Source organism: Oncorhynchus gorbuscha, linkage group LG01, assembly GCF_021184085.1.
Source record: "Oncorhynchus gorbuscha isolate QuinsamMale2020 ecotype Even-year linkage group LG01, OgorEven_v1.0, whole genome shotgun sequence".
In the NCBI taxonomy this organism is placed as follows: domain Eukaryota; kingdom Metazoa; phylum Chordata; class Actinopteri; order Salmoniformes; family Salmonidae; genus Oncorhynchus; species Oncorhynchus gorbuscha.
The window spans coordinates 77,561,515-77,633,603 of record NC_060173.1 but is presented as its reverse complement, the minus strand read 5'-3'; the positions used below and the strand labels follow the sequence as shown (position 1 = coordinate 77,633,603).

The 72,089-nt window shown below is 43.1% G+C and overlaps 1 protein-coding gene across 2 annotated transcripts; it reads right to left on the bottom strand.

Annotated features, from left to right (window-relative positions):
• Positions 1 to 21,668: 21,668 nt before the first annotated feature.
• scn1laa (sodium channel, voltage-gated, type I-like, alpha) lies at positions 21,669 to 71,865 on the bottom strand. 2 transcript variants are annotated; one of them, XM_046360810.1, is made up of 27 exons: positions 71,660 to 71,865; positions 56,842 to 57,155; positions 55,103 to 55,221; positions 54,776 to 54,865; positions 54,557 to 54,685; positions 53,705 to 53,796; positions 51,127 to 51,390; positions 50,576 to 50,639; positions 50,219 to 50,360; positions 46,245 to 46,451; positions 44,827 to 45,105; positions 41,782 to 42,120; positions 41,011 to 41,143; positions 40,654 to 40,892; positions 40,368 to 40,541; positions 39,879 to 40,235; positions 39,258 to 39,755; positions 32,780 to 32,912; positions 32,425 to 32,579; positions 31,481 to 31,654; positions 31,132 to 31,254; positions 29,577 to 29,846; positions 29,354 to 29,407; positions 27,076 to 27,213; positions 26,824 to 26,928; positions 24,853 to 25,123; positions 21,669 to 24,759 (listed from the first exon to the last, which is right to left on the bottom strand). In XM_046360810.1, exons 2-27 carry the CDS (start codon positions 57,100 to 57,102, stop codon positions 23,594 to 23,596), a joined length of 5,976 nt encoding a protein of 1,991 aa, XP_046216766.1. In that variant the 5' UTR covers positions 57,103 to 57,155; positions 71,660 to 71,865; the 3' UTR covers positions 21,669 to 23,593. The 2 variants fall into 2 exon arrangements, with proteins under 2 accessions (XP_046216766.1, XP_046216757.1); XM_046360801.1 differs by lacking the exons at positions 41,782 to 42,120; positions 55,103 to 55,221; positions 56,842 to 57,155; positions 71,660 to 71,865 and having other exon boundaries at positions 54,776 to 54,860.
• Between the last annotated feature and the right edge of the window lie 224 nt (positions 71,866 to 72,089).

The window sequence follows — 72,089 nt, the reverse complement described above, 5'->3', positions numbered from 1 at the left end:
GAGGTTTACATTTTTTCACGTAGTTATAGAAACACCCTTATAAACACACATCAACACAGTTTAAATGTAGATGTTATTGTGGAACTGTAGTGTTGCAGGTTGAAGGAATAGCACTGCAAGATAAGGAGGAATAGTATTTAACAAGAACACATCAGAGAGCCTGTTAGGAGAGACTGTTATGTGTGCCTGTGGGATATCCTGCTACATGCAGTATGTTACTGGCCACTTAAATGTTGGTTTCTCTCTTTAATATGCTACTTAATGTCCCAGCCAATAACACACACAGCTCTTTTGGCTGATTTACACTTGAATTTTGTCCATGTCGTTCTAAGACCATTTCATAAATAATTGAATACTTCAAATGCATGTACAGTATAGTTTACTGTACGATCCTATTCATTAACATAACTTTATAGTGAGTCGATTTGGATTGTTAGCGATTGAGTTATGGGGGGGGGGGGGGGGGAATTAATGAATGATGGTAATTTATAGCACCATAAACTGGACTGGCATTTTCCTGAACGCATTATATCAAATTACTAACCATGTTTATTAAGACTAAATACATTAGGCATCATCCCTCCTGGCTCATTACTCTGGGTATCCCAGCTAACCTGGCTGAAATAATTGCAATGAGCTCAAGTGTCAATGCCTGTCTGTGCTGTGTCAATGTGTGTGTGTGTGTGTGTGTGTGTGTGTGTGTGTGTGTGTGTGTGTGTGTGTGTGTGTGTGTGTGTGTGTGTGTGTGTGTGTGTGTGTGTGTGTGTGTGTGTGTGTGTGTGTGTGTGTGTGTGTGTGTGTGTGTGTGTGTGTGTGTGTGTGTGTGTGTACTGGGGGAGGTGGGGCCCTTACTATCTCTCGCTAATGGGAATCCCTTTCCTGTCAAGAACACTAGTCCATCTAAAAAGCAAAAATCTGTTCTTATAGAGCGGGCCCCATTTGGGACATCTGTTCCTCTTTTCCACAGTTGTATTTTCCCATCATATGGTCAGGATCAGAGCAAACTCCTTAGGTGTGTTTGCCCTCCAGATAGATAGACATTTTCGCATGTGGCCATGTTACGGAAGGGAAAGAGTGGGGGAAGGGAGGACAGTACAGTCCTTGTTTGTACAGAGAATTCTGGGAGGCAGGCAGTAAAGGTTGAGCAATAAGGAACAGTGAGACACAGAGGAGCTGTGATGTCAAGTTGCTAGACAACAGGTGAGGAGAATCTGAGCATCACTCCTCATTTAAATGACTCTCCAATAAGAGTTACCCCAGACATGGCACTGTATCCATCTGCCATGTTTAATCCCGGAACAGATTTAGTAACACACTAACTCTTCCAAAGATGGTGGATAATGCGGTTTTAATTAAGGACATACCGTATGGGTCACAGCAATGCATTTTAATTTCAATAATTCATAAATTGATCGTCCTGTCCACTACAGTGACGACATATACTACATGACCAAAAGTATGTGGACACCGTCTCGTCGAACATCTCATTCCAAAATCATGGGCATTACTATGGATTTGGTCCCTCATTTGCTGCTACAACATCCTCCACTCTTCTGGGAAGGCTTTCCACTAGATGTTGGAATGTTGCTGCAGCCACAAGAGCCTTAGTGAGGGCGGGCACAGATATGGGGCGATTAGGCTTGGCTCGCAGTCGGCATTCCAATTCATCACAAAGGTGTCCGATGGGGTTGAGGTCAGGGTTCTGTGCAGGCCAGTCAAGTTCTTCCACACCGATCTCGACAAACCATTTGTGTATGGACCTCGCTTTGTGCACAGGGGCACTGCCATGCTGAAACAGGAAAGGGCATTCCCCAAACTGTTGTCACAAAGTTGGAAGCACAGTATCGTCTAGAATGTCATTGTATGCTGTAGCGTAAAAATTTCCCTTCACTGGACCTAAGGGGTCTAGCCCAAACAATGAAAAACAGCCCCAGACCATTATTCCTCCTCCACCAAACTTTACATTTGACACTATGCATTGGGGCAGGTAGTGTTCTCCTGGCATAGGCCAAACTCAGATTCATCCGCCGGGCTACCAGATGGTGAAGCGTGATTTATCACTCCAGAGAACGTGTTTCCACTGCTCCAGAGTCCAATGGCAGTGACCTTTACACCACTCCAGCCGACGCTTGGCATTGCGCATTGTGATCTTAGGCTTGTGTGTGGCCTGCGCGGCCATGGAAACCCATTTCATGAAGCTCCCGATGTACAGTTATTGTGCTGACGTTGCTTCCAAAGGCAGTTTGGAACTCGGTAGTGAGTGTTGCAATGGAGGACTGATGATGTTTACGAGCTAAGCGCTTCAGCACTCGGAGGTCCCTTTCTGTGAGCTTGTGTGGCCTACACTACCACTTCGTGGCTGAGCCGTTGTTGCTCCTTGAAATTTCCACTATATCAGCACTTCTAGTTGATGGGGGCAGCACTAGCAGGGCAGACATTTGACGAGCTGTCTTATTGTCCTATGATGGTGCCGCGTTGAAATGTACTGAGCTCTCCAGTAATGCCATACTACTGCCAATGGTTGTCTATGTTGATTGCATGGCTGTGTGCTCGATTTTATTCACCTGTCAGCAACGGGTGTGGCAGGAAATAGCCAAATCCACTCATTTGAAGGGGTGTTAACATATATTTTGTATATATAGTGCAGCTACAGTAGATTTTGTGTTGACGTAGGGGTCAGCTGGAGGTCATCAATAACATTAAACAACAGAATGCCACCGGATATATACAGTTGAAATATACAGTTGAAGTCGGAAGTTTACATACACTTAGGTTGGAGTCATTAAAAAACGTTTTTCAACCACCAAATTTCTTGTTAACAATATAGTTTTGGCAAGTCGGTTAGGACATCTACTTTGTGCATAACACAAGTAATTTATCCAACAATTGTTTACAGACAGATTATTTATGTCATGCCGGTGAAAGAGGACCCAAAAGCGACTTAACAGAAACAGAGTTTATTTAAATCCAAACAGGGAATAACAAAAATCCTCTAGTCTGTAGAGGGGAATAACTAGAGAAGCGGCCACAGACTGCAGGTCGCTTCGGGTAGGCGCAGGCCGTAGTTGATAGAGCCACCTGCTCACACGCAGCATCTGATGAAGGCAAAAAACACGACAGGACAGGGCGAAACACAATCACAGCATGGTGAATACAAAACAAGGAACCGACGGGACAGGAACGGAACACAAAGGAATAAATAGGGACTCTAATCAGGGGAAAGGATCGGGAACAGGTGTGGGAAGACTAAATGATGATTAGGGGAATAGGAACAGCTGGGAGCAGGAACGGAACGATAGAGAGAAGAGAGAGCGAGAGAGTGAGAGAGGGAGGGGAGAGAGAGGGATAGAAGGAGGGAAAGAACCAAATAAGACCAGCAGAGGGAAACGAATAGCATGGGGAGCACAGGGACAAGACATGATAATAAATGACAAACATGACAGTACCCCCACTCACCGAGCGCCTCCTGGCGCTCTCGAGGAGGAACACTGGCGGCAACGGAGGAAATCATAGATCAAACGGTCCAGCACGTCCCGAGAAAGAACCCAACTCCTCTCCTCAGGACCGTAACGAAAAACGATAAAAAGGGAAACTAGGGTACTACTCTAAAAAAAAAATGAGAACTAGGGACAGACTGAGACACAGCAAGGGCAGGGACAAGAACAGGAGAGATGCGATGGCAGGGAACAGACTGAGACCCAGCAAGACCAGGAGCAGAAGCAGAAAAAAATTACCAGACTTCTTCTGCGCGCAGTCTGAACACGCAGCCACGAAACGGCGCGTGTCACGCTCCTGAGTCGGCCACCAAAAGCGCTGGCGAATAGACGCAAGAGTGCCTCGAACACCGGGATGACCAGCTAACTTGGCAGAGTGAGCCCACTGAAGAACAGCCAGACGAGTGGAAACAGGAACGAAAAGGAGGTTACTAGGACAAGCGCGCGGCGACGCAGTGTGCGTGAGTGCTTGCTTAACCTGTCTTTCAATTCCCCAGACTGTCAACCCGACAACACGCCCATAAGGAAGAATCCCCTCGAGATCAGTAGAAGCCACAGAAGAACTAAACAGACGGGATAAGGCATCAGGCTTGGTGTTCTTGCTACCCGGACGGTAGAAATCACAAACTCGAAACGAGCGAAAAACAACGCCCAACGAGCTTGACGGGCATTAAGTCGTTTGGCAGAACGGATGTACTCAAGGTTCTTATGGTCTGTCCAAACGACAAAAGGAACGGTCGCCCCTCCAACCACTGTCGCCATTCGCCTAGGGCTAAGCGGATGGCGAGCAGTTCACGGTTACCCACATCATAGTTGCGCTCAGATGGCGACAGGCGATGAGAAAAATAAGCGCAAGGATGAACCTTATCGTCAGACTGGAAGCGCTGGGATAGAATGGCTCCCACGCCTACCTCTGAAGCGTCAACCTCGACAATGAATTGTCTAGTGACGTCAGGAGTAACGAGGATAGGAGCGGACGTAAAACGTTCTTTTAGAAGATCAAAAGCTCCCTGGGCGGAACCGGACCACTTAAAACACGTCTTGACAGAAGTAAGAGCTGTGAGAGGGGCAGCAACTTGACCGAAATTACGAATGAAACGCCGATAGAAATTAGCGAAACCTAAAAAGCGCTGCAACTCGACACGTGACCTTGGAACGGGCCAATCACTGACAGCTTGGACCTTAGCGGCATCCATCTGAATGCCTTCAGCGGAAATAACGGAACCGAGAAAAGTAACGGAGGAGACATGAAAAGAGCACTTCTCAGCCTTTACGTAGAGACAATTCTCTAAAAGGCGCTGTAGAACACGTCGAACGTGCTGAACATGAATCTCGAGTGACGGAGAAAAATCAGGATATCGTCAAGATAGACAAAAACAAAAATGTTCAGCATGTCTCTCAGAACATCATTAACTAATGCCTGAAAAACAGCTGGCGCATTGGCGAGACCGAACGGCAGAACCCGGTACTCAAAATGCCCTAACGGAGTGTTAAACGCCGTTTTCCACTCGTCCCCCTCTCTGATGCGCACGAGATGGTAAGCGTTACGAAGGTCCAACTTAGTAAAGCACCTGGCTCCCTGCAGAATCTCGAAGGCTGATGACATAAGGGGAAGCGGATAACGATTCTTAACCGTTATGTCATTCAGCCCTCGATAATCCACGCAGGGGCGCAGAGTACCGTCCTTCTTCTTAACAAAAAGAACCCCGCCCGGCCGGAGAAGAAGAAGGCACTATGGTACCGGCGTCAAGAGACACAGACAAATAATCCTCGAGAGCCTTACGTTCGGGAGCCGACAGAGAGTATAGTCTACCTCGAGGAGGAGTGGTCCCCGGAAGGAGATCAATACTACAATCATACGACCGGTGAGGAGGAAGGGAGTTGGCTCGGGACCGACTGAAGACCGTGCGCAGATCATGATATTCCTCCGGCACTCCTGTCAAATCGCCAGGTTCCTCCTGAGAAGTAGGGACAGAAGAAACGGGAGGGATGGCAGACATTAAACACTTCACATGACAAGAAACGTTCCAGGATAGGATAGAATTACTAGACCAATTAATAGAAGGATTATGACATACTAGCCAGGGATGACCCAAAACAACAGGTGTAAACGGTGAACGGAAAATCAAAAAAGAAATAGTCTCACTGTGGTTACCAGATACTGTGAGGGTTAAAGGTAGTGTCTCAAATTTGATACTGGGAAGATGACTACCATCTAAGGCAAACATGGGCGTAGGCTTGTCTAACGGTCTGAAAGGAATGTTATGTTTCCGAACCCATGCTTCGTCCATGAAACAACCCTCAGCCCCAGAGTCAATCAAGGCACTGCATGTAGCACCCGAACCGGTCCAGCGTAGATGGACCGACATAGTAGTACAAGATCTAGATGAAGAGACCTGAGTAGTAGCGCTCACCAGTAGCCCTCCGCTTACTGATGGGCTCTGGCCTCTTACTGGACATGAATTAACAAAATGTCCAGCAACTCCGCAATAGAGGCACAGGCGGTTGGTGATCCTCCGTTCCCTCTCCTTAGTCGAGATGCGAATCCCTCCCAGCTGCATGGGCTCAGTCTCAAAGCCAGAGGAGGGAGATGGTTGTGATGCGGAGCAGGGAAACACCGTTGATGCGAGCTCTCTTCCACGAGCCCGGTGACGAAGATCTACCCGTCGTTCTATGCGGATGGCGAGAGCAATCAAAGAGTCCACATCTGAAGGAACCTCCCGGGAGAGAATCTCATCCTTAACCACTGCGTGGAGTCCCTCCAGAAAACGAGCGAGCAGCGCCGGCTCGTTCCACTCACTAGAGGCAGCAAGAGTGCGAAACTCAATAGAATAATCCGTTATGGACCGTTCACCTTGGCATAATGAAGCCAGGGCCCTAGAAGCCTCCCTACCAAAAACTGAACGGTCAAAAACCCGAATCATCTCCTCTTTAAAGTTCTGGAACTTGTTAGAGCAATCAGCCCTTGCCTCCCAGATAGCTGTGCCCCATTCTCGAGCCCGGCCAGTAAGGAGTGAAATGACGTAAGCAACCCGAGCTCTCTCTCTAGAGTATGTGTTGGGTTGGAGAGAGAACACAATCTCACACTGCGTGAGAAAGGAGCGGCACTCAGTGGGCTGCCCGGAGTAGCAAGGTGGGTTATTAACCCTAGGTTCTGGAGACTCGGCAGGCCAGGAAGTAACAGGTGGCACGAGACGTAGACTCTGGAACTGTCCAGAGAGGTCGGAAACCTGAGCGGCCAGGTTCTCCACGGCATGGCGAGCAGCAGACAATTCCTGCTCGTGTCTGCCGAGCATAGCTCCTTGGATCTTGACGGCAGTGTAACGAGCGTCTGAAGTCGCTGGGTCCATTCCTTGGTCGGTTCCTTCTGTCATGCCGGTGAAAGAGGACCCAAAAGCGACTTAACAGAAACAGAGTTTATTTAAATCCAAACAGGGAATAACAAAAATCCTCTAGTCTGTAGAGGGGAATAACTAGAGAAGCGGCCACAGACTGCAGGTCGCTTCGGGTAGGCGCAGGCCGTAGTTGATAGAGCCACCTGCTCACACGCAGCATCTGATGAAGGCAAAAAACACGACAGGACAGGGCGAAACACAATCACAGCATGGTGAATACAAAACAAGGAACCGACGGGACAGGAACGGAACACAAAGGAATAAATAGGGACTCTAATCAGGGGAAAGGATCGGGAACAGGTGTGGGAAGACTAAATGATGATTAGGGGAATAGGAACAGCTGGGAGCAGGAACGGAACGATAGAGAGAAGAGAGAGCGAGAGAGTGAGAGAGGGAGGGGGAGAGAGAGGGATAGAAGGAGGGAAAGAACCAAATAAGACCAGCAGAGGGAAACGAATAGCATGGGGAGCACAGGGACAAGACATGATAATAAATGACAAACATGACAATTTAACTTATAATTCACTGTATCACAATTCCAGTGGGTCATACATACATTAAGTTGACTGTGCCTTTAAACAGCTTGGAAAATTCTAGAAAATGATGTCATGGCTTTAGAAGCTTCTGATAGGCTTATTGACATCATTTGAGTCAATTGGAGGAGTACCTGTGGATGTTTTCAAGGCCTACCTTCAATTTCAAGGCCTACCTTCAAACTCAGTGCCTCTTTGCCTGACATCATGGGAAAATCAAAAGAATTCAGCCAAGACCTCAGAATTTTCTTTTGTGAACCTCCACAAGCCTGGTTCATCCTTGGGAGCAATTTCCAAACACCTGAAGGTACCACGTTCATCTGTACAAACAATAGTACGCTAGTATAAACACCATGGGACCACAGAGATGTCACACGCTCAGGAAGGAGACACGTTCTGTCTCCTAAAGATAAACGTACTTAAGTGCGAAAAATGCAAATCAATCCCAGAGCAACAGCAAAGGACCTTGTGAAGATGCTGGAGGAAACGGGTACAAAATTATCTATATCCACAGTAAAACGAGTCCTATATCGACATAACCTGAAAGGCCCCTCAGTAAGGAAGAAGCCACTGCTCCAAAACCGCCATAAAAATGCCAGACTACGGTTTGCAACTGCACATGGGGACAAATATCGTACTTTTGCAGGAGGGACTGGTGCACTCTACAAAATAGATGGCATCGTGAGGAAGGGAAATTATATGGATATATTGAAGCAACATCTCAAGACATCAGTCAAGAAGTTAATGCTTTGTCGCACATGGGTCTTCCAAAATAACAATGACCCCAAGTATACTTCCAAAGTTGTGGAAAAATTGCTTAAGGACAACAAAGTCAAGGTATTGGAGTGGCCAAAGCCCTGACCTCAATCCTATAGAAAATTTGTGGACAGAACTGAAAAAGCGTATGCAAGCAAGGAGGCCTATAAACCTGACTCGGTTACACCAGCTCTGCCAGGAGGAATGGATCAAAATTCACCCAACTTATTGTGGGAAGATTGTGGAAGGCTACCCAAAACGTTTGACCCAAGTTAAATCAAATCAAATCAATTTATTTATATAGCCCTTCTTACTTCAGCTGATATCTCAAAGTGCTGTACAGAAACCCAGCCTAAAACCCCAAACAGCAAGCAATGCAGGTGTAGAAGCACAGTGGCTAGGAAAAACTCCCTAGAAAAGGCCAAAACCTAGGAAGAAACCTAGAGAGGAACCAGGCTATGAGGCCTGGCCAGTCCTCTTCTGGCATTGCCGGGTGGAGATTATAACAGAACATGGCCAAGATGTTCAAATGTTCATAAATGACCAGCAGGGTCAAATAATAATAATCATAGTAGTTGTCGAGGGTGCAACAGGTCAGCACCTCAGGAGAAAATGTCAGCTGGCTTTTCATAGTCGAACCTTCAGAGAATCTCTACCGCTCCTGCTGTCTCCTAGAGAGTTGAAAACAGCAGGTCTGGGACAGGTAGAACGTCCGGTTCCATAGCCGCCGGCGGAACAGTTAAACAGTTAAAGAATTTAAAGGCAATGCTACCAAATACTAATTGAGTGTATGTACACTTCTGACACACTGTGAATGTGATAAAATCAATTAAAGCTGAAAGAGGTCATTCTCTACTTTTTTCTGACATTTTACATTCTTAAAGTAAAGTGTTGATCCTAACTGACCTAAGACAGGGACTTTTTACAAGGATTAAATGTTAGGAATTGTGAAAAACAGAGTTTAAATGTATTTGGCTAAGGTGTATGTAAACTTCCGACTTCAACTGTAAGTGTAATTTTGCTTTCATGATAAGGCCGGACAGAGAAATACAACACAGCACAATAACTTGGATTGGGCGTGTTGTACGGTTATAATCACTTCAATGTGAATAGGATTGATAGTAATAATCAGCAGAGTGCCATTGTCCTCCCTCTGTTCAATGTGCTCTATAGAGAGCAGCACCAGAGTAGCCCCAGGTAAATGCCATGCAGTGTTTGGGCTATGATTAATTATTCATCAAATGTTCCACCCACTCAAGATGTTAATGGCCTCCAACAGCAGCCACTGCTGAACCACTCAGAAACCAGATTATTTCATCCTGACAAACAGCAGTTTGTGTATCAAATTGTAATGTACACAATTACTTCCCTCATATTTGTTTGTTTCTTTTGTTCTCTTAGACCTCCTCGATAACCTTCTTAAATTTAGACATTATAATTGAGTTTCAATTCATAATGGCCAAACCTTTCTCAAATATTCCAATATGCAAAGTCTTTGATCACATAGAGGCACAGAATAAGTTAAAGGAAAAACAAAACGAAATGGAGGAACTTATTCAACAAAGATCAAGTGTAATATATTATAAAAAATAAAGTGAACTGAATGGAAGTTGGGGAGGAATGCATCACATTATTTTTTAATCTTCAACATAGAAATGCTACCAAAAATTGTTAAATTAAACTTATGACAAATGATGGAGTCAACCATGATTCACCAAACAATATTTTGAAAGAGGAAGCAAAAAACTTTAAGCACATGTCTTTTCCATCTCCACTAACCGAAGATAACTGTATGGATTTTTTTCTTTGAATAATGTCAAATTAATAGCTGTACAGAAAGACTCATGTGAATTCCAAATTACAGAGGAAGAACTTCTTGATGCAACCATGTTTTAACCACGCCTACAAAAAGATTATCAGATACTCAACAAGAAGGTCTGATTTAATTATTACTTAAACAGGATTCAAGTGGAATATACAGTATAAAGATATGATCCATTTAAAAAACTTACACTTCTGTGTTGTGATGCAAAAATTCTAGAAAAATGCATAGTGCATAGAATTAAAAAGGTATTGTCGGATATTATTCATCCTAATCAGACAGGTTTTTTACATGTACGATACATTGAAGATAATATATTACAAGTACTGGAAACAATAGAACACTAAGAAAAATCTGGGAAACCAGGCCTTGTATGCATAGTTGACTTTGAAAGGCTTTTGATAAGGTATGACTGGAATTTATATATAAATGCCTTGAATATTTACATCTTGGAGAATCTCTTATAAAATGGATTAAAGTAATGTACAGTAACCCCAGGTGCAAAATAGTCAATAATGGTACTTCTCAGAAAGTATTAAACTGTCGAGAGGAGTAAAACAAGGTTGTCCACTATCGGCATATCTATTTATTATGGCCATAGAAATGTTAGCTGTTAAAATCAGATCCAACAATAATATCAAGGGGTTAGAGATCCAGGGCTGAAAAACAAAGGTGTCATTGTATGCTGATGATTCATGCTTTCTTTTAAATCCATCTTTTGGATCCTTCCACAGCCTAATAGAGGATCTCTTGATCACAACCAAATGATGATAAGTGTACTACATTAGCGTGTAGTTAACCAATAAAATGGTCTGAAGGGGATGTGGACATACTCTGTATTCATATCCTGAAAGAAATAAATGATCTCACTCACTACAATACATTGTAATTGAAAGTTAGCAAAAAATAGATACGATTTTTCTACGATGGAAAGTAAAACATCTGTCTATTTCTGGAAGAATCACCCTGATTAACTCTTTAGTCATATCCCAGTTTACTTATGGTCTTGCCTACACCAAGTAACCTGTTTTTTAAAATTGTATTAGCAAAACATTTTCAATTTTATTTGGAACGGTGAGCTACATAAAACTATACGGGCCTATTTATATTATGAATATAAATTCGGAGGGCAGAAATTATAAAATATTAAAGCATAAGACCTCTCACTAAAGTCAGTCATTCAAAAGTTATACTTAAATCCGAACTGGTTCTCTAGAAGATCAGTAAGAATGCCTCACCCCATGTTCAAGAATGGCCTTTTCCCCTTTATTCAGATTACAATCGCTCACTTTCAGGTATTTGAAAATGAAATAATATCCAAAATATCGCTATTTTTATAACAAGCCATAGAAGGTTGGTTGCAATTTCAGTTTAATCTACCAGAAAAGACAGAACAAATAATACAATAAATATTCTGGTTAAACTCAAATATACCAAATTATTTAAAAAACACATTATTTTTCAACAAAAATAGAAAAAGTTATAACCTTTGTAAATTATCTCATAAATTGGACTGGTGGCGTTACGTCACACATGCAGCTAACAGAAATATATGGAAATGTCTGCTCCACCCAAAATCACAACCAACTAATCGCAGCATTACCGCAAAAATGGAAGAGGGAAGGGGGAAATGTAAGAATCTTGTCTGTTGGCCAAAATTGGTTAAAGAAAATTGTGATAAACAAAAAAAGTATACCCGTTTCATTTAAGGACCAAAACATTGACAGCTGTGCTATGTACCATGGCACATGGTTTATGAACTGATACGCAAACCAACGCCAGATTCAAGACCTTAAATTATTATAAGAAAGTATTGCAACCAATGCTTTAAATGTTATATAGGTGGGTTACAACCATCCCAGCTCTGAATATTTAGCTGTGAAGGGACAGAATTATTAGATCATTTGTTTTGGTACTGTCCATGTAGCTTGTTTTTGGTCTCATGTCCAGGAATGGGTGAAGAAGTGCAACATCTACCTGGAGCTAACTCTGCTGATAGCGCTAATGGGGGTTTGAAAAGTCACTGTCAGTCGACCAATAGTAGAATAATACTTTTAGCAACAAAAAAATTATTTCCTTTACAATCTGTAAAAACTATGAGAATAGAAAGGTTCAGAACTTTTGTGAATCATCCCAGCACAGTTGAAAAATATATGGCAAATATAAATAATATAAATAAAACATGGATGGCATTGGGGGATAGATGGAAGGTATTGTGTGGAGCTGAAGGGTGGGATTAAAAACAACAAGACAACGAATTTAAAATATACTGTGTACGCAAAATGTACATGGTTCGGAACATTTGAGAAACAGCACAGTTAAAAATATATTGCAAAGTAGAAATCAAACATGAACAATGGATGGAAGGGGTTGATGGTAGCTGAAGGATGGGATTCAGAGATGGATGGGAGGGGTTGATGGTAGCTGAAGGATGGGATTCAGAGATGGATGGGAGGGGTTGATGGTAGCTGAAGGATGGGATTCAGAGATGGATGGGAGGGGTTGATGGTAGCTGAAGGATGGGATTCAGAGATGGATGGGAGGGGTTGATGGTAGCTGAAGGATGGGATTCAGAGATGGATGGGAGGGGTTGATGGTAGCTGAAGGATGGGATTCAGAAATGGATGGGAGGGGTTGATGGTAGCTGAAGGATGGGATTCAGAGATGGATGGGAGGGGTTGATGGTAGCTGAAGGATGGGATTCAGAGATGGATGGGAGGGGTTGATGGTAGCTGAAGGATGGGATTCAGAGATGGATGGGAGGGGTTGATGGTAGCTGAAGGATGGGATTCAGAGATGGATGGGAGGGGTTGATGGTAGCTGAAGGGTGGGATTAAGAGATGGATGGGAGGGGTTGATGGTAGCTGAAGGATGGGATTCAGAGATGGATGGGAGGGGTTGATGGTAGCTGAAGGATGGGCTTCAGAGATGGATGGGAGGGGTTGATGGTAGCTGAAGGTTGGGCTTCAGAGATGGATGGGAGGGGTTGATGGTAGCTGAAGGATGTGCATTGTGCACATTAAATGAATATAATACTTATAAGCTATAAGTAGAATCCTAAGTGTTGTTGTCCATTAGTTTACTCCAATTAGGAGAGGTTGGGTAGGGTTATGGGAAATGAATAAAGGAACATATATAACAAATAGAAAATGAAATACAAATCAAAAGTATTTGATCACATACTGCGCCATTAGGTGTTTGTAATTTAACATTTTGTGGTGAGAAGAGACATGTTTCTGAGACACTTCCTCACTGCTACTCAGCGGTAAATATGAGTGAAAAAGTTCTCCCATCAAACAAAGATGACTTGCCGTTAAGTGCTCATTAAAATTTTCCACATGATAAATGGACACTGTTGAGACTATTGCTAATTATTGTGGTTTGGGTGCAACAACAATGGTCAAAGTCCTAAAGAGTGACTGGAAAAGCTGCCTAATGCTTTTGCAATTATGTGGTTAGTCACTTGAGACAGGTCTGGTCCAATCAGTGAACCTAATCTTAGCAAGGAAAAAATATATTGTTTAGGATGATGAACACAATATCCTGCTACATTTCCTGTTCAAACAGTAATTTAATAGAACACACAATGCAGGAATTAGAAAGCACTTACACAGAATTAAACATAATACAATTTCTCACATATTATAATGTGCTAAAGTCAGTCTGTCTCCATGAGTCATCCTTGAATCCTTTAGACACTCTGACAAGGATGTGGGCACACTGACAAATCATCAGTGACTTGGTCAGGATTTAGACACAGATTCAGCCTTTAAAAGGCACAGAGAGGAAGAACTGTTGTAGCAATATATGTTTTTCAGATTGGATTTGGCAGCAACAGATTGTCCCATTTGTAGATTTAAGTCTGTTGAAATGTTATTCACCGGACAATAGCGCCTGAAAATCGTAACATGTTCTGTAAAATAGTGAACAGTTAAGTATTTTTCAATAGAGTGGAAATGTTAATCGAAAAATCACTGACCGAGTCTCATCTCTGGAGTTGAGAGTGAATCTATTGCTTCATACAAATGTAATGTTAATTTGCCCACATTTCCAACCTTGCTATGATGCAGAGAATGATGGTTTCACACTGCCCTCAATCATTAGATAGCAGCTATACTCCCACCGGCCATGCAAAGCAGTGACTAAGCCTGAGCTGAGTAGCAAACATTAGCTGGCATCAGTGGAGGCTCCTCAGAGGAGGAAGGGGAGGACCAACCTCCTCAGTGAATTTCATAAAAATAAAATTGTAAAACATAAAAGTTAACCTTTTTAGATAAACAATACTAAATATATTCATGTCATCAAATAACTGATTAATTAAAACACACTATTTTGCAAACACACTGTTTTGTAGCCTCAACCACACTTTGGAAGCTAGCCGGAGGACAGCTAGCTTCCATCCTCCTCTGGGTACATTGACTTCAATACAAAATCTAGGAGGGTCATGGTTCTCACCCCCTTCCATAGACTTCCACAGTAATGATGACAACTTCCGGAGGACTTACTCCAAACTATTAGAGCTCTTGCAGCATGAGCTGACATGTTGCCCACCTAATCAAAGGAGAATTAATCTATTACTGAAAGCATAAGCTACAGCTAGCATTGCATAAAATGTGGTGAGTAGTTGAATCAAAGAGAGAGAAAGACAATAGTTTAACAGTTTTGAACAAATTAATTTCTTCTAAAATTGTCAGGATTTGGCCAGGGTTGTTCCGGTTTTTGGTCACTAGATGCCCCCATTGTGCCTTTTGACCTTTTCTTTTCCCTTGATCCCCATTATTATTTGCACCTGTGCCTCGTTTCCCCTGATTGTATTTAAACCCTTTGTTTTACTCAGTTTTTTGCTCTGTGTTTGTATGTTAGCACCCAGCCCTAGTACTCTGTGAACTCTTGTTGATCCCGGTGGACTCTCTTGTGGAATTCTGTTTTTTGTTCTTGTTTGTTTGTTTCTAGGTATCTTTTGAGGCTTTTTTGTGCTATACCTTCCACCTTGTGGATTTACCTTTTTGTCTTGGAGGATTACCATTGTTCTTGTGGAATTCCTTTTGAGGTTGTGGAGTTACATGTTTTCCTGAAGAACTTCACTTTTTACTTCATTAAATACACCGTCTCAAGTACTGTTGTGTCTGCCCCATCTTCTGGGTTCTGCTGACTATTCGTGGCTCAGTTGGTTTAGTGACTGTTTCTCACTCCGGAGACCCGGGTTCGTAACCGGGTCCTGACAAAAATGAAGGAGAAGCAAGAGAGAGATAGAAAGAATGACTTTTTAAAACATTCAGTTTCACTTACTTAGCTAGAAAATGCAGTTAGCTAGTTTTGCCTCTCAAACACCCTGCATAATTGTAGTGGGTTTCTTAACGCGTTAGTTCTATTACCTATGTTGCTAGGACGTTACTTCAGCTAATATGGTGATGACGATGTAGGCTGTGTGTAGCGGTTATGATATGGTTTGGCTTGTAACGTTTTTCACCTGGTCACATACAATTGATGTGTTGTGCATTGAAGCTCACAAACAAAGGGCAAAACGTGAAAGGAGGAGAGCTCATAGATGCGAGAAGGAATACAACGTGGATGCTATGAAAGTGTTTACTGTGTTTACGCTTGATCAGGGGTGTGTTCATTCCGCAGATTCCACAGTGCCTCTTTAACCTCAGGAGGCTGAAGAAATTTGGCTTGGCACCTAAAACCCTCACAATTTTTACAGATGCACAATTGAGGGCATCCTGTAGGGCTGTATCACCGCCTGGTACGGAAACTGCACCTGCCACAACCACAGGGCACTCCAGAGGGTGGCGTGGTTTGCCCAACACGTCATTGGGGGCAAACTATCTGCCCTCCAGGACACCTACAGCATCCGATGTCACAGGATGGCCAAAAAGATCATCAAGGACAATAACCACCTATGCCTGTTCCCCCCGCTATCACCCAGAAGGCGAGATCAGTACAGGTGCATCAAAGCAGGGACCAAGAGACTAAAAAACAGCTTCTATCTCAAGGCCATCAGACTGTTAAATAGCCATCACTAGGCTGCCCCATATACATAGACTTGAAATCACTGGCCATTTTAATCATGGTAAACTAGTCACTTTAATAATGTTTACATATTTTTCTTTACTCATCTAATATGTATTCTATTCTACTGTATTTAGTCTATGCCACTCTGACATTGCTCGTACTAATATTCATATATTCCTTAATTCCATTATTTTACTTTTAGGTTGTGTGTATTGTGTGTATTGTTGTGAATTGTTAGATATTACTGCACTGTTGGAGCTAGAAACACAAGCATTTCGCTACACCCAAAATAACATCTGCTAAACGCTGCCAGAGCCTTCCTCCTGTCCTGAGCCGCCAGAGTCTCCCGTCTGTCCTGTGCCACCAGAGTCTCCCGTCTGTCCTGAGCCGCCAGAGTCTCCCGTCTGTCCTGAGCCGCTAGAGCCACCAGTCTGTCCTGAGCCGTCAGAGCCGCCAGTCTATCCTGAGCCGTCAGTCAGCCAGGAGCTGCCAGAGCCGTCAGTCAGCCAGGAGCTGCCAGAGCTGTCAGTCAGCTTGGAGCTGCCAGAGCCATCAGCCAGCCAGGAGCTGCCAGAGCCGTCAGCCAGCCAGGAGCCGCCAGAGCCGTCAGCCAGCCAGCCAGAAGCCACCAGAGCCGCCAGTCAGCCAGGTGCCGCCAGAGCCGCCAGTCAGCCAGGAGCCGCCAGAGCCGCCAGTCAGCCAGGAGCCGTCAGTCAGCTTGGAGCTGGCAGTCAGCTTGGAGCTGCCAGAGCCATCAGCCAGCCAGGACCTGCCAGAGCCGTCAGCCAGCCAGGACCGGCCAGAGCCGCCAGCCAGCCAGGAGCGGCCAGAGCCGTCAGCCAGCCAGGAGCTGCCAGAGCCGTCAGCCAGCCAGGAGCTGCCAGAGCCGTCAGCCAACCAGGAGCTGCCAGAGCCGCCTGTCACGCCGGCGATGCTGGAATCTGCCTCCTGTCCGGAGTGGCCAGAGCCGCTCCTCAGTCCAGAGGTGCCTTTCCGTCCAGTGGCGCTCTCTACAATGATCTTCAGTCCAGGGCCCGCTGTGGGCCCCAGAGGCACCACCTAAGTGGGCCAAGACTGAGGTAGAGCGGGGTCCACGTCCCGCACCCGAGCCGTCGCCGTGAAAAAGCCCAACCCGGACCCTCTCCTTTTGATTAGGTTTTTGTGGCCGGAGTCCGCACCTTTGTGGGGGGGTACTGTCACGCCCTGACCCGAGTATTCTTTGTTTTCTTTATTTATTTTGGTTAGGTCAGGGTGTGACGAGGGTGGTATTTGTGTTTTGTCTCATCTAGGGTTTTGTATGTCTAGGTGTGTGTGTCTAGGTATAGGCATATTGTAGGTCTATGGTGGCCTGGTTTGGTTCCCAATCAGAGGCAGCTGTTTATCGTTGTCCCTGATTGGGGAACCTATTTAGGTTGCCTTTTTCCAGTTTGGGTTTGTGGGTTATTGTCTATGTGATGTTGCATGTTTGCACTCAGATTTGATAGCGGTCACGTTTTGTTTGTTTGTTTAGTGTACTTAGTGTTTTTTCGTCTTTCATTAAAAAAGATGTATTCACATCACGCTGCGCTTTGATCTCCTCACTACCACGATCATGACCATATGTGACAAATACAATTTGATTTGATTAGGTTGCAGCAACCTCATGATGCGTATAGGGAACATTTGAGTATCACGTAGTAGCCTAAACCTATAATAAGGCCATGCTATTCTTAAACGGCACCGACTGCCACTGGCTGGCATTGACTGTCTCTAGAGACAGAGGCTCAGCTGCCATTCCTACTAGTGTACCTGGCTCCACCACTATTCATTCACCCCAAAGCCTTAAACAGGTTAAACAGGGACAGTCAGCCCTGACCTCTCAGCATAGACCTCAGCTGCTACTGTATCTCTGATGAACTCTCAGGTGTTGAAATATAGCTCTGATTTTGGTAGCAGAGTTGCTGTTGGCCTAAAGCAATGTGAAACCCGAGTGCATGCAAGACATTTACACCAGTTACGGAAAAAATGACAGACAAAAATAAAATGTATAACGAAACTGAATCTTGTGAAAAATAACTTTATCATTTTCCATTCAAGAACAGTACATCATAGAGTTGAGGAAGAGTTATGCTATTCAAGGGGAAGAAAATCATACTACTTGATACCCATTGATACCCAACAGTATAGAATTTAGTTTAGAATTTACTAATATCAATTCATATCCAGAATTTTGTTCACTAAAATCTAAGACTGCATTGAACTATGACAGGTACAAGGTAGTCACACATCAGCATACAGATAGTTCAACCTGAAAATGTATTCCAGCTGAATATTGTATTATGTTCATATTTTGTTTGGAATATATTGAAAATGAAACAGTATGCTGTAAAGCAGTAGTATTCAAACTTTTTCAGCGGGGACCCCATTTATTTAGCACAAATTTCTGGGGACACCACTTTATTCGCAAGAATTTCTCGCGACCCCACCCCAAATCTAAAGACACAACCTTAAAATCTGTACGTTGAGCTTTTTTTTTCATCAAAATGAAACTTTTACACAATAATTTTGTTTCTAATTATCTTTCTCAAAAACATTTGTATACAGTCCCACAACAATAATCTGTACTCTTAATCTTTTGTTCCAATTTTTTTTATAAAACACTTTTATTTAAGGGTCTCCCCAGTGGCGCAGCGGTCTAACGCACTGCTTGAGGCGTCACTACAGACCCGAGTTCCATCCTAGTGTAAAAGTTTATCTTCCATCCCTCTCCTCGCCACAAAAGCCTTGGCCCTTGCAGAGCAAGGGGAACAATTACTTCAAGGTCTCAGAGCGAGTGATGTCACCGATTGAAATGCTATTAGTGCGCACCACCGCTAACTAGCTAGCCATTTCACCAGTGTTCCGGGTCAACAGCATCAATGTAACAGTTTAGCTTCCGTCCCTCTCCTCGCCCCTACCTGGGCTCGAACCAGGGACCCTCTGCACACATCGACAACAGCCACCCTCGAAGCATCGTTACTCATCTCTCCACAAAAGCCGCAGCCCTTGCAGAGCAAGGGGAACAACTACTTCAAGGTCTCAGAGCGAGTGACGTCACCGATTGAAACGCTATTAGCGCACACCCGGCTAACTAGCTAGCCATTTCACATCGGTTACACTCGTCTGTATCACAACAGGCCATGATTGGGAGTCCCATAGGGCGGCGCACCACTGGCCCAGCGTCGTCCGGGTTAGGGTATTGTTTGGCCCAGGGGGTGCTTTTCTTGGCTCATCGCATTCTAGCGACTACTTGTAGCCTGCAGGCTGGCCTCTGTTGTCAGTTGAGCAGTGTTTCCTGGGACACACTGGTGTGGCTGGCTTTCGGGTTAAGTGGGCGGGTGTTAAGAAGCGCGGTTTGGTGGGTCATGTTTCGGAGGACGCATGACTCGACCTTCGCCTCCCTAGCCTGTTGGGGAGTTGCAGCGATGAGATAAGATCGAAATTGGGGAGAAAAGGGGGTAAAAAAAATATTTAAAAAATAAACGTTATTTTTGGCTGTCCGCACTGCAGTTCTCCCAAGACGTCACTAGGGGAAGAAACCAGACTTTGAACACTGCTGTAAAGCTTATTAAGATGCACCTAAAATTCCTGTGTAAATACAGCAATGTGGATTGTAAATAGCTAAAAAATGTTGCTGGAACGCTGCCGATGGAAGATAACAAACGATGGACAAACATTTCTCCTCTGAAGTACACAGGGGGAAAAAGAGGAATAGAGTACCAAAAAAATATGAAATAATGAAATCAAGATGCCCTACATATATGAATGATTGCGCTTAACTCATATCGATCATTCAGAGCTTTGGGATTTAGGTTCAGCTCTCAATCATCCTACTAAAGTGCATACAATACAGTAATACCATTTTTTTATGCATACTGCAATACTGTACATGCATTTACGTTTCTTGGGTTAGTCATGTCAGGAGTAGATTCAGTAACCATGTGCCTTTGGTGACATTAATGAGGAGTGGTAACAGCACATGGTTCAGCAACATCCACAGCAATTGCCAATGCATGCAGATGGAAGGTGATTGTGAGAGATGGATAATGGTTGTTATAGCTCTTGTTCTATATAATAGATGGCTGGATTGGCATTGTGTAATTGTCTTGGTAGTCCACCTACTGTAATTAATTCCAATGCACATGTTATGTCCAGTGAAATCAAGCCATGATTAAAGTGGCACTCCAGTCTCCTTTTCACCTCATTCTAACACCTGATTTATTTAGCAAAAGGCATTATCTCAAAAACGTTAGGTGGTCCAGGTACTGTAAAGGCATGCTTTACAGCTGAAAGAGTTCGGTAGAGTTTCTGCATGTGTGACGTTTTTGTACGTTTTGGACTTCGTGGAAGACTGTTTTGGCTGTTTAGCCACACACCAAAAGAATCTGAAGGCAAGCCGAAGTTCAGAGCCGAAGTCTACCCCCCTTTGTCGGTGATTTGTCAACAATAGGGATTCTTCAATAAAGTTTTTGTTGTCATTCAACGAGACGACTAATTTTCATGCTATTTTTATATTGAAAAATACTGCACCAAACATCTTAGATATAAAATTGTAGGACTAAGATCTCTTCAGCAAAAAAAGTCTAAATTAATGACAGATTTCTTGAGTTATCTTAGATTAATTCTGACTATTTTGAGGAAGTGTATACTGTCTACGGCATCTCAAAATGGACAAACAGTAGTATTGCTGCTATTTTCTCGTTTTTCAAGCGAATGTCTTTTAACGGTAGTATATGAGCACCCTCGTTCAGTTCAGCTAACGGGGTTTGACTAGGCCAGCAGAACTGAAGCATGCTAGCGCCTTAAGTCATATCATAGCACAAGTAAAGGGGAAGATTGATGACATCACATCAGACCAACTCCTTGAATTGTCCACAACAACAACAAAAAAACATTTTTTTTAACCCTTAAGTGTATGTACATTATTGTATTACTATATTTAAACTTGGGATATTGTTTCTCAACAGGATAAGTCATTTGTTTTAAATCTTTAATATATTATGACGTACTGTATTTAGTGTTGTGAAATGCAGTGTAATGGTCAGGATATACTGAATACAAATGCTTAAAAAAAGACTTCCGTTTAGCGACATGTGAGGCTATATTTCTGGAACACCATAGGCAACTACATATTAGCATGATGGATTTATAGTGTTTACTGGTCAGGTCACATAATCAAGAAAAAATTGTTCCCTGACACGAAAAAAACTCCAGGGCCTTGGAAGAATTCATTTAACTCACTGGCCACTGCTTTGAAAACATTTGTTTAGTGTGCAAAACCACACTGGTAACTGGGATAACAATGTATGTATAGAGTATGTTGATGTAATGTATCGATGGCGTCTGCTAGATGACTAAAATGTAAATAGTGGGCAAAGTTGTAAATTAATAGTCATAAATACGTGCAATGGAATAAATTAATATTTTACAGATATGCATTCACTCTTTATTCATTTAGCTTTTCAATGGGATGGGTTATAGCAATATCTTGCATGCAGTTTACTCATTCACTACAAGCATTATGCATGTAAAAGACGGGCTGTATTAACTGTTATGTAATCAAAACATGAATTGTGTATAAATGTATTATATAATGAATGTTTTTTATTACATGCGAAATATACTCCTATAAATGTATACTTTATAACATTTTAATTACAGATACTTGTGACATATTATACAGAGTGAACAGCTGGCAAAAGTAACATCCTGAAGAATTGAATAACTATACAAATGTAAACAAATGCAGGAAACAATCGAAGACGTGTGCAGTCACACTAGCCTTGAGACAATCACATTCAGAATTCCCTGAACCTGACGTTCCATCTTAGATATTTATTATGATAAAGCATGTGAGGTAAGCTGTGACCACAGTTTACAAATGACACATGATAAAAAAATGGCAAAAATCGAAACGAGAAGTCCACTTCCCCTTCACGAGATCACATGGGGAGTTTCAGAATGAAAAAGTGCAGTGAAGCTGAAATAACTAAAGTGGCTATGGTGCAGACAGTGTAGCCATATTGTGTAGCAAAATTGTTTACAAAGGGGTTATATAGTACAAAGAAAAAGTATTATATTACAGTATTTATATAGACATTGAGTGAAATCTAAACACAATCACCTCACAGCCTCAGCAGGATGCATCATACTCTGGTCTGTCTGCCATATAGAGCAGAGAATGCAGAGCGCAATATATACATTTATATGTACTAAATAACACTAACAACTTCATATATTCCATTATACATGAAAACTACCACCTAATATATCAAATATGTTTGTATATTTAATATATTATAGAATGTGTACATACAGATACATCAATAACAATGGAAAACTATTTGGGAAGTGAGGAAGGAAAGGTGCACACAAATGAACTTGGATTTGGTAAAAAGACAAGGACGTTTTCTAGCACTGACCAGTGATGTTGCAGTGGCAAAAAAAAGTCATGACGCTAGAATGTGATGAGCACATGTGTTACAGAATACAGTGTTTCTCTTGTCAGAGGCTTGGTGACTTACACAACTATACTGTGCAGGGGACGTTGGCTCGTTTTAGCATCCACCACTGTGAAGACAAAAGGCAAGATAGACATGTGTTTGAAGCCATGGAGGTACAAGCTGGACAGAAGAGATGGATAATGAATACTATGGGTATCAACTCTGTGAACCAGCTGTAAAGATTCATGTATTCTGTATAGTACGGTAGATTCTGATGAATGAACGCAGGAAAACTAAGTATGTGTTACTAGATGGCGTTTGGCATTATAGCCCATGTTATTGTTCTGAAACTGACTGTGGATGATCATTGGTGGTAATGGTATTTGGACTGTATGCTCTGGAGACATGTATGCTCTGGAGACATGTTCTTGTTGATTTATAATAGTGTGAGTAAACATGTAATAATGTTGCCGATTCATCAGAGTATGAAAAACAATTTAGTGCCTTCATGCAGGTCTACATTTAGATCGAACTGCAGAAATCCCCCTAACTGCACTGCAGCAATAATGCTCGCCGTGAGTAGTCAAGTCGCATGAACATTTAAAGTGAACAAGACTACCATTAAAGCAATAAATGAAACTCCTCTTTTTGCAGAAAAAAAAACTGTTTACAAAAAAGTACAGTCACACAATCAACCTATGATTAAAAACAAGATTCTGTAAGAAAAAGAAGTCAGTAAATCATATGGCAGCTATAATGCAAGACACTGGATGCAGCCTTGGTAGTACCGGCTGCAAGGGAAGTTACAGGGCACAACATAACTAAATGTTTCCGATCGGAACAACACCCATAACACATTTTTCTACCTGTCGGCGGGCAGCTATTTAAAAAAAAAATATTGATCTGAACAATGGGTCACCTGACAGCCTAAGAATGTGAGTCACTACCTAGTTAAAAGACGCCAACCTTTCATTTAGACTCAAGTAAGCGTTGTCAGTTTGGCATTAGGTATCCACGCCAAAGAAGAAGGTCCACTTGACACATTAGTCACCTTCAAAAGGCTGTAAACAATTTGTCACGAAATGAGACGTCTACGTTGCATCTCCCCAACATCCGCTCACTTCTTTTTCTTCTTCACCTCCTTCTCTCTCTTGACTTTTTCATATTTGTTTTTCTCTGGTTTTGTGACACTGTCGTATGATGGGGGAGAGCCTGTGGAGTATGTCATGTCAGTTCTGTCTGAGGTGGAGATCTCGTTAAATTTGTCTATGACGAGAACCTCTTTATCAAGGAGCATCTTCTCTTTGTACATGGCAGAGGCCCGTTTAACAATACGTCTGAGCAGATATCGTCTGAAAGCTCTCTGAATTATCAGGGCAGACATGTCCTCTTGTTTACGCCGTAGCGTGGTGGTGATTGGTTCGTAGGACACCTTGGAGGGGTTGGAGGCCATAAAGCGCTCCTCCATTTGACCACGGAGGATGTCCAAGCCTTCGCCCTCACCCAGGACGCGCTTGGTGAAGGCAAACAGGATGTCCAGGCAGTGGATGCGCTCCCCACTCACCATGGGCAAATCCATGTAGATCAACTGGATCTTGTTGGGCTTAGAAATGCGTAGCGGGGGGTCCAAGGCATCAGCGAAGTCAGACAGCTTCTCATACTCCATGAACTGGGTGGCCCGTGCATCAAACTTCTCCCAGACCTCGTAGAACATCTCAAAGTCATCCTCGCTCAGGGGCTCAGCGCTCTCCTCAGTGGCCACACTGAAGTTCTCCAGGATGACAGCAATGTACATGTTGACCACAATGAGGAAACAGATTATGATGTAGCTCACAAAGAAGATAATGGCTACAGGGGGATTCCCACAGTCTCCCCCCTTGTACTTGCTGCCTGGGTGCTCTTTTCGACTGTCACAGTCTGGCTCTCTCTTGTTTAGGATGGGTGCCAGCAGGCCATCCCAGCCAGCTGACGTGGTGATCTGGAACAGGCAAATCATGCTGTTGCCAAATGTCTCAAAGTTGAACATGTCATCAATCCCAGACTCCTTCCTGACGTATGCAAAGTTTGACATTCCAAAGATGGCATAGATAAACATCACTAAGAAGAGCAGGAGACCAATATTGAACAAGGCAGGAAGTGACATCATCAAAGCAAACAAGAGTGTACGGATTCCCTTGGCACTCTTGATGAGGCGAAGGATGCGACCAATCCGGGCCAGTCGAATGACTCGGAATAAGGTTGGTGAAACAAAGTACTTCTCTATCAGTTCAGACAGAAACATACCTGAAAGGACAGAGAAGAATTACACGTAATAATCCCCAAAGCAGACCGTCAAATTGCAGTATTACAACTATGGAAATAGGTGACAAATCTTACCAATTATCGACAGGATAACAACAATAAAGTCAAATACATTCCACCCAATGGTGAAGTAGTATTGGCGGAGTGAGAACATCTTCAGAATACACTCTCCGGTAAACATGACAATAAACACCAGGTTGATCTTATAGAGAATTCCATCCATGTCGTCCGTCTGGTCGTCCGTCTCCACCATCATGGTGACCATATTAAGGCATATGAGAATCATGATGACAATGTCGAAAGCTTGCTTTGTAATGAAATCAAAGACATATCCTTGAAACTTGTTCTGGAGGAAACATAAGAAAGAAGCATTCTGAAAAACCAGGAAGTAGACATAGAGGTTCACGAAATAATGAATAAGTTAAAGAGTGATATGACCCAACCTGTTCTCAGGGCAGTTCATAGGATTTGGGTTTGGTGTTCATTTGTTCCCTCCAATTGGTATGATATATATGATATGATATGTGATATAATATGATATATTATGTTATGTTAGCTTACATAATTAATGGAATAGTGGTCGTACAATATCATACAAATTATAGGACGTATAGTATCATACGTCTTACCCGGTCGTACAATAGCATACTAATTGAATGAACTTATCAATCACTTGGAGGACTTATAGCATTATACATCTTTCTCTGAAAACCAGGTTTACTTGTTGCATTATAACAACAAAGGAGCATTTCGGGGAGAATTTACATTGGTGGTTGGTGTCACGCCTTGATCTGTTTCAACTGCCCTTGTCTTTACCCCTCTCCAGGTGTTGCCCATCTTCCCCATTATCCCCTGGGTACTTATACTTGTACTTGTGTTCTTTGTCTGTTGCCAATTCGTCTTGTTTGTCAAGTCAACCAGCGTTTTGTCTCAGCTCCTGCTTTTCCCCAGTCTCGCTTTTCTCACTCACCTGGTTTTGACCTTTGCCTGTCCTGTCTCTGAGCCCGCCTGCCTGACCACACTGCCTGCCCCTGACCCTGCCTGCTGTCCTGTGCCTTTGCCCCTACTCTGGATTACCTACCTCTGCCTGACCTGACCCTGACTGCCGTCCTGTGTCTTTGCTCCTACTCTGGATTACCTACCTCTACCTGAAGCTGACCCTGAGCCTGCCCGCCGTCCTGTGGCTTTGCTCCTACTCTGGATTACCTACCTCTACCTGAAGCTGACCCTGAGCCTGCCTGCCGTCCTGTGGCTTTGCTCCTACTCTGGATTACCTACCTCTACCTGAAGCTGACCCTGAGCCTGCCTGCCGTCCTGTGGCTTTGCTCCTACTCTGGATTACCTACCTCTACCTGAAGCTGACCCTGAGCCTGCCTGCCGTCCTGTGGCTTTGCTCCTACTCTGGATTACCTACCTCTACCTGAAGCTGACCCTGAGCCTGCCTGCCGTCCTGTGGCTTTGCTCCTACTCTGGATTACCTACCTCTACCTGAAGCTGACCCTGAGCCTGCCTGCCGTCCTGTGGCTTTGCTCCTACTCTGGATTACCTACCTCTACCTGAAGCTGACCCTGAGCCTGCCTGCCGTCCTGTGGCTTTGCCACTACTCTAGATTATCGACCCCTGCCTGCCTTGACCTGTCGTTTGCCTGCCGCTGTTGCTGTAATAAACATAGTTATTTCAACACAGTCTGTATTTGGGTCTTACCTGAAACGTGATAGTTGGAAGAACTAACAACAAATGTTAGGATAATTTACGTAAAAAGGTTATGAGAACTAAAACAACAAAGATTAGGAGAAAAATGTAAAAGGTTAGAAAACTGTGAAACTAGAAAAAGGGTTAGGGGACGGGGAAGGTAAAATGCTACACTTGTCCCTGACTCAACTCGAACATGCAACCTTTGGATTGCCAGATGGTATACTACCACCAACCTCCCATCTTTAGTTTCTGTCTAAACTAGACCATTAGTACATACCATACGTCTTAGAGGTGCAGAAAAATACGTATTGTATATTCGTATGGCTTTGAGACCAGGCTGCATGACCTTACCGCTGGCCTTGGGATAGGCTTTTGGGGTTTCTTTGAGCCAAGCTTCTTCATAGCATTGTAGTATTTCTTCTGTTCCTCTGTCATGAAGATGTCTTGACCTCCAAAGTAAAGAGGCAAGACAAACCTAGTTAAATTCCTGCAGCTCTTATACATTTCTAGTCCATTATTGAGGGGAGAAAATCATCAATACCTTAAATCAGAGAAAATGTATGCACGTATCATTGCTTGATTACTACAACACAAAATACTTATCTTTTTCTTTTGCTGATTGAAGTTGTCTATAATGACACCAATGAAGAGGTTGAGTGTAAAGAAGGATCCAAATATGATGAATACCACAAAGTACATATACATGTACAGATTAACTTCATAGTCGGGTTGATCTTCCAACTGTAATAGAATAGCATAGTATTACCATACATTATAGAATTCTAATCCTTAATGCTGATTGGTTAAAACCGTAATCCAACCGGTGTCTATTCCCCAAGTTACCACTGGCTAAACCTATGACGTTAAAATGCCTATTTACTCTGTTCCATCTGACTGCACCGTCCCATCAGTCCAGCCAGGAACTTTATAAACTTGATCTCCACTATAAAAAGCATCTAGACATTATCTCACATTTCTTTTAGACTAACATTTAGTTTTCAACAGCAGAGATTTGTATAAACCTTGTTGTCTGTCTCTCCAACATTTGCAACATTGTTTCAATATTCAAATTCTATCTCCAGCTCTCCCATAGTAATGAATGTGTTGAGAGCCGGGACGAGACAGACAGACAAGCAGGCAGCGTTTCTCAGCCAGTCGAAATCATGAATCAGCTGGTATAATTTTTATGAATAAATACAGTGCATTCAGAAAGTATTCAGACCACTTGACCTTTTCCACATTTTGTTATGTTACAGCCGTCTTCTAAAATTGATTAAATAAAACAAATCCTCATTAATCTACACACAATAACCCATAATGACAAAGTGAAAACAGATTTTTAGAAATCTTTGCAAGTTTATTAAAAATAAAAAACAGAAATACCTTATTTACATAAGCATTCAGAATATTTGCTATATGATTCAAAATTAAGCTCAGCTGCATCCTGTTTCCATTGATCATCATTGAGATATTTCTACAACTTGGAGTCCACCTGTGGTAAATTCAATTGTTTGGACATGATTTGGAAAGGCACACACCTGTATATATATATATATATAGGTCCCGCATTTGTCTAGCAAAAATTAAGCCATGAGGTCGAAGGAATTGTCCGTAGACAATGGTACCTCCTTGATGAACACCTGCTCCAGAGCGCTCAGGACCTCAGACTGGGGTGAAGGTTCACCTTCTAACAGGACAACGCCCCTAAGCACAAAGCCAAGACAACGCAGGAGTGACTTCGGGACAAGTCTCTGAATGTCCTTGAGTGGCCCAGTCAGAGCCCAGATGAACCTGATCAAACATCTCTGGAGAGACCTGAAAATAGCTGTGCAGCAACGCTTCCCATCGAAGATTGTAGCATCATATCCAAGAAGACTTGAGGCTTCAATCGCTGCCAAAGGTGCTTCAACAAATTACTGAGTAAAGGGCCTGAATACTTATATTAAATGTTATATTCCAGATGTAATTTTTTTATACATTTGAAAGAATTTATAAAAAAAACATTTTTGCTTTGTCATTATGGGGTATTGTGTGTAGATTGATGAGGGAAAAACAAAACAATTGTATACATTTTTGAATAAGGCTGTAACGTAACAAAATGTGGAAAAAGTCAAGGGGTCTGAAAACTTTCCGAATGCAGTGTACAAAGACATGTCAATTGATAAAAGGTCAAACAAAACTAATTGCAACTGGTCTTTCCAGCTTCAGTTTGAAGTGATTGTGTTAGCTGTGTTGTTGGCGAGCTCCTCTGAACAACAGTGTCCTGATGAGTGAGAATATTTTCTATGCCATGGGAAATTAGATCATTGTTATGGCTGTATCCAAATAAATGTCTCTAGAAAACAGCTTAATCAAATGCAAATGCAGCTACTTTGTTGTTATTCTGGCTGCAATTTTTGAAGTGACTGTAAGTTAGACGTAGTTGGCTAGCTAGCAAGCAGGGGATAAGAATGTTGCCAGCCAGTATGGAACATTTAGAACGAACGACATGGTCGCGTCTCTAGCAACCGAACCGATAGAACGAACGACCAGCTGGTTTGGATAGCAACCCTAGATTTGTGTTGGGACAATATCTTGTGGAAGGATGAAATTGTTTGAATAAATTAATCTAAATATGTCAATCAGTATTTGAATATGTTGGTAACCCGTTGTATAAAAGTGATAATGCCCTCGAAGCCGGTGTTTGCTATTGGCATGGTTTGCCGGTACTCGACTTCATCCCATGCCAATATATCATTCAAACACCAACTTCTCAGGTATTGTCACCTAATTAACAATATCATACAAACAACAACACTATGATATATACATTGAAAATGTGCAAACACAATCAGCCATTAGCCTGAAATACCTTGTGAAAGGTATTCCTGAAAATACTTACATTGCGAGAGTCCACAGCTGCATACATGATGTCCATCCAGCCTTTGAATGTAGCCTCAGAGAAAGTAAGGAAAATGTTATTACTTAGTAGTTAAGACACTAGTTCAGTAGTACATCGCCCTCACACAACTCACCTGCCCACACGGAATTGGTACAAAACCTTTGACGTAGGTCCAGTCTCTATCAATAAAATATTTCTGGTGATATGAGAGAGAGCAGCTCACCACTTGTAACAGTGCCAGATAGCCTGCTCCCACGTTATCAAAGTTGATCTTGACATTCTTCCAGTAGGCACCTTCCAAAGCCAAACATTCTGTCTTGTTAGCTACGTCTCTAACTTTGAAGCGCTCCTGTGTGGTGATGTTGACACAATGGTAGTATTTCCCTGCAAACAGGTTAACGCCCATGATGCTGAAGATGAGCCAGAAGATGAGGCAGACCAGCAGCACATTGAAGATGGAGGGGATGGCTCCGAGCAGAGCGTTGACCACCACCTGTAAGGATTCACACACGGCCTCAGTCTCAGATGTAAGAGCATAGACGATATCTCATTGGGTCATTTTCAGAACTGACAAGAAATACTTGTTGACTTTGGTGATGGTGAAATTAGGAAAACACACGAGTAAAGTGTTTAAATGGCAGTGTACACATCAGTCAAAACTCAACACAAGAATCACTAACACCACAGCTTATTAACAACAATGACAACAGCAAGGTGAGAAGCAAAGGAAAGAACGGGGGAGTGGGGGAGTGTATCTGTAAAGGAGATACTGTAGGCTATGGTTACATTTTAGTGAATCACATTTAGGCTACAGTGGGGAAAAAACGAAATAGAAAAAACCTTGTAGAGGCAGGATGAAGTCACATAATTTGTTTACTGTAAATAAAAATACAAACACACAAGTAGTGTTCACATTAAAGGCAGTCCCCCTGCAGCAAGACACATCCAAACACAGTACCGTTTCAGAGAACATCAATATAGAGCCAGCGAAGCAATGAGAAGTCAGTCATACAGATGGGAGAATTCAGTGACAACCACGTGAGGAGAGACCATCGTCACAGTACTGGTGGAAATCTAGCCAACCACAACATGCGAGAATCTGATCGATAAGAGCTACATTGATTATAGCAGTCGACACCCATCCTGCACATATGACATAAGCATCCAAACCCCTGGTTAGAGCTTGTATTGCACCGTAAAATATACATTCCAGTGAGAGTACCACACATTTTTAAGATGGTTAAGTGCAGTAGCCTCCAAGACTTCCGTTTGTTCACATTTTGTTTAAGTAAAGTGAATGCGTTATTCCGCGCCTTATTGATTCGTTTTCAATAACTCTGACATCCTCTGATGAGTGCACATGGCCTGCCAGTGGGACTGACGGAAACTCTCATCCTGAAAACCAGGGTTGGGGTCGATTCCAGTCAATCAGTAAGTACACTGAAATTCCAATTCTCTTCAATGCTTTTTAAATGAGACAAATTTGGAATTGGAGTTTGGTTAACTTTCTGAATTGACTGGAATTCAAATGGAATTGACCACAACCCTGCTGAAAACACATTTAGCTGGAAAATGAGGAATAGGAGAGGGAAGGTAACTCTAAATAAACATGCATGGAGTGAGTGAACTTTACATTCTCCAGCTGTTGGGTTGCAGTGGACCTTAGTTTGACTACAGAGCTCTGTGCCCATGCAGGGCGCTGATGTCACGCTGGTAAAAGGCTGTGATGATATGCACGGTGAAGCAACAGGACAGGGCTCTGGTCTGATGACTCTTACCCTCATGCCCTCGAAGCGGGACAGTGCTCTCAGGGGCCTCAGTGCTCGTAGAGTCCTCAGGGACTTGATGGCACTCAGCTCAGCGTAGCCCAGGGCGTTGGCCACAAGGCTGACAAGAGACACCTGTAAACACAATGACTCCATGAGAAGAGACGAAGGACTGGCTGGCACAGGCCTCAAACAATAGTTTTAAACCAGGAAATTAAGTCACTCCATCTTCTTAGCTACACGGCAGTAGCATTTCTACATTGAAACGTCAAGGCAATGTCTCAAAACCAGCTAATTGTGAACATTGCCAGACTACATATATTTTATGCAAGTGAAAGGGTCGTTTCAAAAGAAGACCTACGTCGACAATGAGGAAGTCCAGCCAGCACCAAGCGTTGGTAAAGTATTTGGCGAATCCATAGGCCACCCACTTCAGCAACATCTCCAGGATGAAGATGTGAGTGAAGACTTTGTCTGCAAACTCCAACACCGTCTTAATGGTCTTCCTCTTTTCGATGTAGATGTCCTCAAATGCCTTGATGTAAACACACTCAAATCAGATGATCCCGTCCTATACACCACAGTAATCTCACACTCTAGGGTAGTAGCTGCTGCCTCGTCAGATCTGTTGCCAGTTATTTCTGTGTCAAGCGATCACAGAATTCTCAATGACACAATACTGAGCCCGTTGAACAACAGAGCAGCTGCATGTGGTACTGCATTTCTACTCCTTTGTAGTTTTTCATAAGGGTCAGACAATGGAGGAGAATTTGCTGTCATTCGCTGAATTTGCTGTCAGAGCAGCTCACAGATCACTGCACCTGTACATAGCCCATCTGTAAATAGCCCATCTGTAAATAGCCCATCCAATCCACCTCATCCCCATACTGTATTTATTTATTTATCTTGCTCCTTTGCACCCAAGTATCTCAACTTGCACATTCATCCCCTGCACATCCTACCATTCCAGTGTTTAATTGCTATATTGTAATTACTTTGCCACCATGGCCTATTTATTGCCTTTACCTCTCTTATCCTACCTCATTTGCACACGTTGTATATAGATTTTGCTACTGTATTATTGATTGTATGTTTGTTTATTCCATGTGTAACTCGTTGTTGTTGTATGTGTCGAACTGCTTTGCTTTATCTTGGCCAGGTCGCAGTTGCAAATGAGAACTTGTTCTCAACTAGCCTACCTGGTTAAATAAAGGTGAAATCAAATGTTTAAAAAAAGAATACTTTGCCAGCCCCTCTCTGCCATACTCTCAGATCCTTCCCCCGATTCCTTACTTCCCCACTTACCAGCGCTCCACTGCTGAGCAGGATCATGAAGATGATAAAGCTCTCAAACCAGTTGTGCTCCACTATCCTGAAACAAGTTTTTCTCAACGTCCACCACATCTTCCACTTGGCCTCATCAACGTTCACTTGGCAGCATTGGAATCTGCGGACACATCCTGAAAGCAGACAGCATGTAAGTTCATTGGAACAGATGTTACAATTCAACTTACCCCCCCCCCCCCCCCCCCAAAGAATGTGTGTCTTGTGGTTCTAGTTTCTTATCCATTCTATTTCTGGGTTCCAGCTTGTTATGCCTGAAGCTGTTATGCAAAAGATGATACCCACATCCTGAGACCTAGACTATTGTATCTCTCACCATCAGTGAAGCAGCCTTCAGGTTCCATGGACTCCTCAGGCTCCATGCCCACCGAGCCCTCTCCCTCTCCTGGGGGCCTAATGTCCACTGTACTGCCCTCTGAGGAGCTCAGCGGATGGTCTTCAGATAGCTGCTGCAAAGGGAGCCAAGCCAGAGCAACATTAGCACAGCACACCCATGACAGGCCCTGGGACACTAGCATCTGCCCGGGAGCTGACATACTGAGCCTCATTACAATGGGTCACCCAGTGATGCAAGGGTACTGCCATATGTAAGCTCACAGGGTCTGTCTCTTTGTCTAGAGTTGTATATCATTTCATGCAGAATCAATCAAAATTACCTACAGACTTAGAAGATGAGACACGTATAGTTTGGGAAGTCAAATTGCAGGCTAACACATGCATAAGCGCTGTTGAAATATATTTTTGTATCTTAATAAAAGGTCTGTAGGTAAAAATGATTTCACTTGAGTCATTATGGCATGCGTTCTCTAAAAGTGTATGCTTGAACCAAGCCTGTGATCTAAATTATAGAACATGTGTGCTCCAGTATTTTCATGTCCAGGACTTTTTGACCCAAACAAACTGGTCTTTTCCCCTTCACATTTTCCTCATTGACATGAAAACACATATGTCCAGTTGCTAAGCAGTAGACAAGCCGTAGTCATTTCAAGAAGAGGGCAGCCTGCATTAGCTTAACAGCAGATATAACAGTGTTGTGCACTTTAACCAAGACAGGCATTAAGGAGTCCGCATTCCAGGCTCGTGTCAGATTAGAACCACCTGATCACGCATTAAACACCCGAGACAAGGTAACTTGAGAGAGTAATGTGATCATACTGGGGAAACAATTAATAGAATATAGAATAGAACACTGAGCGCTTAGAACATTTCCAAATACAGTGTAAGAACTAGAGGACTAGCATCTGCCAACCATGTGGATGTGACCAATAAAATGTGGTTTGATTTGGAAAGCTGATTTTAGGAGAGGTGTGCTGGATTACAAGGAATAGCAGCCTCCCCATGCAATGATGTCAAGCATCTAATACTGTTGACAATGTTCAAAGATGTTCCAGTTTTTCCAATAATTAAGCTTATTCAGCGTCTCTCCTCGAGCACTTTGTATCTTTCTACTAGGTGTGTCTTCCAACCGCCTTGAACTGAGAGCAGCCTTGCGTTAATGCCTTTCTGGGGAGTACAGTAGCACTGAGCTGTCATGGGACCCAGCTAATGCAGAATGGTGAATGATGTAAGCATGCTACGACGATATATGCGCTGGGAATACTCCGTTTGACTACGCTACCGCAATCACACAGGTGTTTGACCTTCAATTTAGGTACTATTGTAGGCACTACGATATCTTCTCATTTCCACATACAGTATACTCTACTATCTGTTGGTAGCTCAAGAAGTTGCACCTCTTTTGGACTTGAACTTATCCAGGTACCGAAGTCAAATATAATTAGTCGCTACTATAACTACGCGCTTTGAAATTAGTCGCTACTGTAAGTACACGCTTTGAAAAATGCTATCTAGAACCTAAAATGGTTCTTCAGCTGTCCCCATAGGAGAACTCTTTGAAGAACCCTTTTTGGTTTCAGGTAGAATACCTAGAACCAAAAAGGGTTCTTCTATGGGGACAGCCAAATAACCCTTTTGTAACTCTTTTTTTCCCCTGAGTATAATATGTCCGGTATTCTTACCTGCACTACCATTAATAACGGTATGCCTACTAGCAACAACATTCATTTTTTTAGAAACCCAGCTGATTGAAATAAGAATGGTCCTCTTAAAAACAAGCATTTGTAATCACCTGCTTTCGTCATTCCATTATGCATCATATTTGCCAAATGAAAATGCCATAGTAAATGTTCGGGCTGTGAACCATTCCTCCAATACATTTTTGACCATTAAAAAACCCATTACTCTACAGCATATAAGTCAAATTTGTCACGTTCCAGGTGATCTCTGGCTGCTGAAAGATCCGCCCTCCAAAAAACTAAACCAAACTAAAGGGACAAAACTAATAACAATCATGGGTTGATCTGTGGATGAAAATGGTGGTTTTGCTCATTCATAAAAAATAAAGCATTGCAAAGAAGCCTTAAAACAATCAGGGTTGGCAGCATCAGAACGGCTGCTGAACGTATATAAAAATGAAGTAGGGAGTAAAGTATGATCAAGCAGAAACAAACATAGATGATCAATCTAACAAAAAGATTGTTCTTTGTTGGTAAATGGAATAGGCAATCTCCACGGTTAGTGTTATGTACAATAAAGTGGTCTTACAAGTCTCCTCTCATTGAAAACCTTGAGAGCGTCTGTGAAACAGCTGCAATAACAAATGGGGTTAAGTGTGGTAAGTTACTGTGCCACATGCTACCTTGTCTGGGAGCAAAGCAAGTTAGTCACATATTAACGTCTCAAAAAGTACATTTACAAGTGAAGGAAATACAATCTCACCAAATTTCCAACAGTCATTATTGTTCAACGAGAAATAGGAAGTACACTACCATAACAGCACAAACAGCACAGTACAACAACGTCAGCAAAATAAAACTGGAACACAGTGACATTTTATGATTGTCTGACTGCAATGATACCACAGATACTAATTGACAGTTGGCACTCAAGTTTGCACCATGTTCTCGGGGAAAGTGAGAGCCCGAAATGGGCCTTTTTACAACTCCATGCAATAAAGCTCCCTAAAGAGGAGGATGTAGCTGCAGAGCACTTCGATTTAAATGGCACATCGTGTCATCTGAAGACGAGGATTCCCTTGTCTCTGTGGCCTCTCCTCATTAAAGTGTTGTTGTATAAGGATCCATAATGTCACATGCATCATACTTGGCTTGCCATGTGGCGTGGGTTAAGTGCGCCAGCATGACCACGGCAATGGAACGTTCTACTCATCGGACACAGCAAATGTATCCGCAGAGGACCACACCACAGACCAACATCTGAATCGGTCTTCATCCATCGCTCATGTTCTTTTCGTCTCCGGCTCCGTTCGGCCAGAACGTGAAACCGAAAGCCGCAGAGACATCGGAGGCTCACAGGAACATGTCAAAGTAATCACTAATGGCCCAAGCCGAACATGAGATCTGCGAAATGACCTCGACTCACATGTCGGTAAATGATCTCGGACTGTGATAAGCGTCTTGGAGGGACTAAGTGTCTAATTCTCTCCTTTCTTTCTCTCTCTCTCTCGGAGGACCTGAGCCCTAGGACCATGCCCCAGGACTACCTGACATGATGACTCCTTGCTGTCCCCAGTCCACCTGGCCATGCTGCTGCTCCAGTTTCAACTGTTCTGCCTTACTATTATTCGATCATGCTGGTCATTTATGAACATTTGAACATCTTGGCCATGTTCTGTTATAATCTCCACCCGGCACAGCCAGAAGAGGACGGGCCACCCCACATATGCTCTCTCTAATTCTCTCTTTCTGTCTCTCTCTCGGAGGACCTGAGCCCTAGGACCGTGCCCCAGGACTACCTGACATGATGACTCCTTGCTGTCCCCGGTCCACCTGACTGTGCTGCCGCTCCAGTTTCAACTGTTCTGCCTTGTTATTATTCGACCATGCTGGTCATTTATGAACATATGAACATCTTGGCCATGTTCTGTTATAATCTCCACCCGGCACAGCCAGAAGAGGACTGGCCACCCCACATAGCCTGGTTCCTCTCTAGGTTTCCTCCTAGGTTTTGGCCTTTCTAGGGAGTTTTTCCTAGCCACCGTGCTTCTACACCTGCATTACTTGCTGTTTGGGGTTTTAGGCTGGGTTTCTGTACAGCACTTTGAGATATCAGCTGATGTACGAAGGGCTATATAAATACATTTGATTTGATTTGATTTGATTTGATTTGGTGTCCCCAGGATTTTTTTTTTTAAGTGATCATTTCATGCAGCGCAAATCGAGAGATTTAAGACCAGAAAAAAAACAGGTCTTAACGTTAATGCGGTTGGTAATGGCATGGAAACACAATCTATCTCAAAAAGCTTCTGGCTCGTGAGACTGCTTTGAAATACATCTGCGTCATCAAAGCTTTATTATTAAAAGGTCAAGTTTGGGAGCAGTAAAACAGTGAGCGGACATCACCTTTTTCGTTATCTATGTATTATTGTGTAGAATATTTTAGCCAGCTCCCGTTTTGGGCCATATGCCCATCATGCAACGAGAAATCAGATAATGCTGGTGACCCTTGTGTTTATTTTCCGATAACAATTGCTTGTTTTCCATTTCATATGATTGAAAACCAAGCCCTCAATAGGCTACCCTTAACCTAGGCCTATACATTCTTAGAAAAGAAAGTTCTATCTAGAACCTAAAAGAGTTATTCGGCTTTCCCCATAGAAGAACCCTTTGAAGGACCCTTTTTGGTTCCAGAAAGAACCCTTTTGGGTTCCATATGCATCCCTTTCTACAGAGGGTTCTACACGGAACCCAAAAAGTGTTCTACCTGGAATCAAAACGGGTTCTCCTATGGGGACAACCGAAAACCCTTTTGGAAACGTTTTTCCTAAGAGTGTAGGCTATAGCGAAGGCTGGTTCAACAGCAATACATTGTCTTTTTTTATCCTGTCGATTTTATGATATCACGCTTCTGACCCCGAGCTATTTACAACTATTGTTGTTGTTTGAAAAAAAAATTGACATCTTGTTTTCTGTTTAATTTTATTTAAAAACTAATCCGGCTCATGTAACAAATAACAATTTTGAATTCACCATCCTGGCTTCATGGTGAACGTCCAGCTCACATGCAATGCAATTTAGGGGCAGTCTGCTATATCTGGAGAAGTGTTAATGTTTATAAAGCATTATATTTGGGAGCAGCATAACGGTCAGTGGACATTCTCTTAATATTGGTTCTTTGTCCAGAGTCTGTGGAGAGTTGGATGTGCATAAACGCCTCCATTGTCTGAGTTGCCTTAATATTATTTGCACATGGGGAGACATTATGGTGCCTGTAACTGTATTTAGACATAACCTCCGGTATTTAGACATAACCTCCGGTATTTAGACATAACCTCCGGTATTTAGACATAACCTCCGGTATTTAGACATAACCTCCGGTATTTAGACATAACCTCCGGTATTTAGACATAACCTCCGGTATTTAGACATAACCTCCGGTATTTAGACATAACCTCCAGTATTTAGACATAACCTCCGGTATTTAGACATAACCTCCAGTATTTAGACATAACCTCCAGTATTTAGACATAACCTCCAGTATTTAGACATAACCTCCAGTATTTAGACATAACCTCCAGTATTTAGACATAACCTCCAGTATTTAGACATAACCTCCAGTATTTAGACATAACCTCCAGTATTTAAAACAAGTTGTTGTTTTGTCTTGATTAGAATTTGATAGAATTGTTGACTCTTTTGAAGCCTTATCAATAGTGAATTTAATATTGTTTCTTGACAACTTTTGGTAATTCCATGGCTCAGACATGGCAGACATAATGCAACTGAACAATATATTTCCATGTTGAAGCCATGTAATTAGGCTTCTTACAACGTCGACTGCAAACATGTAGCAAAGATGGGTTATTTTGTTTCCGTAGGTTATTTAACAAATTAGGCAATAGCAGACTAACATCGGAATTGGAGTTGATGACAACGCAATACATAAAATACCATAAAAACACATCCTGAAGTAACCACATATTTAGCCATGGAGCACGTTCTGATTGGGCAATTAGGGTTCAAGCCTTGACACACCTACAACTTATTTTTTCTTCATCAAAACCCAACCCTTTCGCGCCACCGCTAGCTGCTACTAATTCCGGTTGTGAAAACAGCCCAAAATATTACTGACACCCCCTCCCCCCCAAACCTATACAAAGATTCACCATTGCGTTAGGTTTGTTAAAATACAGCCCCGAGAGTGTTTATGTTAGCTCCCTGGTACATATGAATCACTGCAGCTGTTCTACCTACCTAACCTACAATTGATTAACACCCCAGTGAGTGAACAGTAGGTGGCAGGCCAGCAATCCCCTCTTTATAAGCTCTAATGTGCCAAACAAGCACACTATTTTAGCACACTTACATTTTACCTCTGGCTGTCACAATTTGCAGTAGAGGAGGCTGGTGGGAGGAGACATAGGAGGATGGGCTCATTGTAATGGCTGTAATGGAATGGAAACCACGTTTGACTCCTTTCCATTTTTTACATTCCAATGAGTCCGTCCTCCTATAGTTCACCCCCACCAGCCTCCTCTGATTTTCAGATACTACATCAGTGCAATAATCTCTAATGAGTCATTCTAATGTACATTTTTTAGATAATGTGTACAAACAACAGAAAACAAGCAGATTTGCATAACTTTTTTTAAAGCTCATAACGTCGCTGTCCATTTTTCAAATCCTTAACCTAGATCATCACTTGATTTCAAACTATGTATAAGAATCTGAGACTGTGAACTACTTCCATATTGTTCCACATAGAATCATGCTCACCTCTTTGCTTTCCTCTATGTCCGAGGAATCGCTGCTGAAGTCCTCAGTGTTGAGGTCCGACTCTCCCACAGCGATGGGCACTGTGACGGTCAGGCTGGCGTTGTGGATGAATGGCATATAGTCAGTGTTGTCATTCATTATGTACTTCCCTGCTGCATTGCTGCACACCCCCACTCCCAACCCACTGGTGGCGCCATTGCCATCCTTTATGCAATCGGGGTCTTTCATGATCTCCACAGTGGTGTGGTTGGAGTTCCAGTTGGTCCCCATGGTTTTGTGGAGGTCATCCAGGGTCGTGTCCTCGTTCAGGCTCCTCTTCTTCTTCCTCAGACAGATGCTTTGGAAAGAGCGGCGCACCAAGGCCTTGACGAAGGCGACGCCCTGGTGGATGCGGTCTATGGCCACCGTCAGATTGTTCATCTCGCTGTCATCATCCGTGGCCGCCAGGTTATCAGCACTGAACGAGCTCAGCAGCAAGGCCAGGAACAGATTCAGGACCTGCCACACACACACACACACACACACGCTCAACTGATGGTTTAAAGTTACTGTAATTGATTTACGGTGGATTAACAGTGTTGTTAACAGTCATACGGAGATACAGTAGAGCTGAAAACGTACCACTAGGTTCCCGATGACCATGACCATCAGGAAGACGATGAGACACATGCTCTGACCAGCCACCTCCATACAGTCCCACATGGTCTCGATCCACTCCCCACACAGCACCCGGAACACAATCAGGAAGGAGTGGAAGAAGTCATGCATGTGCCACCGGGGCAGTGTGCAGTCTGTAGAGATCTTACACACACAGTCTCTGTAGCTCTTCCCAAAAAGCTGCATGCCCACCACGGCGAAGATGAAGACAATGATGGCCAGTACGAGGGTGAGATTACCCAAGGCCCCCACTGAGTTACCAATGATCTTGATCAGCTTGTTCAGTGTGGGCCAAGACTTGGCCAGTTTGAATACTCTCAGCTGCATACAAAGAGAAGAATGGGATTAATATTCATTTCTATTCCAATATGTTGACAGTCTACTTTTATACCAGTGATTATTGACTGAAACTGCAGCATTTTGGATGCTGTGCTGGAGTGTCGATGCTCTTACCAATCGGAATGATCTGAGGACAGACATTCCAGACACGTTGGCCAAGCCAAGCTCCATCAAGCTCAAACTGACAATGATACCATCAAATATATTCCAGCCTTCCTGAAAATAAATGTACGGATCCAAAGCAATAATCTTGAAACACATCTCAGCTGTGAAGATACCCGTGAACACCTGATTAAAACAACACACAAGAACAGTGACAACAGTAATTAACATGTCATGTGCTTAAAATGGCCGATTTTAAAGTGATTATGGCAAAAACAAATGACATGTGACTGCGTACCAGGTTTCCCACATAAAGCATGGTGTTGAACTCCCCAGACATTTGGTAATGCTCCATAGCCATGAACACTGTGTTCATAACAATACATATGGTGATAGCTAGGTCTACAAACGGGTCCATCACGATCATCTTGACTATTTTCTTGATCCTCAGCCACTTCGGACAACAGTCCCAGATGAGGAAGGTGTTGGCAAACTTGTACCAGCAAGGAGGGCACTTCTGTCTCGATTCTTCAAGTTCTGATACATACAGAGGATAAATAACAGAGAAACATTTGTTTTATGAATGTACTCTCATTTTGTCTGTTCATGCTATTTGTTCTAGGGGGTGTATGGGGTATGGTATAGTCGTACACACCTTCCATAGTGTTGGTTATAACACTAGCTACACTGAGCGCCCTCTGCCTGGCAACTGGGTCTTCCAGGAAGTCCATAGAGGCCTGGTACGATCCACATCGGGCCTTTCTATACTCTGTCTCCGTAGAGTTTTCCTGGAGTTACATCATTTGGAAGCATTATCAATGTATGGCAAACCAATTGCATCGGCAATATTCTGTATCTCAGCACAATGTAACCACCAAAGATGGCCATGTTCAAGGGCCAATTAATCTCTTAACCAGGAAGTCATTATCTGTTCAACCAAAAAATACTGTATTTCTAATCACATCAATAGAAATATTTTAATAGTTTCTTATCTATATGGAATAAATAAAAATATATATGAAAATCCAAACCTGTTTAATACTGCCTTATATTTATTATTTTTAACAAAATGTAATCTTTAGTGTGTAACTGTATGTAAATATACCATAAGTAATGTTTAGGTAGTCAAGAAAAGAAAGAAGGAAGAGAAAGAAGGAAAGGAACAAGATGCACACTACAAGACCACAGCCGAGCTAGAGTAGAGGCACGGCAGGAAGAAAAAGAACAGAACTGGTTTAGAGACAACAGAACAGAACTGGTTTAGAGACGGCAGAACAGAACTGGTTTAGAGACAGCAGAACAGAACTGGTTTAGAGACAGCAGAACAGAACTGGTTTAGAGACAGCAGAACAGAACTGGTTTAGGCCATCCAGGCTAAACTACACTTCCTTGCATTGTCACCAGTAGAGGCCTTATCTACTGTCACCTCTGGCAGAAGGAGTCCCTCAGGTGACTTGGGGAGTGAAGCCCCGCCCACTAGGGACACCACCCCGTTGCAGTCGACGGAGCTGTGCATCTTCCCATTTGCTGGCAGCATGAAGTGTGATGGCATGCTGTTCTGGCTCACGTTGCTGGAGCGCCGGTCGCTCCACCGAGGGACAAACAGAGAGCCCCGGCAACTGTCGTTGTCCTCGAAAGTGCTGTTCTCATCGTCGGCAAAGTCGTTCTCCGAGCCTATGTCCCGCGCACGGTCCCGGAAGCTGTAGAGGCTAGCCTGGCTGTTCCGTCTGGACGAGAACAGGGGTCCGCGGATACTCAGGAAGGACTGGGAGAAAAATACATTCCTCAGTGCATGTTACTGGCATAAGCATGGGTTGAGAAGTGGAGTAATTTAAGATGGAAGAATGGGTCCTGCAGAGAGTGATACTGATGAAGATGATGCAATGATGTTGATTATCTAGAGCAGTGGTTCCCAAACTTTTTATAGTCCCGTACTCCTTCAAACATTCATCCTCCAGCTGCATACCCCCTCTAGCACCAGGGTCAGCGGACTCTCAAATGTTTGTTTTTCCATCATTGTAAGCCTGCCACACACACAATACGATACATAAGAATGAGTGGCAGTTTTTGTCACAACCCGGCTCGTGGGAAGTGACAAAGAGCTCTTATAGGACCAGAGCACAAATAAAAATATAATAATAATCATTATTGTTGCTCGTTATTTAGCCATCTTACATATGAAACCTTATTTGTTCATCAAAAATGGTTAATAACTCACCACAGGTTAATGAGAAGGTTGTGCTTGAAAGGATGCGCGTAACTGCAATGTTGGGTTGTATTGGAGTCTCAGTTTTAAATCATTTCCCACACACAGTCTGTGCCTGTATTTAGTTTTCATGCTTGTGAGGGCCGGGAATCTAGTCTCACATAAGTACGTGGTTGCAAAGGACATCAGTGTCATAACAGCGCGATTTGCCAAGGCAAGAAACTCTGAGCGCAGACCTATTCAGAAATCTGTGAGTGGCTTCTGATTAAAATACATTTTCACAGAACCGCTTGTTGAAATTTCGATGAGGTTCTCTTGTTCAGTTATCGTTAAGTGGACTGGAGGCAGGGCATAAAAGGGATAACGAATCCAGCTGTTTGTGTCATCCGTTTCGGAAAAGTACCTGCGTAATTGTGCACCCAGCTCACTCAGGTGCTTCGCTATATCACATTTGACATTGTCCGTAAGCTTAAGTTCATTTGCACACAAAAAATCATACAATGATGGAAAGACCTGTGTGTTGTCCATGCTAATGGAGACAGAGAAGAGCTCCAACTTCTTAATCATAGCCTCAATTTTGTCCCGCACATTGAATACAGTTGCGGAGAGTCCCTGTAATCCCTGATTCAGATCATTCAGGCAAGAAAAAACATCATCCAGGTAGGCCAGTCGTGTGAGAAACTTGTCATCATGCAGGCGGTCAGACAAGTGGAAATTATGGTCAATGAAGAAAACTTTAAGCTCATCTCTCAATTCCAAAAAACATGTCAATACTTTGCCCCTTGATAACCAGCGTACTTCTGTATGTTGTAAAAGCGCTACATTGCATAAGCAGAAAATACACGAGAGTTCAGGGGCCTTGATTAAAAAGGGTCAACCATTTTCACTGTAGTGCCCAAAACATCTTTCAAGCTGTCAGGCATTCCCTTGGCAGCAAGAGCCTCTCGGTGGATGCTACAGTGTACCCAAGTGGCGTCGGGAGCAACTGCTTGCACGTGCATTACAACTCCACTCTGTCTCCTTGTCATGGCTTTTGCGTCATCAGTACAGATACAAACACATCTTGACCACCAATGTCCATTTAATGTCACAAAGCTCTCCAGTACTTTCAAAATATCCTCTCCTGTTGTCCTGGTTTCCAGTGGTTAGCAGAAGAGAATGTCTTCCTTAATTGACCCCCCATTAATGTATTAGACATATAGCAGGAGCTGTGCCAGGCCCTGTTGACTCATCCAGCTGTAACGCATAGAATTCACTGGCTTGTATGCGAAGCAGAAATTGTTTCAAAGCATCTCCTGCCATGTCACTGATACGTCGTTGAAACAGTGGTGTTTAATGGAGGCATTGTCTGTATAGTTTTTTTGGCCTTTACCCCCAGTATTGTCCCAGCCATATCCATGGCAGCAGGAAGAATTAAGTCCTCCACAATAGTATGGGGCCTGCCTGTCCTAGCCACTCGGTAGCTCACCATATAAGACGCTTCTAGCCCCTTCTACTTAATGGTATCTGTTGCTTTTATACATGTCTTACTACTCTAAAGTTGTCTTTATTCTCGCTTAAAAAAATTCCCGTGGCTTATTTTTCAAATGGTCATGTTTCGTTTCTAAATGACTGCGCAAGAGTGAAGGTTTCCCGCGAGACAGTAACGGTTAATGTGATTGGATGTTAATTATTTGACACGTCTACCTGTATTTGACATTGTGTTGTTATTTCGCTGAACAGTAGATGGTTTCATTTTATTTTTGGCAGTGAAATGAGGGTACTCAGGCGGGAAAAAAACTCACCCAAATGTATAGCCCCGTTGGAAAATATAAATGTACTGTTTGAAAATGTGAAGAAGAATTTATTTTGATTTATTTGGCATACCCCCGACGGCATTGTGTGTACCCCAGTTTGGGAATACCTGATCTAGAAGACGATCTCAGGGATAATATAAAAGGAAACGTGCAAGAGCACGATGAAGGGGATAATGATGACAAGCACAATCCTGTTGCCTCTGCTGAGGAGGATGCTGATGAGGAGGATGCTGATGAAGCGGATAGTGATTACGATGATAATGCAATTGAAAGATGACGGTGCTGCTGAAAATGGAGATGATAGAGTAGCGTTGATATTGATAATGGCGAAAATAATATTGATGATGAGATGAATAGATTCACTAAGGAGTGTGTAGCATGCACAGCAATTCACCAATACAGCGAACACACATGCTTTTGACAGCCAAAGGTAAAGGTAGGGTAAAGCAGTATGTTAAAATATCCTGACCTGGTATGGTGTTGAACAGCTCATGTCATAGTTGTGCAGGTTAGAGGCATCCATGGAGAAGCGGAAGTGACTCTTTTTCATACTGCTTTCGGACTCAGACCTGTGACACTTGTCATTGTCCTCTCTCTCCTCCTCCTCCCTCTTCTTCCTCTTCTTGCGCCTGTTGCGCCTCTCTTTCGCGCTCTTGGAGCTGAGTTTGGAGGCCTCTGAGGAGGACTCAGTGAGGTCGCCTCTCTCACTGAACTCCCCACTCTCAGCCGCCATCACCGTTGCCGCCGCCTGTAAACCAATCAACACACCTAAGCTATGGCCGTCAGGGGAAACTTGTGAGAAATAGACACAATGGGCTATTAAATGCATTCTAAATTTAAATTAAATTACATTTACCTTTGAATACCTTTGAACATTTGTTATCCGAATTCTTTAAAAATCTTGGCCATTTTCAGTTTAAGATAAATAAGAATATGAAGAGTATATTTCCAAAATGCTATATCCACTATTTTTTCACATTTGTGTTTTTTCACGAGAAATTATTGTTTATGTGTGCCTTCATATGTGTGTAAAACTGCTGAGCATGAAAAACTCAGCAGCGTTGCAATTCTTGATACAAACCATTCCCCGTTCAAAGGCACATACTGTAAATCTTTTGCCTTGCCCATTCACCCTCTGAATGGCACACATACAAAATCCATGTCTCAATTGTGTCAAGGATGAAAGATCCTTCTTTAACCGGTCTCCTCCCCTTCATCTACACTGATTGAAGTGGATTTAACAAGTGAAACAAATCAATAAGGGATCATTCACCTATGTCATGGAAATCATGTTTTGTACACTCAGTGTATATCCATTGTTTAGCTGGAATGGAATTTTCGTATCCTTTATATTTGACTGTAATATGTGGCTGTTTTACCAAGCTTAAGAGGAATGCATGTATTGTAAGTTGCTCTGGATAAGAATTGTTTGCAACATTTGTTTTAAAATAGTAATGTCACAAATGTATCATTTGTACAGCTCTATTAAAAATGCCATTAGTTGTTACATTTGACTGTGTAAAACCTAGCAGTACTACTTATTTCTCTGAGAATGAGGCAGATATCTAGCATTTTTGCAACACAAAAAAACTTGATTATTTGTCTCTCTGAAATGAAGCCATCAAGCGATAGATTTTAAACAAATACATGTCTGTCACTGAACAATTAGATAGTGGAAAAAACACACCCATCTCTTTCACCATTTCTTTAAACAACAAAAGGTTGTACCTACATTTCTGATAATGGATATATAGCGTTTAGGAATGAAACTCTTCATACATCACCAGCAATGGAAATGACTATTAAAGGAATTCCATGGTTGTTGTAATTAATGAGTGTGCTGTAATGTTTGGCATATTAGAGTTGAAATGGGCGGATATCCTGTACCTGTGCATCCTCCTGCTGTCTTCTCAGCTGCTCCAGCATGGCCTGGAACTCCTCCTCCTTCTTCTGAGCCTCTTCCATGGTGGCCTGGTTCTGCTCGTCGTACGCCATGGCAACCACAGCCAGGATCAGGTTGATCAGGTAGAAGGAGCCCAGGAAGATGACCAGCACAAAGAAGATCATATACGGCTTCCCAGCAGCCCGCAGGGTCTGGAAGAGGAACAACACCTCTTGTGACACATTTCTTACAACCTCTTTGAACATATCTCCCAAGTAAATCGCCAGTCGTTCGTATTACACCCCGGATAACATATCTCCATTGAGAGGATGCTAATGGAACACTAAAAGGACCATGATAAAACATGCATAAAATGTCTGCTCACGTAACAAGCCATTTGGAACATGCACATGAACCCTGTGACATTGCACACCTGATCTGGTGTATTGTTCTGTATTATTTGCTCAGAATGCTTCGCTGATCTCTCTATTCAAGGGACAACAATGCATTCAAAAAGACATGGGGTCTTTGCTTTAGTCATGATGCGACAGATCTCGGTTTCCTCGAGCAGAAATGTACCTGCCCTCCATTAGGAGGTTGTTTGAACAGGCGACTGGCAATCTTCTTTTTGATGTCTGTTTTGTAATGGGAGAATGTACTCATTTTCATCACACAGCAAATGATGCCTGTCTTTGTGTTTTCAAGATAACCTGTACCCATCAAGTTAAACATGTCACAAACTAGGTCCGGGATCTATTTGAACGAACCTAACGCATTGGTAAATCTAAGCACAGTGTTATGTCCAGGGGTGTGTCAGAAATATTGTTGCGGTTTTCACAGTCGTTATTTTGAGCGCAATTGCTGGCGGTGGTGTAGGTGTGACGAGGGCTTGGCCACTCACTGGCCAATCAAGGTGTCCCATGGCTTATTACCGCATGCTTTTGTCTCAAATTCTGCCGGTCTTTGTGTTGTTATCAACTCCAATTCGGCTGGAGACACGGAATATTCCGGAATATTTTTAAAAATAGCATAGGTTACAGTAACAAGGGATAGCAACAGTAAAAAATAAAATAATTAAACATCCAGTGGTTGCTCAATATGGTTGGTGTGGACAGTCAACATTGTTGTAGTTGGCTTCAATTAGTATAGGCCTTTCCGCTCCTGTAAATTGTGTTGTATGTGCGAGGCACGTTCTCAATAAGCAAGATGTAGCCTAGTCATTATGTAGCCTGCCATTATAAGACAGCACTATTTGAATAGCCTACATTTGGAGGAGCGTATCTGGTAACCGGACAAGAGGCTGGTTGCGTATCTGGTAACTGGACAAGAGGCTGGTTACGTATCTGGTAACCGGACAAGAGGCTGGTTACGTATCTGGTAACCGGACAAGAGGTTGGTTACGTATCTGGTAACCGGACAAGAGGTTGGTTACGTATCTGGTAACCGGACAAGAGGTTGGTTACGTATCTGGTAACCGGACAAGAGGTTGGTTACGTATCTGGTAACCGGACAACAGGGATGGATACAAGCCGAATGGAGCACTGCAGGTATGCCGATGGGAATTGTGAATAATACAAAAGCATGTCGGCAAAAGCCTCGCGACTAGAATCCTTTTATGGATAGGCTGCTCGGGAAATATAAAGACACCAGATGCTTTGCTGTTGAAGCAGCTTTCGTTATAGTAGGGTACGATTTTCTTTTAAATCAAACGAAACGGAAAAAACAACTTAAATGTTTCTAAATATGAGTGTCCCCGGATTATCTAATCTTTTGCTCCATTATGGGTGTTACGGTTTTCTTCGGGTGAAAGAGAGGACCAAAATTCAGCGTGGTAATTTTGATACATGTTTAATTAAGAAAGAACACGATCAATACAAAAACAATAAATGTAACGTGAAAACCAAAACAGCCTAAACCGGTGCAAACTAACACAGAGACAGGAACAGGAAAAAGGAACACTCAAAGAATATGGCTGCCTAAATATGGTTCCCAATCAGAGACAACGATAATCACCTGCCTCTGATTGAGAACCACTTCAGGCAACCATAGACTTTACTAGATAACCCCACTAAGCCACAATCCCAATACCTACTAAAACCCCAAGACACACCACATAATAAACCCATGTCACACCCTGGCCTGACCAAATAAATAAAGAAAACACAAAATACTAAGACCAGGGCGTGACAATGGGCATACAACCTAGATGGAGAGTTTTTTTATGCACTTCCAAAATAATAACAGGAGCCAGCCTACATAGATCAAATGTGGATGTCCACTCACTGTTTTGCTGTGAAAGCTTTGGTGATGAAGATTCATTTCAAAGCGGCCTCACGAACAAAACCCTGTGTTTTCACATGTACATTGATTGTTTTGTTTTTTTATCTGATGCTACACTAAGATAAGATCAGAAACGTACATTTTTCTAAACTAATCCAATCTGTAAGTGGTTGGATTCATAGCAGCTGTTAGTGAGATAATTGTTCCAGTTTGATGTTGTTCGTCTCCATGTACTGTATTGTCTTCCCTACTCTGACAGGTGTTCTGAATGCAAGTTAGGGGTGATGTCAAAGTGTCGGATATCTTCCTCCAAATTGGACCTAACAGAGATTGAATATTATATTGCAAACTACCATAATGTGACACATTAAGAAATATTCAAATAAGGCTTTACACCCTTATTACTTAAAGGAAGCCAACCGAAAGAGAAATGTACTCTGCTGGAGTTGATTGTCAATTCATTTAGTGTCGTGTTAACTCCAGCAATATCAACACCATGACCAGAGTAGTTTTAAGACAAAATGGGGGTTGGATCATATAAACACCAAAATGTTGTTAAATTCGACTCCATATGAGTTTTACAATTTTACTGTGTATGCTTGGTTTTTAATGAAAGGAAACGAAATGGGAAAAAAACATTTGTTTTCACGTTTCTAAATACGAGGTTTACAGGCACAAAAAGCTCATCTCACTTGCGCCATGTGCACATGGATAGGCTTTGCTTCCATTGTTAAAATCCATTGATAAAAGTCCAGTATTCGGTTGGTCTTAAATATCCCAAGCAGCGCATACTGAAATTGGCACTTTGGCGCACGTTTTTAAGGACACACCTTAGATAATGCCAACCCTCCAATCTTAGGACATGCAAGCTCATTTAAGACAAGTAAATGACCAATCCTGGCATATGTTTTGAAAATAGAAAAGTGCCCGGCTTTAACAGGTTGAAATTGCAAACAAGCATGCATTTGACAATCGCGCTGGGCATTGGTTTAACACCAGACAAAATTAGAGCCCATAGTGTTCCTCACAGGTGCAGTCAGAAGCACAGGAACACAGGGATCTCCACTGAGCACAGAAGCTGGCACAAATGGGTCTGTCCAATGCAACGACAACACTAGCAATCCTTTTGCCTGTAAAAAAGCCCCCAGTATCACTTCATAATGCAGACAGACCATAGAGTTGGATAGAGGGCGCGCTTGGCCCAAAGCCTTTTTTGGCAAGGGTAGTACCCCTTGAGGTAGACTTGAGGAACCAGCCTGATCGCTGCCTTCACAATTTTGTAAGGGATGGCAATCAGGCTGGTTCCACCAGGCTTCCAATGAGAGCTTTCACCATTTTGAAGTAGTCAACATGGTGGGACTTGCTATGGGTTAACAAACGATCACAAAATTCCATCCTGGTCAGCGGAAGGGTTAAGCCAATGAATTATACTGCTGATCAAACATTCCACAATTACAGGTGGCAGTTAATCACCAACCTTGGCTTTATACCTGTTTAGATTATACACTCCAGCACAGTAAGTGGTATGCACCTATTCAATCTATGTACAAACTACCAATACACTCATAGAAGTAAAAGAGGAAGACATGGACTACTTTAAAATGGAGATAGCCCTCAATGGCACTTGCCAAGCTGTCACAAAAAGCGGCCATTGCAAAGACAGGAGATGAGCTCTCTAGTACATCTCTATGAGACAGACCTGCTGGTAGAGGTTCTCCCAGTAGTCCTGAGTCATCAGTCTGAACAGAGACAGGAAGGCCCAGCTGAACGTGTCAAAGCTGGTGTAGCCGAAGTCTGGGTTCCGGCCCGCTTTGACGCACCAGAATCCCTCTGGACACAGCCTACAACAAACAACAAGCCTGGGAAACTCAAACAGAATCAGAATCACCATCACTGCATTCCCAATATCCTGTGAAGTCTATTTTGATGTTAACGCACAAAGTAATGCACGACCGCACGCAGGTACGCACACGCACACACACAAACAAACGCAAGCACAATCAGTAGTGCATCCTGACAATCAGACACAAATGTAGTAATGTGGGCTCAATCTTACCCAGCACCACTGCCATTTCCACAAAGCAAAGCATCCCTTTTACCTGGGAGGTAGTAATAATTATCTACAGGAAAAAGAGACAAGTCAATCTTTCGTCAACTGCAAAAAAGAGAAATGATTTTCATTCTCACCTCCATCACAGCATTGTAACTAGTGAACAGTTCAAAGATTTAGTCCTGAAATACCTTTCCTTTTCTCTTATCTATTGTCTCCCCTTTGACCCCATGGCTGCCCAGGTCCTAGTGTCATGGCCATCCAGGTGCCGTTTTTCCCATTTGGGAGGTGACTCAAAGCCCTCCATGTTGACAAGCTAAACATGCCACTAGTATCATCCACAAACCGGCAGTGTTATGATGAGCAGCCACACTACTTCCCACCAGAAGCTCTTACAAACCCCTCTCAGCCATTCCTGTCATTTTACATTACGCTCTTCAGCCAGGGCTGCTTGTTTGGCTATTAGCAATGAGCTGTGACTCACTCACTGTGGTCTGTGGTTACTAGCGTGGCGTTCACCCTCCAATGACTGTCTAAAGCCAAAGAAACATGCTTACCAGGATTATTAGTGTAATTGGTCCAGTTGAACGGGACGGTCTCGTTAAAGTCCCCATCAATATACTCCTTCCCATTAAAGTCCAATGTATCATTCAAGAGGTTGGTTGAGTTAGGACGGATCCTTAAACATTTGTTTCTTAAATTGCCCATAAACAGCTGCAGCCCTACCAGGGCAAAGACACTTAGGCAGAATACAGTGAGGATCATCACGTCTGACAGTTTCTTCACTGACTGGATCAGCGCTCCCACAATGGTCTTGAGGCCTGCAGGACACGACAGAACCTCACTGTTATTCGCATAGGAGTCTTATACAGTGTATGCAAAGAAGAAGTGTCATTTGTATACAATGTGAACATCACAGCATGAAACGTCATCTCCGTTGCTCATATGTTTAAAAACAAACCGTGTGGAGGTGTCCAAAAGAGTTTATTTCCAAAACGCAAAATCCACACATTTTTCATTTTGTGTTTTTTTTCTCTCACTATAAATGATTGCTTAATATGTGTGTAAAATATGACTGTTCTCAGATTTATTTTATTCATAGATTTCTAGATGTGCATTAAAATGTGTTTTATTTTTTCCTAAACGCTATATTTCCATTGTTTAGTTGGAATGGAATCAAATCAAATCAAATGTATTTATATAGCCCTTCGTACATCAGCTGATATCTCAAAGTGCTGTACAGAAACCCAGCCTAAAACCCCAAACAGCAAGCAATGCAGGTGTAGAATGCTTGTATACAGTGTATTTGACTGTATGCGGTAGTGTCACCTAGCTATCTTAAGATCAATTACCTAACTGTGAGTCTCTCTGGATAAATAACTAAAATATTACGTCAATGATTTACATGCAGATGTTGTATGATTGTATTGATTTGTTTTATATTGATGTCACAAATGTATCACTTGTACAGTCTGTGTTATTTGTTCCTTTGGACTGTGTAAAAACCCTAGCAGTTCTACTTATTTCTCTGAGAGGGAGGCGGATATACACTGAGTGTACAAAACATTAAGGACACCTTCTTAATATTGAGTTGCACCCCCTCTCCCTTTTTGCCCTCAGAACAGCCTCAATTCGTTGGGGCATGGACTCTACAAGGTGTCAAATGCGTTCCACAGGGATGCTGGCCCTTGTTGACTCCATTGCTTCCCAAAGTTGTGTCAAGTTGGCTGGATGCCCCTTGGGCGGTGGACCATTGTTGATACACACGGGAAACTGTTGAGCGTGAAAAACGCAGCAGCTTTGCAGTTCTTGACACATACCGGTGCACCTGGCACCTACTACCATACTCTGTTCAAAGGCACTTAAATCTTGTGCCTTGCCCATTCACCCTGTGAATGGCACCAATACACAATCAATGTCTCAATTGTTTCAAGGCTTAAAAATCCTTCTTTAACCTGTCTCCTCCCCTTCATCTACACTGATTGAAGTGGATTTACCAAGAGACATCAATAAGGGATCATAGCTTTCACTTGGGTTCACCTGGTCAGTCTGTCATGGAAAGAGCAGGTGTCCTTAATGTTTTTTACACTCAGTGTATAGTGTTTTGCAAGAAAACATGATTATTTGTCTCTCTAAAATGAAACCATCAAGCGATAGATTTAAAAAAATACATGTTTGTCATTGAACAACCCCATGCCATGATTAGATAGTGAAAAAAACACACCAACCTCGGTCATACGTTCTTTAAACAATAAAAGCAAATTTACCAACATTTTTTAAAATGGATATATAGCGTTTTTGAAAGAAGCTCCTCAATTGTCAAAGAATGGTACGCTGGCAGTGCAGTGACACATTCTACTGTCTCAATTGGTGGTCTTACACCATAAGAATGTTTAATATTTTATATAACGTTCTTTTCTCCACTAGAATTATATGAGCCGTGATAAGCACATCATATTTTCTGACGAAGATCCAAATCCCAGTAATATGTTTATAGCACACAATGTAGCTTCAAATTAAGTCCCTGGTTGCTCTACGGTTGATTGAGAAAACAAATAAGCTGAGGAGCATAGTTGTTCTAATGGCCAGGCAGTTCTGGCCACAAATTGACATTTGTTGTAGTAGATATTATACCTGTGTGTTAGACACCCTACCAAGAGTTTGGATCAGAAACTATGTCGTAGAGTATAATAACAAAAGCATGCATGTCTGTGAGGAAGGGGCATACGTCACAATCAGCTCTGACATATGACCCACCCTTACCAGACCAAAACACAGTCCGCCTTCACTGAACAGGAACAGTTGAATGAAGACAAACACCAGTCAGGGAGAACACTGACAAGCAACCATCCCAAACAGCGAAGGAAGGAGAGAAGAGCTGGACAGCACCACAAACACAATTAAAGCTGGATTTAAACAAAGTCCCATGCAAACAAAATCGACAAGACCCCCAAGGCTGTTCAATAAAAATGAACAAATCAATAAATACAATAGTCTAAAAGCAAGAAATCATTTTCCATTTGAAATGAACTGCTTCAGATTTCTACTGGCAGCATGAGAGGCAAACCTACAGAAAAGCGTAAAGGTGTAGTAACCCTTCGGCCCCGAAACCTTGTCCCTTAACCTGGCTCTCACCTGGGATGACCGATATCGTTTTCAGTGCTCGGAGAACCCTGAACGTTCTCAGTGCTGACACGTTGCCCAGGTCCACAAACGATGTGACATATCTGTAATAAAAGGGAAGTCGCACACAGACGCCATGACAGGACAACAAAGAGCAGTCGGAAGAAACATCACACAAGGAAGGGGCTGGCTGACAGCTGGCAGCAGGCACTCCTTACCTGGGATAACTGAAATAGTTTTCAAAGCTCTCAGTACTCTGAAAGTGCGAAGAGCTGAAACATTGCCTAGTTTTACAAACTCTGTTACATACCTGCAGGAAAATTCACAATTACAATAGAGCTTGTGTAGTTCAAATACATTCATGTCACGTGGCAACGTCTCTAAACCCCTCAAACACCATTACATGGTGGGATAGACAATAGGTGTGAGGAGTCTGAGGAAGGACACTAGCCAACCTAAGGTTAGACTGAGAAGTGCCTCGATATTCCTCATGTCTGCATGGTATTTGTACTTACAAAGACGTGCAACTGTTGTCTTGTGTATGCTCCAACAATTAATACACTAGCAACACAAAGAATAAACTAAGGGGACTTGTTGCCCCTGAACAACAAACAGAATCAATGTATTAAACTACATGAACAGTTACCCAATACTTGTAACTCCTCTGCCTCAAGCAGCAAAAACAAATGGTAGTGAAGTCTGGTAGCTGTTAGTAGAAATAGGCAAAATGACTTGTAGTTGTCGTGAGAACTTTACAGACTGAACATTAGTGCATAGTGTTGCCACTAGTTACGTCATACAGCTAGGCACGCAGGATACAGTCTCCTGTTTCAGCTCATAACAGGAAAGCGTGTGAATACTTACGCCATGACAATGACACAGAAATCCAACCAGTTCCATGGATCTCGTAGAAAGGTGAACTTCCCAACACAGAAGCCCCTTGCCAATATTTTTATAAGAGACTCAAATGTATAAATTCCAGTGAATGTGTACCTGTTGGAAACAAAGGGGTTAGTCGACATAGATCATTGTGGATGTGTATTGTGGATGCATGTCGATTTTTTGCGTAAGAGGATGACTTACTCTATATTCTTTGCCCAGTCCGGGGGCTGACTCAGGGTCATAAACGCACAGTTGGTAAGGATGGTGAACATGATTACCATGCTGAACAATGTGGAGGCAGTTGTCAAGGAAACTAAACTGTCCAGACGGGTTAATTCAATGTTGACATGACATACGATACAACGCCTGACATCGGGCTTAGAACGTATCAGGTGACCACATATCTTCAGTACACAAATCACTATATTGCACTAATTACTAGGATAAAGACATGGGATATAGGATATAGGTTTAATTAGACCTATAAAAAAAAACTGAATTAAAAAAAACATGTCAATGAAAGGATATGAGTGAACCAAAACCTTAATTGATATTCTTCTAAGAGGGTTGAAGGGGCTTAAGACATACAAGGCAGGAGTGGCGTTGAAGCGGAAGATGGCCTTCCCTCGGTTCAATACTATAAAGGTCTGTGTGTGAGAGAGAGAGAGAGAGAGAGAGACCCCATGAGACTGTTAACACATATTCCTGGTCAGTTAGGAGTGATGGAAATGAACTAGTCACTAAACAAAAATATGTGAAAATTACATTTTTCTCTTTGAGAAGTGATACTCTGTGGTAGAGAGCACAGTGATACTCTGTGGTAGGCCTGGGCGATATATATATATATATATATATATATATATATATATATAAACGTCTATCGTTTCATATTATGCTCTATCGTTTATTTCATTGGGTCGCAAATAACACTCTTTACGGCAATATTTTCCGTCAATTGGACGTCGCTTTGCATTCTTCCACACGTGCCAAGTGGAAGGAAATTTGCAACACAAACAAACATGGAGAAGAGTGAACGCGACACAGAGCACGGAGACTGTACCTAAAAGAGGGGTTACGTCGGTCGCATGGACGTGGTTTGGGTATGAAAAGTCTGACACAGACCAGAAAACCGCCCTCTGCAAAATATACCAGAAAACAGCCCTCTGCAAAATATACCAGAAAACAGCCCTCTGCAAAATATACCAGAAAACAGCCCTCTGCAAAATATACCAGAAAACAGCCCTCTGCAAAATATACCAGAAAACACCCCTCTGCAAAATATGCCGCAGGCCGGTCCCGAAAACAGGCTCAAACACCACTAACCTCTTTTACCACTTACGCAAGAATCATGTAAAACAGTATGGAGAGTGTCTACAGATGAGACCCCAAAAAGTAGTCGGGTGCTCAAAACAAACCCCCGTCTCAGACGCTGCAAGAGGCTTTGCCCGCGGCACACCATATGGCAAAGAACCACGAAGATGGAAGGAGAGAACAGCTGCCGTAACAACTTACATCGGCAAAGACATGGCCCCAATTTACACGGTTGGGAAACGGGGGTTTCGTGAGTTGGTGCCAACACTCGACCCAAGGTACCAAATGCAAATACCTTTTATTTTTTGAGTATAATTTAAAATGTAATAATAAATAGGCCTGTACATGTGGTAATTTTATATAAACTATTTATTCATTGAATTGACAGAAAATGTGTATATCGTGATATGTATCGTTATCGGGATATGAAATGACCTATATCGGGATATGATATTTTGGCCATATTGCCCAGCCCTACTCTGTGGTGTGGTAAAATGTCTTCCCTGAAATTTTCAGATGGTATCCCTATCGATCCTTGCTTTCCTGTCACCTTGAATACAAAGGCTCTGGTTGGATGACAGCGTGCTCCATCACCTGACCTACACAATAACAACTGAACCTGGATCTGAAAACAGAGAAAGCCTGTGCTACGACAACTCTGGGTGTCACAGCATCACAGTGCCCGACCCAGAGATCCCTCACAGCACGGTACACTGTACACATGACTGGATAGACAGGAGTATGCATCAACATAAACCCTTTGCTCAAAATATTATGCAGATCCAAAGTTGAGGGCTACTGTATCCAAAAAACATAAGCTACTACATCCGTTATGCAACGTTACAGACAACGTGTGTCTATGCTTTCTAAGACTGCCATAACCCTTCACAACTCCTTCAAACACCCCCTTCCTTGGTTTCAAAGCCCAGCTCTTTGTGAAGACCAATCCAACTCACTTTCTGGTTGCTGTAGAAGGTGTCCAGGTCCTCCAGTGGTTTGGACACCAATCCTTTGGGAATGTCCCCGTATATGAGTGGCAGTGATTTGCCTGCCTCCAGGTCACTGCTGGGCTTGGGTCCGTTGTCGCCATCGTCATTGGGCTTCCCCTTGGGTTTCTTGGCATTCTCCTCAGCGATCCGCCTCTCGATGGCATCAAGGGACTCACGACAAAACAGCCGGAAGCTGTCTGGTCCTGGAGGTACAAGCAGCTGTGCCATCTTTTCATCCTGCACATTCAGAGCGACCGGCTAGCCTCCTTCAATAGAAAGGACTGGAGAAACAAGAGGGAGAAGCTCCAGTTAGAGGCGTGTAGTGTAGTGACTCTGAATCAACTCCTGAGGCATGGATATCCAAAGAACGACATAAAACCTCCGAAATATTTCTGCTGAAGGAAATGTGCAACCTGTATGAGTTTAGAACACAGTGACTTGGACAATATTATTCCGATATAATCTTACACTCACAATCATCCGATGTCACACGGATACCAGGGACAAAGGGAAACAGAAATGCTTTCCATACCGCATCTCTTTGGCAGTATAACAATCAATATGAGGTACTTTACAGTCTATTCTTCACGCCTATTACTTTACTTTAAAAAAAACAAGCCCATGAGTGGAGGGAGATCTGCCTGTGGATCCCCCAGAGGACAAGTAGTAATCCATTATCAGCCTAGGGAGACCTGACTTCGCTCTTTAATCCACAGCAACTACCTGGCAATAATAAAATCAGACTTGCCATATAATACAGGCTTCTGGTTTAACCCATTACTCCCTGCTCCAGAGCCAATCCTACCGACAACAGCTAGAAGGCATGGTTTTGTTCCGAGCCCAGAGTTTCCACCTTAAAATGAGTAAAGAAATTACAGAGGGAGAGGCAGATGTTCCAAATAGGCTCAGAGAGTAGTAAGATGATGCACAGGGACACTGCATGGGCAATATCGAGCATCCCTTTTACTACAGCTCCCCTCTGCATCTGTCCCGCTGTGGAGAGGCCTCAGCTTTATCTTCTATGTCATAGGCTTTATAGTGCAATAGTGTCATAAAATAAGTCCATTGTTTGTCTTGACAGATCCAAGAAATCAATCACTAACACATTGGTCAATGCTAGACTGGATTGAATATAAAGCACATCAATATGTCAACATAGGAAAACCCCATTGAGGAATTTAGTGAAACGGATGTAGTCATTGTAACCTCTGTTTGAGGTATATTTGTGCTCTGCTATGGCATTAGGTTATATCACCCCATATTTAGGTTGTGGGTTGTGAATATGAATGATTTGTTACATATAACAGAAAAGCAAATCCTGCCTAAGGCAGCATAATACACTATAATATAAATACCTTAATAGCACAGCTGTGGTTGACTATTATGACTTTTCAGCCAGCTACACACAAATGTTAATTCATGTGAACCTGAATTTGGAACGTTCTCATAAGTGTGTGTCATCAGCATTAGTACTCTATACTACTCACACATCTTCTATTCCCTTTAATGGCTAGAAGCCACATCTAATTTCCCTTCATTAAATGGAAGAAGTCATTAGGAAATGGCTTAGTTTATCTGTACAGAATTGGCCAGTTGTAGCTGTGTATCAAATTCAGCTACAGTAGCTTATCTAGAATTCCTCCTTAATGCATCTGACATGTTGACTCCGAAGACAAAAGGCAACCTTTATAGTTTCCTTTACAGGTATAAGTGTATGCACGGAAGGAGCAGAGCACACACACAAGTAGAAGCAGTCATGAAAAGAGTATAATGAAGAGCTGACACCTGCATTCTGAATAATAGAACCAATTATTCAGAATGAAATATTTTAAATTGTTGGCTATAAAAAATATAAATGTCACATGAAAACACGGATGAATGACTAATCTATGTAGTATAGCCAATATTTTCTATTAGTTTAGAGTCTAGACATCAGTTGAAGGTCTCGTTTTGATTTGTCTTTGATTGAGTTGTCAATGAACATGATTTCAACGTAAAGATCAACACACATCTTAACCATGTAATTGGTTTTAGGTTCAAAGTTGGGTGAAAAAAAAGACAAACATTCCTGAATTTTTTTTTTTTTAAGTTGATGACTTTGTACAAATCCAATCAGTTTTACCACGTTGATTCAATGTCATCACATTGAATGTTTTGGTTGAAATGATGTGGAAACAACGCTGATTCAACTAGTTCTTGGCCCAGTGGGTACCTTGCTTGACAAAACAAACTCCCCCAAAATTGATTTAAAGATTAATGTAAATGTCTGTATGAATCATTTTATCTTTTATACGTGCACCACTTCCCAAAAGGTATATAGGTGAGAATGTGCCGTGATGTAAAAAAACACTTCCTGGCTTCAATGGTATCTGGGAGCAATCCCCACTTTCCAAAGTAATCGCTGAGGTGCCAGGTTGGAATCGTGCTATAATCCTGGTACTAACCTTTCTCTAGGCTCACTAAGTTAGGCCTCTCCATCGGACCTACTACAAGCTGTTTAGCCTTCCATTTATTTTTAGATTGCTTCTACCAGAGAATACAGGTAAACGTTTGGTCACAATCCAACTGCAAGACAACAAAAGAAACAGGCACAATCATTCATACTGTACGCTACAGTATCTCCATATAACACAACAACCCATTCAACACAATATAACATAATGTCATTTTTCCTATAACCTTGGTACATCAAACTCAATGTGCATTAAGATAATAAACAGATAATAGACTCGATACAAGATGTCAACTAGAAGGGATTCAGTCAAACGTATCTTACAGTCAGATGTGACCGCAGGTGTGTGGCCAAACTGTATCCAGTGAAAACATGGTGACTGTTGGCAGCGGTTGAAGAATTTCTGTTGGGTAGGCTATGTCCTGGGTTAACTCCTCGAATCTATGTTTATTGACATACTGTAAATACTGACTTGTGATTAGACTTAATATGTGAGCCAAAATAAATACTGAAGCGACTGGCCACCAAACATAGGCAGCATAAACAGATGGCCGCCATCATTCGAGCTCCCAAGAACGATAAGGCTTCATGCCACAATGTCTACCGCTCTGTAGCACTCACATCTGTAATCATGAAGTGTTTTGAGAGGCTGGTTATGGCACACATCAACTCCATCATCCCAGCCACCACTCCAATTTGCATACCGTCCCAACAGATCCATAAACGACACAATCTCAATTGCACTCACCCACCTAGGTAAGAGGATTACCTTCGTGAGAATGCTGTTTATTGACTACAGCTCAGCATTCAACATCATTGTCCCCTCCAAGAACATCACCAAGCTTAGGACTCTGGGACTGAACACAGCCCTCTGCAACTGGATCCTGGACTTCCTGACGGACTGATCCCAGGTGGTGAGGGTAGGCAACATCACCTCCGCCATGCTGACCCTCAACACGGGGGCCCCACAGAGGTGTGTGCTTTGTCCTCTCCTGTACTCCCTGTTCACCCATGACTACGTGGCCACGCACGACTCCAACACCATCCTCAAGTAGGGCTCCCGAGTGGCGCAGATGTCTAATGTACTGAATCTCAGTGCTAGAGGCATCACTACAAACCCTGGTTTGATTCCAGACTGTATCACAACCGGCCGTGTTTGGGTGTCCCATAGGGCGGAACACAAATGACCCAGCATCTTCCGGGCTAGGGTTTGGCTGGGGCAGGATGTCATTGTAAATAATAAGTTGTTCTTAACTGACTTGCCTAAAGGTTAACTAAAAAAGGTTAAAAGTTTGCTGACAACACAACGGTGATAGGCCTGATCGCCGGCGATGATGAGAAGGCCTACAGGGAGGAGGTCAGTGACCTGGCAATGTGGTGCCAGGACAAGAACTTCTCCCACAATGTCAGTAAGATAAAGGAGCTGGTCATGGTCTACAGGATAGCATCTCCCTAGATCGCATGGCACTACAGAGGGTGATGCAGACAGAACCAGGACATCAGGGGCCGAGCGCCTGCTATCAGCTAATGGGGATTCTAATAAAATACCAAATATCAAAATCCAGCACCTCCAAATCAGGCAGTGTGAAAGGAAGGCCCAGAAAGTCAATAAAGACTCCAGCCACCCAACCCATAGACTCCGCTTCCTTATGGCAAGCGGTACCGGTGCATCAAGTCTGACACCAAAAGGTTCCTGAACAGCTTCTATCCCCAAGCCATAAAACTGCTAAATAGCTAACAAAATGGCTACACAGACTCTCTGAGTTGATCCTTGTATTTTATTTGTATTTTTGCAGTCTATGTACACTCACAGGGCCCAATACACTCATGCACACTGACACTCTAACTCACACAAACACTCACTCCATCATTTGCTTACATACACATAACATGCACATACATTTATACTGACTCTACACACAATCAACATATACACTGCTGCTACTCTGTTTATCATTTTTCCTGATGTCTAGTCACCTTACCCCTATACAGTTGAAATTGGAAGTTTACATACACTTAGGTTGGAGTCATTAAAACTTGTTTTTTAACCACTCCACACATTTCTTGTTAACAAACTATAGTTTTGGAAAGTCGGTTTAGGACATCTACTTTATGCATAACACAAGTAATGTTTCCAACAATTGTTTACAGACAGTGGGTCAGAGGTTTACATACATATAAGTTGACTGTGCCTTTAAACAGCTTGGATAATTCCAGAAAATTATGTCATGGCTTTAGAAGCTTCTGATAAGCTAATTTAATAATTTGAGTAAATTGGAGGTGTACCTGTGGATGTTTTTCAAGGCCTACCTTCAAACTCAGTGGCTCTTTGCCTGACATCATGGGAAAATCAAAAGAAATCTGCCAAGACCCCAGAAAACATTGTAGACCTCCACAAGTATGTTTCATCCGTGGGAGCAATTTCCAAACACCTGAAGGTACCACATTTATCTGTACAAACAATAGTGTGCAAGTATACATACCACGGGACCACGGAGACGTCATACCGCTCAGGAAGTGTCATGTTTTGTCTTATATTGTCTTGTCATTATGCTTTCCCTTCTGTTCGTTTCCCCCTGCTGGTCTTATTAGGTTCGTTCCCTTTTTCTATCCCTCTCTCTCCCCCTCCCTCTCTCTCCTCTCTCTATCGTTCCGTTCCTGCTCCCAGCTGTTCCTCATTCTCCTAACTCACTCATTTAGTCTTTTCACACCTGTCCCCTATTTTGTCCTCTGATTAGAGTCCCTATTTCTCCCCTTGTTTTCCGCTTCTGTCCTTGTCGGATCCTTGTATGATGTTCGCTGTGCTGTGTCATTGTCTCGCCCATGTCGTGTCTTGTCTCCTTCAGATGCTGCGTGTGAGCAGGTGTCTTAGACTGCTACGGTCGGTGCCTTCCCGAGGCAACCTGCAGTCAATGGTCGAGTCTCCAGTCTGTCCTCGTCACTACGAGTGGAATTAAGTTTTTTCATGTTTTGTTTTATTCTTATATTGTCCAGGAGTATTACTTTTGCCGGTTACTGGAATAAAGACTCTGTTTTCGCTAAGTCCCTTTTGGGTCCTCATTCACCTGCATAACAGAAGGATCCGACCAAGAATGGACCCAGCGACTACGGATTCCAGTAACACTGCCGTCGAGATCCAGGGAGCTATGCTCGGCAGACACGAGCAGGAATTGTCTGCTGCTCGTCATGCCGTTGAGACCCTGGCCGCTCAGGTTTCCGACCTCTCTGGACAGTTCCAGAGTCTTCGTCTCGTGCCACCAGCTACTTCCTGGTCTGCCGAGTCTCCGGAACCTAGGGTTAATAACCCACCTTGTTACTCCGGGCAGCCCACTGAGTGCCGCTCCTTTCTCACCCAGTGTGATATTGTGTTCTCTCTCCAACCCAACACATACTCAAGAGAGAGAGCTCGGGTTGCTTACGTCATATCACTCCTTACTGGCCGGGCTCGAGAGTGGGGCACAGCTATCTGGGAGGCAAGGGCTGATTGTTCTAACAATTACCTGAACTTTAAAGAGGAGATGATACGGGTTTTTGATCGTTCAGTTTTTGGTAGGGAGGCTTCTAGGGCCCTGGCTTCCCTATGTCAAGGTGATCGATCCATAACGGATTACTCTATAGAGTTTCGCACTCTTGCTGCCTCTAGTGACTGGAACGAGCCGCCGCTGCTCGCTCGTTTTCTGGAGGGACTCCACGCAGAGGTTAAGGATGAGATTCTCTCCCGGGAGGTTCCTTCCAGTGTGGACTCTTTGATTGCACTCGCCATCCGCATAGAACGACGGGTAGATCTTCGTCACCGAGCTCGTGGAAGAGAGCTCGCGTTAACGGTGTTTCCCCTCTCCGCATCGCAACCATCTCCTTCCTCCGGCTCAGAGACTGAGCCCATGCAGCTGGGAGGTATTCGCATCTCGACTAAGGAGAGGGAACGGAGGATCACCAACCGCCTGTGCCTCTATTGCGGTATTGCTGGACATTTTGTCAATTCATGTCCAGTAAAAGAGAGCTCATCAGTAAGCGGAGGGCTACTGGTGAGCGCTACTACTCAGGTCTCTCCATCAAGATCCTGTACTACTATGTCGGTCCATCTATGCTGGACCGGTTCGGCTGCTTCATGCAGTGCCTTGATAGACTCTGGGGCTGAGGGTTGTTTTATGGACGAAGCATGGGCTCGGAAACATGACATTCCTCTCAGACAGTTAGGGAAGCCCACGCCCATGTTCGCCTTAGATGGTAGTCATCTCCCCAGTATCAGATATGAGACACTACCTTTAACCCTCACAGTATCTGGTAACCACAGTGAGACTATTTCCTTTTTGATTTTTCGTTCACCTTTTACACCTGTTGTTTTGGGTCATCCCTGGCTAGTATGTCATAATCCTTCTATTAATTGGTCTAGTAATTCTATCCTATCCTGGAACGTTTCTTGTCATGTGAAGTGTTTAATGTCTGCTATCCCTCCTGTTTCTTCTGTCCCCTCTTCTCAGGAGGAACCTGGTGATTTGACAGGAGTGCCAGAGGAATATCATGATCTGCGCACGGTCTTCAGTCGGTCCAGAGCCAACTCCCTTCCTCCTCACCGGTCGTATGATTGTAGTATTGATCTCCTTCCGGGGACCACTCCCCCTCGGGGTAGACAATACTCTCTGTCGGCTCCCGAACGTAAGGCTCTCGAGGATTATTTGTCTGTTCCTCTTGACGCCGGCACCGTAGTGTCTTCTTCCTCTCCTGCCGGGGCGGAGTTTTTTTTTTGTTAAGAAGAAAGACGGTACTCTGCGCCCCTGCGTGGATTATCGAGGGCTGAATGACATAACGGTTAAGAATCGTTATCCGCTTCCCCTTATGTCATCAGCCTTTGAGATTCTGCAGGGAGCCAGGTTCTTTACTAAGTTGGACCTTCGTAATGCTTACCATCTCGTGCGCATCAGAGAGGGGGACGAGTGGAAAACGGCGTTTAACACTCCGTTAGGGCATTTTGAGTACCGGGTTCTGCCGTTTGGTCTCGCTAATGCTCCAGCTGTTTTTCAGGCATTAGTTAATGATGTACTGAGAGACATGCTGAACATCTTTGTTTTTGTCTACCTTGACGATATCCTGATTTTTTCACCGTCACTCGAGATTCATGTTCAGCACGTTCGACGTGTACTCCAGCGCCTTTTAGAGAATTGTCTCTACGTGAAGGCTGAGAAGTGCGCCTTTCATGTCTCCTCCGTCACTTTTCTCGGTTCTGTTATTTCCGCTGAAGGCATTCAGATGGATCCCGCTAAGGTCCAGGCTGTCAGTGATTAGCCCGTTCCAAGGTCACGTGTCGAGTTGCAGCGCTTTCTAGGTTTCGCTAATTTCTATCGGCGTTTCATTCGTAATTTCGGTCAAGTTGCTGCCCCCCTCACAGCTCTTACTTCTGTCAAGACGTGCTTTAAGTGGTCCGGTTCCGCCCAGGGAGCTTTTGATCTCCTCAAGAAGCGTTTTACGTCCGCTCCTATCCTCGTTACTCCTGACGTCACTAAACAATTCATTGTCGAGGTTGACGCTTCAGAGGTGTGCGTGGGAGCCATTCTATCCCAGCGCTTCCAGTCTGACGATAAGGTTCATCCTTGCGCTTATTTTTCTCATCGCCTGTCGCCATCGGAACGCAACTATGATGTGGGTAACCGCGAACTGCTCGCCATCCGCTTAGCCCTAGGCGAATGGCGACAGTGGTTGGAGGGGGCGACCGTTCCTTTTGTCGTTTGGACTGACCATAAGAACCTTGAGTACATCCGTTCTGCCAAACGACTTAATGCACGTCAAGCTCGTTGGGCGTTGTTTTCCACTCGTTTCGAGTTTGTGATTTCTTATCGCCCGGGTAATAAGAACACCAAGCCTGATGCCTTATCCCGTCTGTTTAGTTCTTCTGTGGCTTCTACTGATCCCGAGGGGATTCTTCCTTATGGGCGTGTTGTCGGGTTGACAGTCTGGGGAATTGAGAGACAGGTTAAGCAAGCACTCACTCACACTGCGTCGCCGCGCTTGTCCTAGTAACCTTCTTTTCGTTCCTGTTTCTACTCGTCTGGCTGTTCTTCAGTGGGCTCACTCTGCCAAGTTAGCTGGCCATCCCGGCGTTCGAGGTACTCTTGCTTCTATTCGCCAGCGCTTTTGGTGGCCTACTCAGGAGCGTGACATGCGCCGTTTCGTGGCTGCTTGTTCGGACTGCGCGCAGACTAAGTCAGGTAACTCTCCTCCTGCCGGCCGTCTCAGACCGCTTCCCATTCCTTCTCGACCATGGTCTCACATCGCCTTAGACTTCATTACCGGTCTGCCTTCGTCTGCGGGGAAGACTGTGATTCTTACGGTTGTCGATAGGTTCTCTAAGGCGGCACATTTCATTCCCCTCGCTAAGCTTCCTTCCGCTAAGGAGACGGCACAAATCATCATCGAGAATGTGTTCAGAATTCATGGCCTCCCGTTAGACGCCGTTTCAGACAGAGGTCCGCAATTCACATCACAGTTTTGGAGGGAGTTCTGTCGTTTGATTGGTGCTTCCGTCAGTCTCTCTTCCGGTTTTCATCCCCAGTCTAACGGTCAAGCAGAAAGGGCCAATCAGACGATTGGTCGCATACTACGCAGCCTTTCTTTTAGAAACCCTGCGTCTTGGGCAGAACAGCTCCACTGGGCAGAATACGCTCACAACTCGCTTCCTTCGTCTGCTACCGGGCTATCTCCGTTTCAGAGTAGTCTGGGTTACCAGCCTCCTCTGTTCTCGTCCCAGCTCGCCGAGTCCAGCGTTCCCTCCGCTCAGGCGTTTGTCCAACGTTGTGAGCGCACCTGGAGGAGGGTGAGGTCTGCACTTTGCCGTTACAGGGCGCAGACTGTGAGAGCCGCCAATAAACGTAGGATTAAGAGTCCTAGGTATTGTCGCGGCCAGAGAGTGTGGCTTTCCACTCGTAACCTTCCCCTTACGACAGCTTCTCGTAAGTTGACTCCGCGGTTCATTGGTCCGTTCCGTGTCTCCCAGGCCGTCAATCCTGTCGCTGTGCGACTGCTTATTCCACGACATCTTCGTCGCGTCCATCCTGTCTTCCATGTCTCCTGTGTCAAGCCCTTTCTTCGCACCCCCGTTCGTCTTCCCTCCCCCCGTCCTTGTCGAGGGCGCACCTATTTACAAGGTACGTAGGATCATGGACATGCGTTCTCGGGGACGTGGTCACCAGTACTTAGTGGATTGGGAGGGTTTACGGTCCTGAGGAGAGGAGTTGGGTTCCATCTCGGGACGTGCTGGACCGTTCGCTGATTGATGATTTCCTCCGTTGCCGCCAGGATTCCTCCTCGAGTGCGCCAGGAGGCGCTCGGTGAGTGGGGGGGTACTGTCATGTTTTGTCTTATATTGTCTTGTCATTATGCTTTCCCTTCTGTTCGTTTCCCCCTGCTGGTCTTATTAGGTTCGTTCCCTTTTTCTATCCCTCTCTCTCCCCCTCCCTCTCTCTCCTCTCTCTATCGTTCCGTTCTGTTCCTCATTCTCCTAACTCACTCATTTAGTCTTTTCACACCTGTCCCCTATTTTGTCCTCTGATTAGAGTCCCTATTTCTCCCCTTGTTTTCCGCTTCTGTCCTTGTCGGATCCTTGTATGATGTTCGCTGTGCTGTGTCATTGTCTCGCCCATGTCGTGTCTTGTCTCCTTCAGATGCTGCGTGTGAGCAGGTGTCTTAGACTGCTACGGTCGGTGCCTTCCCGAGGCAACCTGCAGTCAATGGTCGAGTCTCCAGTCTGTCCTCGTCACTACGAGTGGAATTAAGTTTTTTCATGTTTTGTTTTATTCTTATATTGTCCAGGAGTATTACTTTTGCCGGTTACTGGAATAAAGACTCTGTTTTCGCTAAGTCGCTTTTGGGTCCTCATTCACCTGCATAACAGGAAGGAGAAGCATTCGGTCTCCTACAGATTAAAGTACTTTGGTGCGAAAAGTGCAAATCAATCACAGAACAACAGCAAAGCACCTTGTGAAGATGCTGGAGGAAACAGGTACAAAAGTATCTATATCCACAGTAAAACGAGTCCAATATCAACATAACCTGAAAGGTTGCTCCAAAACCGCCATAAAAATGCCTACGGTTTGCAATTGCACATGGGGACAAAGGTCGTACTTTTTGGAGAAATGCCCTCTGGTCTGATGAAATAAAAATAGAACTGTTTGCCCATAATGACTAATGTTATTTTTTGTGGAAAAAGGTGAGGCTTGCAAGCTGAAGAATACCATTCCAACCGTGAAGCATGGGGGTGGCAGCATCGTGTTGTGGGGGTGTTTTGCTGCAGGAGGGACTGGTGCACTTCACAAAATAGATGACATCATGAGGAGGGAAAATTATGTGGATATATTGAAGCAACATCTCAAGACATCAGTTAAAGCTTGGTGGCAAATGGATCTTCCAAATGGACCATGACCCCAAGCATACTTCCAAAGTTGTGGCAAAATGGCTTAAGGACAACAAAGTCAAGGTATTGGAGTGGCCATCACAAAGCCCTGACTTCAATCACATTGAAGATTTGTGGGAAGATCTGAAAAAGCATGTGCGAGCAAGGTGGCCGACAAACCTGACTCAGTTACACCAGCTCAGTCAGGAGGAATGGGCCAAAATTCACCCAACTTATTTGTGGGAAGTTTGAGGAAGGCTATCCAAAATGTTTGACTCAAGTTACACAATTTAAAGGCAATGCTACCAAATACTAATTGAGTGAATGTAAACGTCTGACCCACTGGGAATGTGATGAAAGAAATAAAAGCTGAAATAAATAATTCTCTCTACTATTATTCTGACATTTCAGGTTCTTAAAATAAAGTGGTGATCCTAATTGACCTAAGACAGGGAATGTTTACTAGGATTAAATGTCAGGAATTGTGAAGAACTGAATTTAAATGTATTTGGCTAAGGTGTATGTAAACTTCTGACTTCAGCTGTACATATCTACCTCTATCACTCCACTATCCCTGCCCATTGTAAATATGCTACTGGAACTGACTGGCCCTGTATATAGTATGCTTACTTACTTTCTCGTGTTCTTATTTCTTGTGTGTTTTTGTTCTACCTAATGTTATTTGTAATATTACATTGCTATTGATTACTGCATTGTTGGGTTTAGAGCTGTCAAGAAAGGCATTTCACTGGACTTGTGCATGTGACATTAAAACTTAGAACTTGAAACCAGTGTTTCATATAGGCCTCTAGTATCTATTGCACACAACTATGAGCTGCTAACGTGCTTCAGATATTTTTCTTCATCTGCAAGCTGTTGCCTTGACATCAAGACCACAAGGAGGCCAGCAAAGATGGCAACTCATTTGTCTCCTTTATCGTTCACTGACCTCAAATGACACCCCGTTTGTTTTCTCTATCTTTCACCATGCATATTATCCCTGTCCTGTTCATCAACAAAAACTGAGGAGGGGCCTTGAACTCAGTGACCTACACCCCCAGCCTTCCCCTCCATGTTTCATTAATCCAATCAGGTTATCCTCTTTCACATGGAGTTGACAGAAACCCCATGGTAAGCTACTGGTCTCAATGTGCTTTTTTAGCCTAGGTGCTGGTATGTTTTTTCTCTCTTGTCAACACATTATGGAATTATCATGGACAATTGTCATTGCTGATAAGGAGTTAGCAAGAGATGGGCACTCAGGCTAAAGTGTTTTAGTCTTCTTACTTGAAAATGTACTGCGAACTCAGGAACAATGAAAAGACTCCAGGGAGGGAAGTAGCCCAAGGCTATAGACATGATATAGCATAGATTATTTCAAACATAATTCCCATGCATTATGACGTTTTAGTAGCTTGTTGTGTAGGCAAAAACTTTAGGCATTTCATAGCATCTGCATATTTCCTACTGTAGCCGATCATAAACCACATTGAAAGTCCAATTTGAGTTGCTCAGTCTGTTATCAAAATATACAATCCCAAATCAGTCTAACAGAGCAACTAAGGCTACTTGCTCGACCTCTCTTTCGTGGACGGGTGCTGTTGATTGACGGATTCTACCGTGTAGTCCTACTTTTCGCGCATGTGCTGCTGTCCATGGTGCTTAACCGCACTAGACTAAACGCAGAAATGCCAGTGGGTCTATCAGAAATGCGTGATATCCTCCCTCCAGAGTGTCTACTCGTGTGAATGGCACTGATTTATCCTCCATTATTTCACAAGAGATATGCCCAAGAGGGAGAAATATAACGTTTATGGCATTTCTCACATAAGAGTGTACAAAATTATGCAGTCTAACTAACTATTCAAATCATACTCGCCTTAGGGGTATATCACTTAGCCAACTGTAAATCATGTTCAATTTCATGACAAAATATGCATGTTGACCTGGGTAACTCATGCAGGCAAATGTATGATATGATTTAGGAAAGTTGAGATAGGACTTAAATTAATAAAAGCGCTAGGAATTGCTGTTTTGCCGACTACCCCAACGAAATGGTACAAAAGCAACGTTCTATATCAGCTCCAAACAGCAAGCAATACTAAGTGATTGAGGTAAAATACCTTACATATGTGTTAACTTAACAAATCAAACAGATGAGTATTGAGAATGTATTTATATCGGCAGCCAACAAATGACACATTTATGACATCTGCTTGACTATTGCCACAACCTTGACACGCATCTAGCTGACTGACTTCTGTATGTTTATGCATTTCTGCGTCTCGTCCATAAGGTCCACCCTGAGAGGCGCGCTGAGGGAAATTATATAGAGATATGTCCACACAACAGAAAAGGAGCAAGGTGTACGGATACATTCGAAAATGAATGACTTGATTAGGCTAATATGTTGAATATGAATATGGCCGCATGCGATGATACAGGAGGGCATCAAACAAGTTACCTTATCAATGGTAGATATGACGTACAACTCCTGTCGCCATATTGGAGGCTTCAATTATTTCCATGGAGAAGGCGCTCTCATAGCAAAATCTCCGCCCTGCCCAGCGAGTCTGGTAGAACCAACACCATCAAGTCACCCTTCCCATTCACATACACGACAGTAGGCTATAGACAAGAGCCCACAACCACTGCTTGCATCACGCCTCGATTTTTCTGAAGAAAAAAAATGGGCTAAGTTGTAGAATGATTAGAGAAGTCTGACACATTTAGCGCGTCGGCGACACTATAAATAATGTAGACCCACCTATACATTGTGATGACTTTAAACAGACGGGTTACGATTTATAGCCTATAAATATATGTATATGGAAGAGTTAAGACAGGCCTATGTCGCAGATAAATGCATACAAACATGTTTTGCTCGTGGGATAAAGTAAAATCGTTCTTTACTGGTATATGTTCAATTCGGATAGTCTTTATATGGCAATAATCATATGACAGCTTATCTAGTCCCAGGTGATGAAGTGTTGGCTACAGTAGGCTATTTGTCCGTCTGTTCCAACGTCGCTAGCCGTATTGCCACTCTGTCGACATTAATCTAACAGGTTGGAATACCTGGAAGTGACACCCAATTATAAACACCATTGATGGGTCAGCTGAAACTATTCTGCAGCAGCAGACGGGACACTATTATGATCACAGTGATCAATAACATTCGATTCATATATCCGCTCTAACAAGGCTAAACTAGGCTACAGTAGGGCGCATTATATTTTGTGTTGAACTATATTCTCTATGGGAGATTGGACATGCCGAAAGAACAATGTTTTCAGAGGTTAGAGGGGTTGGGTTAAATGCGAAAAGACACATTTTAGCTGAATACATTCAGTTGGCCAACTGACTAGGTATCCACTTTCCCTTTCCCCTTATGTTTCATGCCTGATCCAGGGTTTGATCCATTGACCTTATAAGAATAAGGTTTGATCACACAAATCTGTAACAACTAGCAGGATCATAGTATTATCTGCTAAAGAGCTTATTTCACCCGACAAGAATTACCGTTAAAACCTACGCCACAGTTGTTTTTTAAATTAATAAAATACAGATGTGTAAAATCTGGTAATCCACTGTCAAAATGACAAGATGTCCATAGTACGGATTAGCCTAAACTACATTATCTGAGTATATAATAAGGTCTATCATAATTATTTGAATAGGTCAGCTATAGGTTACACATCATGGAATGTTATGTTACCAATAACGGATCATTATTGTATCAGGGCCCTCCAGGCATCTTCTTTACCTACATTTTTCCATCAGCCTTGCAATGCTTCACTTTTGAAAAATAGAGACAGCCCCCACTCCGTTTTCACCTGAGACATTAAAGATGGTAGAAATACATCTTTCTGAGAGATTTATTTAAATTACGCAATAATTTCCCACCTTTGGGAAGCCCTAGGGCATCCTTTCCCATCCCCTATACTTACCATTCGTTTTTCATCCAAGGCAGATAAAGACAATAATCGCTAGGCACGTCTTGATGTTGCTTTCTCCCGAGTAAGGTGATTGAAGGACACATGTGTATACTTGACTAAGTCAAATGTGTTTTCTTCTTTCGATTGAGTATTTCCCAGAGATGGACAAAAAAAAATCACAGGAGAGCGTGATTAACTTGTTGCCACAGTCGTCTTGTTCAGAGCGTTCTGTTGCGCTTCCGGTTGTTACCGGGTACTAATGACGGCAGAGAGTCGGGGTTGTGTGCGTGATCAGAAATAATGTCTGTCTGTGGTCGTGGATATCGGGAAGAGATCATGGACAGCCTACAGTTTAGTATCACTGAAATTGTGATTATTTGTAGGCATACCTACTGTAACACATTGAAGAACATTCTAAAAGTGTTAGTCATCTCTGGATGTT

Coding starts and splice junctions, on each gene's coding strand:
- scn1laa (XM_046360810.1), bottom strand. CDS start 57,102: ATGGCACAGCTGCTTGTACCTCCAGGACCAGACAGCTTCCGGCTGTTT. Junction 32,580..32,779: donor TGAAGGCTGCTTCACTGATG/GTGAGAGATACA, acceptor GTCTGCTTTCAG/GATGTGTCCGCAGATTCCAA. Junction 26,929..27,075: donor TCAATCAGCAAAAGAAAAAG/ATAAGTATTTTG, acceptor TTGCCTCTTTAC/TTTGGAGGTCAAGACATCTT.